At 49.7% G+C, this 60,948-nt stretch overlaps 1 protein-coding gene across 4 annotated transcripts; it reads left to right on the plus strand.

Annotated features, from left to right (window-relative positions):
• Positions 1–45,443: 45,443 nt before the first annotated feature.
• Positions 45,444–60,650, plus strand: XYLT2 (xylosyltransferase 2). Of its 4 annotated transcripts, none has more exons than XM_021666799.2 (11): positions 45,444–45,593; positions 53,443–53,935; positions 54,220–54,395; positions 54,665–54,867; positions 55,275–55,355; positions 55,558–55,774; positions 55,862–56,038; positions 56,295–56,557; positions 56,849–57,044; positions 57,714–58,047; positions 59,461–60,650. In XM_021666799.2, the coding sequence occupies exons 1-11, from the start codon at positions 45,459–45,461 to the stop codon at positions 59,781–59,783; spliced, it is 2,598 nt and encodes an 865-aa protein (XP_021522474.2). In that variant the 5' UTR covers positions 45,444–45,458; the 3' UTR covers positions 59,784–60,650. The 4 variants fall into 4 exon arrangements, 3 of the variants coding, with proteins under 3 accessions (XP_021522474.2, XP_021522475.2, XP_021522476.2); XR_010339119.1 differs by lacking the exon at positions 57,714–58,047 and adding an exon at positions 57,590–57,713 and having other exon boundaries at positions 45,459–45,593; positions 59,461–59,528; XM_021666800.2 differs by having other exon boundaries at positions 45,459–45,593; positions 57,714–57,987; positions 59,461–60,618.
• The last annotated feature ends 298 nt before the right edge of the window (positions 60,651–60,948 follow it).

Genomic DNA, 60,948 nt, shown 5'->3' on the forward strand with positions numbered 1-60,948 from the left:
TAGCTGGGACTACAGGTGCGTGCCACCATGCCTGGCTAATTTTTGTATTTTTAGTAGAGACGGTGTTTCACGATGTTGGCCACTGCACCCGGCCAATCCCAGCACTTTGAGAGGCGGAGGTCGGTGGATTGCTTAAGGCCAGGAGTTCAAGACCAACTTGGGCAACATGGTGAAACCTCAACTCTACAAAAAATAGAAAAATTAGCCAGTATGGTGGCATGCACCTGTAGTCCCAGCTACTCAGGTGGCTGAGGTGGGAGGATTGCTTGAACCTAGAAGGCAGAAGTTTCAGTGAGCCAAGATTACACTGCTGCATTCCAGCCTGGGCAACAGAGTGGGACCCTGTCCAAAAATAAGTAAATAAAGGAAGACAAACAGGACTTGAATTGGTTTATCTTGGCCTCAATGAATTTCATGTTTTCAGTTTTCCTCAACCTTTAATATGGTTTAGCATAAACCCATCTGTGGACAGCTGTCCTGGAAACCATTGGCCACTGTGGTCTCAGGCCATTTTCAAATACTCTGAGTTTAATCTCAAGAAAAACAGAAACAAACCCATCTCCATGTAAATAGGAGTAGGGCAGCTGGGTCAGAAAATGAAAACTGTGTCACCCAGGGGAGGGAGAGTGGTGGGGGAAAGAATTCAGGTTTTGAGTCCCAGCTCTGCTACTCAACAAGCTGAGTGACGGTGGTCACTGTACCAGCCTCGCTGAATCTGTTTCCACATATGGAAAATGGGGTGAGACCCCCACAGGGATGTGAGCGTAGAATGTGAAATAAACGTTCAGCCCCCAGCCCAAGCCTGATTCTCAAGCCAGCTCAGCCCACAGCCACTGCCTCCCTTCCTGGGCCTGAATGCTTAATGTGCTTCTCCTGTGAGCTTCATTGTCTTGAAGCTATAAATGCAGCACCTGAGAGTCAGCTCAGGTGGCAGGTAAAATCTTTGCATGGTTTCTGATGTACTTGCTCTGTGGCCCAGGCTGGAGTGCAGTGGCGTGATCTTGGCTTACTGCAACTTTCGCCTCCCAGATTCAAGTGATGCTCCTGCTTCAGCCTCAAAAGTAGCTGGGACTAAGGCACGTGTTGCCATGCCCAGCTAATTTTTATATTTTAGTAGAGATGGGGTTTCACTGTGTTGCCCAGGCTGGTCTCAAACTTCTGAGCTCAGCAATCCACTCGCCTAAGCCTCCCAAAGTGCAAGGATTACAGGTGTGAGCCACCGCGCCTGGCCTCTGATGTACTTTTTATCCTGAATTTTCCCTTATAGCATAGGGCTTAAATTCTTGGGGGAAAAATGCTGGAGTCTAGATTCTAAAGAAATAATAATGTGAATCTGAATTGTCATGGTTCATCTTGTAACTGATTAAATGGACACTGGTAGCGTTTACAAGTGCCCACCTGTCACCAGGAGTCGGTGGGTGGCCGCCCTCTCTGACTCCTTGTCTTCTGCTGCCATCGCCTGGAGGGAAGAGGGACTGCAGGGACATAGAGGGACAGAGACCCACAGAGGTGGGAGCAGCCTCCTGGGACAGCTAAGGCCACCCTGGGGAGGCCGGTGGCTCACCTCTCATGAAAAGGCAGGTGGAGTGACTTGAAAATCTGGTTTCTTGGCAGAGTGTGGTGCATCACGCCTGCATTTCCAGCACTTTGGGAGGCTGAGATGGGAGGATCACTTGAGCCCAGTGGTTAGAGACCAGCCTGGGCAACAAAGCAAGAGCCCCATCTCTACTAAAAATTAGCCAGGCCAGGCATAGTGTCGTGTGCCTGTGGTCCTAGCTACACGAGAGGCTGAGGCAGGAGGATTGCTTGTGTCCGGGAGGTTGAGGTTACAGTGAGCTGTGTTTGAGCAGGTGCACTCCAGTCTGGGTGACAGAGAGACCCTGCCTCAGAAAAAAAAAAAGAAAAAGGAAAAGCTTGTTTCCTGGCACATTAGCGGCCTAGAAGGCTCAGTGACAAAGGAGGGAGTTTTAACAACTACGGCTCTAGTCTCACCTCCTCCCACGAAAGAGGAAACAGAGTACTGCCCTGCGGTGGAGTGGTTTTCCCAAGGCAAAGCCACGCTGCTTCCTACGGCAGAACATGACTGAGAGACAAAGTCACATTCGAAGCTGGGAGCTTGTTAGAAATGCAGGATCACAGGCCCCACCAGCAACCTACTGAACCAGGTTCTGCCCTTCACCAGATCCCCCAGGAAATCCAGACGTGAATCAGAGCCAGCGTGAGGGACTGGTTTAGAACACACTGCCTCTCAACGTTTCTAGAAGGCAGGTGAAGATGGTCTTATTTCCCCAAATGGAAATCACAGCATTGTTTTTTTCCTTTTCTTTTTTGAGGTGGTGCTCTGTTGCCCAGGCTGGAGTGCAGTGGTGCGATCTCGGCTCACTGCAACCTCCTCCTCCCAGGTTCGAGCGATTCTCCTGCCTCAGCCTCCCAAGTAGCTGGGATTACAGGCGTGTGCCACAACGCCCCACTAAATTTTTGTGCGTGTGTATTTTTTAGTAGAGACTATAAATATAAAATTCCTGACCTCAAGTGATCCACCCACCTCAGCCTCCCAAAGTGCTGGGATTATAGGCATGAGCCACCATACCTGGCCACCTTAACTGTTTAGAACAACAAATACTTATTATCTCATGCAGTTTCTGAGGGTCGAGGTCTGGAGGCAGCTTGGCAGGACAAATTTGGTTTGGCGTGCCTCAGGACACAGCAGACGAGCTGTTGAGTGAGCTGTGGTCATCTGAAGCTGGGAGGGTTCATTGCTAAGTTCACTCACAGCTGCTGGTGGGAGGCTGCAGTTTCTCACCATATGAGCCTCTCCATGGGCTGCCAGAGTGTCCTCTGGACATGGCAGCAGGCTTCCCTCCCAAGTGAGTGATTCAAGACAGAGCTGAAGTCTTTGATAACATTTTATATGGTGATATATGATCATTATTGCCATACTCTACCCGTCTCACCCACCAACCGTACGCGGGAGGGAAGGAGGGGACATCACAAACGTGAGGATATCAGATGTGGGGATCGCTAGGCGCCATCTCAGTGGCTCCATCAGTGGGAGACTGCTCCAAAAGGAACGTGGGACTCAAAAGGAAGTTAATATCAAGGAATTGCTTGATTAACTCCTCCCAGGGACTTGCACAAACCACACAGTGGAACGAAGCCACCTCACAGTAATGGACAGGGCCCTCCCACCACACTCTCACTAACATACAAAAGCCTTAATACGGCCGACGAGGCCCTGCACAATCTGACCCCAACCACCAACCCTCCATGAGCCATCCAGTCTCAGCTTGCGACCTGTCCTTCTGACTCATGCAACTAACTCTCACTCAGGAGCCCTCGGGACCGTCACCCATCCCTTTTGCCTGCCTGGAATGCTCCTCTGCTCACTCACTCCACCCCTCCCTCCATCCTCACCCAGTCACTCCCATCCATGTTTAGGCTTGGCCTGAAATGCCAGCTCCTGGGGAGGCCTGGGGACATCGAGGTTAGATTCCCCTGGGGTTCACTCCTCTAGTGCCCTTTATTTTCTCCTTTGGAGACATTTATCACAAATTCATGACGTTTCCACTTGAATAAGCGTTTGTTGATGTCATTCTTGCGCACGGAAGCAGGACGTGTGTGTCTTGGGGCTTGGGGACTCCTCTGTGCCTAGCACTTCGTACAGAGCCCGGCACACAGCAGGTGCTCAGAACATGCTTCTGACAGGATGAAGTGAAGCGGGGGATGCTGCGGGTCCTCAGTGTGCCCTCGGCTAGGGTTTTTTTCTATTTTATCATGTCGATCAAGCTCTGTTTCAGAGCTGCTGGGGAATTGAAGGGCTCTTTGGGGCACTGTCTCTGCAGCACCATTGCACAGAGGGATTTTCTAATTAGAGCATCAGGAAGAGCTCACCACAGGATCTGGTACACAGAAAGCACTCTGCAGGCTGGGCACGGTGGCTTACGCTTGTAATCCCAGCACTTTGGGAGGTTGAGGCAGGCGGATCACCTGAGGACAGGAGTTTGAGACCAGCCTGGCCAACATGGCGAAACCTCCTCTGTACTAAAAATACAAAAAAATTAGCGAGGCGTGGTGGCAGGCCCCTGTAGTCCCAACTGCTCAGGAGGCTGAAGCTGGAGAATTGCTGGAACCCGGGAGGCAGAAGTTGCAGTGAACTGAGATCGTGCCACTGTACTCCAGCCTGGGCGACAGAGCAAAAAAGAAAAGAAAAAAGCAAGCCCTGTCTGCAGTGGCAGCTCCTTGGTGGCGGTGTGGAGGCTGGCGTGGGTGTGCTCCTGCTTGCTCCAGCTTGTAACACCCTCATGTTAAATTCCACGTGTCTTTACCTCTTTCCAGAGAAGCTGCACCGAACAGCACATACAGCACACACGCCTGACACCAGCAGGGAGATGGTGCTATGGGGTGACTTCATTGTTCACTAAACAGGGACTGAGAACTACTAATGCACCAGGTACTGTTCTGACCCTGGGCCCACAGAGGTGGTGAAGACAGAAACTCTGCAACAGTCGCTCACAGCCTAGAAGCAAGGAGACGAGACCAGTCAGTCCAATGCGGTGGAGTGCATGTCAGGGTAGAGGTGAGTTCAATACCAGCAGCGGGGAGACCACAGAGGCAGTAGTGAGCTGATGCCAGGCCCTTCCAATGATTTGTTTTGTTTTGTTTCGTTTTGTTGAGACAGAGTCTCACTGTTACCCAGGTTGCTGGAGTGCAGTGGTGAGATCTCCGCTCACCGCGACCTCCACCTACCAAGTTCAAGCGATTCTCCTGCCTCAGCTTCCCAATAGCTGGGATTACAGGCATGTGCCACCATGCTCAGCTAATTTTTATATTTTTAATAGAAATGGGGTTTCACCATGTTGGCCAGACTGGTCTTGAACTCCTGTCCTTGTGTGATCCACCTGCCTTGGCCTCCCAAAGTGTTAGAATTACAGGTGTGAATCACCACGCTCAGCCAGCCCTCCCTTAAAATCCATCCACAGATTCCCATATCTCTTAAAATAAAATAATAATTTTTAAAAAGGTATACAATGTCGGGAATGGCCTGGCCTCTGCTGACACCCACGCCGTCACCTCCCGGCCTTGTCTTCTCACTCTCTGTGTCCAGCCACATCATCATTCTCTTAGCCACGCCCACGTGCCAGGCTGTTCCACCTGGAGGTCCTCACAGGGACTGGTTCCTCTGGCTGGAACCCTTCCCATGAGCACACGTTCGTGACTGTGCATATGCACACACAAGGCTGCTGGGCGAACCGCTTTACTCCTCCAGACTTCCAGCCTTCAGTGCCCCGTGGAGCGTAGGCCCTCAATAAATATTTGCTGAGCAGACTATCTTTTATTGCTCATATTCATGGCAGTTTCCGTAGATTGTGGCTTGCCCTTAAATTTATTGTTTCTTTAACCTCAGAAGTTTTAACATTTTGTTGTCATCAAATCATCCAGTCTCTCTCGGGGGGTTTCTCTGCTGCTTTACACACGGAAAGTTTCAGAGGTTTCGTAAGAACTGGTGCCTGAGTAAGGGCCCACGTTTGAGGGATTCGAATCAGGAGGAACAGGAAGCTAATGACCTTGGTGGAAGCTGATGACCTTGGTGGAAGCTGGAGGGAGCTGTGTAGCAACACCAGGTGCAATGGCGCTATGGGCTTAGCCTGTCTTGGGTGTGGCGTTCTTGGTCTAGCATTTTCCTCATGGTGTTCACCACCTCCCTAATGGGCAGGAAAGTATTAACACCCTGGCACGTGTTAAGGAAAAGCAGGTCAGAGCCCACTGTTTTCTAAGGCACTGTGTTAAGCACTGTGGAACCGACTTTTTTTTTTTTTTTTTTGAGACAGAGTCTTGCTCTGTTGCCCAGGCTGGAGTGCAGTGGCTCAGTCATAGCTCACTGCAGCCTCCAACTCCTGGGCTCAAGCAACCCTCCTGCCTCAGCCTTCCAGGTAGCTGGGACTACAGGTGTGTGCCACTATACCTGGCTAATTTTTTTTTATTTTTTGCAGAGATGGAGTCTTGCTATGTGGCCCAGGCTGGGGAACTGACTTTAAAAGTTACAGTTAGGCTGGGCACGGAGGCTCACGCCTGTAATCCCTGCTATTTGGAAGGCTGAGGCGGGTGGATCACCTGAGGTCAGGAGTTCGAGACAAGTCTGGCCAACATGGTGAAACCCCATTTCTGATAAAAACACACACAAAAAATTTCAGCTGAGTATGGTGGTGCACGCCTATAATCCCAGCTACTCAGGAGGCTGAGGCAGGAGAATTGCTTGAACCTGGGAGGCAGAGGTTGCAGCAAGCTGAGATTGCGCCACTGCACTCTAGCCTAGGCAACAAGAACAAAACTCCATCTCTAAAACAAAAAGCAAGAATCAGAGAATAAAGTAGTAGTTTATTATATGCAAGCTGTACGTGTGTGTTTATTATATGCAAGCTGTGTGCACGCACATGTGCATGGTGTCTGGTAGGGATTCTAGATAGAGGAAAAAATATCTATGAGGAGTCCAAGGTGGATATAATCAGATGGTCCTCATTAAATCCCAGAGGAGGCTGCAATCGCCAGCTCTCTCATTCAAAACTCAAAGAGAGGTTTTGAGGCAAGGCAAGGAGAGGACATTATTGACCATGATGTATGGCCATGTGCCTGAGGGTCTCAGCCCAGTTGCCATAGAGGACAGGACCAGGCCCTTTAGGAATCCAGACGTTTAGGTGACTGTCCCCTGACATCGTAATGGGAGGTTGCTTCCCATAGTCCCAGCTCAGGAGTCCTGGGCGGTTTTCATTCAGCTCATCCACATACGGCTATCACTCTTGGTTTGAAGCCACAGAAACCGAACTCAAATTAACTTGGTCAGCAGGAGAAATTTAAATACCATGACAAAGACACTACTCAGAACTTGCCCTGCCCAAGGTAAGCTCTCCATGTGTCTAGTGGGGCTGGGTTAGCATCAATCTCAAAGGACCCCTTGACTTTTTTTTTTTTTTTTTTAATAGAGCCTGGGTCTTGCTTCATTGCCCAGGCTGTTCTTGAACTCCTGGGTTCCTGGACTCAAGCCATCATGCTGCTTCAGCTCCCCAAAGTGCTGGGATTGGGTCCTTTTATCTTGATAAGATGATAGAGATGACGATGCCTTTTATCTTGTTTGTTTGTTTGTTTGTTTTGAGACAGGTTCTTGCTCTGTCACCCAGGATGGAGTGCAGTGGTGGGATCACGGCTCACTGTAGCCTTGACTTCCTGGGCTCAGGCCATCCTCCCACCTGAGCCTCTGGAGTAGCTGGGACCACAGGCATGCACAACCACACCCAGCTAATTTTTGTATTTTTGGTAAAGATGGGGTCTAACAATGTTGCCCAGGCTGGTCTTGAACTCCTGAGCTCAAGCAATCCACCTGCCTCAGCCTCCCAGAGTGCTGGGATTACAGGCATGAGCCACTGCACCCTTTTATCTTTTCCATTGTTTGAGGAGTTGGGTCTTAATCTAGGAGGGCGGCATATCTCCCCAGGAACACAAGTTCAAAAGCAGTTTATTTCCTTCTCCTCCAGCCTGTCGTACCGTTCCTTGTTAAAGGTCCAGTTCCCTCGACTTATCTCTGTGAAGTTGCCAGACCCGACTCAGGCAGTTGAGTTGACTAGTAGGGAGGGTGAGTTTGACCCTCACACATGCCACAGGGAGACAGTGAACTGCCCCTTAGTCCTCCCGGGCTAGATCTTCCCCTCCATGGCTGGAAACCCACCCAGGCCTCCTGACAACCCTGGCCATCTTTTCTCCAGTCCCTTCAGCCACAGAACAGAGTCAAGTTAGTCATTAAAAGGTCTCCTTCTGCAAAAGAGTGAAAACATCCATTCCCTTTGCAGAGATATGTAGGAGACCAGAATATGCCACCCCAAAGTATGCCCCTTTGGCACAAGGATTATGTTGAGCTTAAGACAATTGAGATGAAGCAGATATAAGGAGCCCTCTGCTGTCCCACTATTTGCCTAAAAGTAGGACATAAACTTATAAAGGTGCCCTCCTCCCCTCTCCACCAGGAAGGACAAAGGTTGGTCACCAGAGACAGCTTTAGGCCCTTATCAGCAACAGAAGAATCTGCATAACAGACCTTATTAGTTAGCCTCTATATACCATTTATTTGCCTTCTCACAATCTGCCACCCTTAAGATTCCAAGTCCTTTACTCTGGTCTTGTTATTTGTCTAAAAATTTATTGTGGTCGGGTGTGGTAGCTCATGCCTGTAATCCCAGCACTTTGGGAGGCTGAGGTGGGTGGATCACTTGAGGTCAGGAGTTCGAGACCATCCTGGTCAACATGGGAAACCCTGTCTCTACTAAAAATACAAAAATTAGCCTGGCATGGTGGCGTGCCTGTAATCTCAGCTACTCTGGAGGCTGAGACACGAGAATCACTTGAACCTGGGAGGTGGAGGCTGCAGTCAGATGAGATCACAGCACAGCACTTCAGCCTGGGCAACAGAGCAAGACTCCGTCTCAAAATAACAATCATCATCACTGGTTTAGAATCGCTGGGTCAGGTGATTAGAAAGACAAGAATGGGCTCCTCTCCTAGATGCCGCAGCTGCAGGAGTTAGGGGAATGCACCCCACCTGGAAAGGAAAGGACCAGAGGTGAAAAGAAGAGTAAGGCTGTTTCTCCTGGAGATAGGTGTGGTGGCAGGGAGTTAGTGGCAACGCGGGAGTCTGCCACTGGGTGGGCAAAGAGGAACACATGTGGCAAATACATGCTGAATAAGTCTGACTCTGAAGGACGACTGAGAAGGGTTCCATGATGGAATAACGTACACCGTGTGGGTGGCATTTAGGGATACCAACAAGGGGCAGGGACGCACCCTCAGACCAGCATCCATGGGGGGTTCTTGCCTCCACCATGCCTGAGGGCAAGGGCAGGGGGCAGTCCCCAGGCTATAGGAGTCCCCAGGCCTCTGGGCAGGAGCTGTGGCCTCTGGGAAGAGAATGCACACACTGCTATGGCCAGCCTGTCTAGTCAAATCAATATCCCACCTTACTTCCGCCTACCCTCTGATCTCCTGATGGTGCCTTTCAAAGACCAAACCCAACTGAAAGGAGGGAAATGGGCCCTGGGGGCAGATGAAGATTACTTAGCACACACATCATGGAGTACTTTGCAAAGTTGGGAGCAATGGGTTAGATGTACCCAGGGCCACGTGGACAGACCTCAGAAATATAAGAATGGGTGAAACAAACAAGAAAGAGAATGAGATCTATAACCCAATAGCATTTGTGAACATTTAAAATATATGCATAGAAAAAAATACAAAACAGCAATACTCCCTTAACAAGAATACATGGAAGCAAAACACTCACAGAACATGAGCCTATGGCTCAGCACGGTGGCTCACAGCTGTACTCCCAGCACTTTAGGAGGCCAAGGCAGGTGGCTCACTTGGGCCCAGGAATTTGAGACCAGCCTTGCCAACACGGTGAAACCCTGTCTCTACAAAAAATACAAAAATTAGCTAGTCCCAGCTACTTGAGAGGCTGAGCCAGGATGATCACTCGAGCCTGGGAGGCAGAGATTGCAAGAGCCACGATCACGCCACTGAACTCCAGCCTGGGCAACAGAGCAAGACCTTGCCTCAAAAACAAAAAAAAGAACGTGTGTCTATGCTAGTGGGAAGGGGTGGAGACTGGGATAGGATATGTGGGTAAGAGAGAATAAATAATTACAAACAAGAGAGGGGACTTACATGGACTAGTGAGGAGAAAGCGTCATGAACTAAGGCATAGGATTAACTAACTCAAATGTCTGCACCGGAAGTTTAAAAACAGCAGGGAAAGAAAAGGAAGGGAGGAAGAAGAGGGAAGAGAGCCCATCAGCTCTGTCCAGCATGTCCGGGAAGGGAGGGGAGCAGGTTGCGGGGAGCCACTCAGGGGTGCTCAGTCTGGGGTCCAGAGGGGCACAATCCCAGATGGTGAAGGAGTTGCGTCAGGGGGCCTCTCAGAACCTCCTCATTTTTATAAAAATGGGAGACACATCAAGAGATTGTATAAGGGCAAATGCCGTCCTCATTTCCCAAAATGATTCTAGCATTTTAAACCACCAATCTTGACACCTTTGATTTTGGAATGAATTCAAGTCCAAAGACCCGAATGGAGCCCCAACTTTGTAGCCAGCCGGGTATGAATCATCCAACAGATGGTGGGTGCACATTTAGAAAGCAGCCCGGTGAGCCCTCAGAGACAGGCTCCTGAGACAGCCCTGCCAAGCTAAGCCGATGTTCTCTTCTGACACCAGAGAATTTGTAGGTTCTGCTCTTTCTGGCTTCAGGGATTAGCTGTGACACCACAAATTCAAGTCATAGGGAGTGGGGAGATGGCAACTGTCAGAACAGGAGAGCAGATGCTCGGAGCTAGCTCAGCCTGAGTCGCATGTCCACCCTGGAGCAGAAGCCGAGTGGGTACTGTGATGGACAGCACCCTCACCAGGACTGCAGGGAGGTGGGTGCACTCGCTAATAGCAGAAGACTGAAGAGCACACAAAACCAATCACGTGACAGCCCTCTAGGGTCCCCTTTGGAAGTGGGAATGAGATGTCAGGGAGGGGAGGAAGAATTTCATCTTTTCTTTCTTTTTTTTTTTTTTTTTGAGATAGAGTCTTGCTCTGTCACCCAGGCTAGAGTGCAGTGGTGCGACCTCCCAGGCTCAACTGATTCATCCACCTCAGCCTCTTAAGTCGCTGGGACTACAGGCACGCACCACCGCACCCAGCTAATTTTTTTAATTTTCGTAGAGATGGGGTCTCTTTATGTTGTCCAGGCTGACTTGAACTCCTGGACTCAAGTGATCTGCCCGCCTTGGCGTCCCAAAGTGTTAGGATTACAGGTGTGAGCCACAGCGCCCTGCCCCTATTCTTACTTTGTAACAAAACATGCATTTTTGGTTATTTTAATCCGCCATTGCCTTCTACCCTGGATTTCTGTCACTCACAATCAAAAGAATCCTGACTGTTGTAGAAGCAGTATGGGGGAAATCATTTTTGCATTTAATGTCAGTATCCATGTGCTTTGTCATAGATGTTTTTAAGAATTTTAAGCTATTTTAAGGTATGGTTTATTTTTTTCAAAATGTTGGTGGTTAATTCTTAATTATGACATGCATTTTAAAGATACACTTTCAGTGGTTTATCATACATTCTCTTTTCCACATAAAACTTTTGAATTATTTATTGGCAAATGTGACTTGTTTAAAGTGTTAATTTCATGCTTTTGCAGGTGCACATTTAGAAATGAGCACAGTGAGCCTGCAGAGACAGGCTCCTAAGACAGCCCTGTCAAGATAAGCTAATGTTCTCTTCTGAGACCAGGGAATTTGTGGGTTCCCCTCTTTCTGGCTTTGGGGGGACAGTCTGACTATAGACATATTGGCCACCTGAAGAATTTAGGTCCTTGCCACTCGGACTAGTGTGACCTGCCCCAACTCCCACAAAGAAACGTCCGTCTTGCTTCATGTCATGGACAAGCTTGTATAGTTTCATTTTACTTTCAAGTACTTGTCTGAGCAAGTCTGTGTTTTCATGGATGGCTGAAAATGCTTTATGAAGACGTACACTTCACAAGATTTAATAACAGAAAGCACTGTGTCAAAACCCAAGACATAAATACAATTAAAATCACATCGTATTTCCTGTTGGTTGTTGAAGCAGACATTAAGAGTCTTATCTTTAATAGTACATTTAGAATTCCCTGTCATAGAAAATTATCTTTAAATGATAACTCAGAAAAGAAATACAAAAAGGTCTCGTGCCATTTATTATTAATGTGATTTATGTTAAGTCTCTCAGTGGAATGCTGAAAATGTGCCAATAAATTAGTTCAAGAAATGATACAAAATTAAATATTAACGAAGCGCTCAAACAAGCACCAATTATACTGCAGTAAATATTTCCATAAGCAATTCCCACTCCGTATTCAGATAGTACTATGGAGCAAGAGAAGAACCATCATTAATTTATCCAGAAGTCTTTTTTACTAATAAATTTTCCAAATCACAAATTTAATCTTAGCTTCTGATTTTTATTACTTTATTTTATTTTATTTTGAGACAGATTCTCGCTCTGTCGCTAAGCTGGAGTTTGGCGCGATCTCGGCTCACTGCGACCTCCTCCTCCGGGGCTCAAGCGATTCTCTGCCTCAGCCTTTCAAGTAGCTGAGATTATAGGCTCGCGCCACCATGCCCGGCTAATTTTTGTATTTTTAGTAAAGACGGTGTTTCACCATGTTGGCCAGGATGGTCTCGAGCTCTTGACCTCGTGATTCTCCCATCTTGGCCTCCCAAAGTGCTGGGATTACAGGCGTGAGCCACGGTGCCTGGCAGCTTCTGATTTTTAAAAAGGCAATAAGCTGTTTAAGTTTGTACTTGGATTCATGGATACTTTTTTTAAAAAAAAAAAAAAGATGGGGTCTCACTATTTTGCCCAGGCTGGTCTCGAACTCCTAGGCTCAAGTAATCCTCCCACATTGGCCTCCCAAAGTGCTGAGATTACAAGCATGAGCCACTGTATCTGGCTTTTTTTTTCTTTTTCTCCTGAGACAGGGTCTCACTCTGTCACCCAGGCCGGAGGGCAGTAGTACAATCATGGCTCACTGAAGCTTTGATCTCCTGGGCTCAAGTGATACTTCCACCTCAGTCTCCCGAGTAGCTGGGACTACAGGCATGCATCATTATGTCCAGCTGATTTTTTTTTTAATTTATGGTAGAGATGAGGGCTATGTTGCCCAGGCTGGTCTTGAACTCCTGAGCTCAAGCAATCCTCCCTTGTCACCCTCCCAAAGCGTTGAGATAACAGGCCTGGGTCACCATGCCCAGCCCATGTACGGTCTTAATGTTCTAAGTGATAGAAAGTCCAATTCACATGGTTTAAACACGGAGAATTTTCCTGCATGCTTTAGAGAAAAGTGCAAATGAAATGCTGCTTCAGGCAAGGTTTTATACAGCAGCAGAAAGCCCAACTCACATGGCTTAAACAAAGAGAACTTGCCTACATGCTTACCTGAGAAGTCTATTTGAAACGTGGCTTCAGGCAAGGTTTCATCCTGCAGCTCAAAGGATGTCACCAAGAACCTGATATCTTTATGCCCTTCCTCTCTGCCTTCTGCTGGGTCAACCTCTTCCTCAGGGCAGTGGTTTCTAGAGTGCACTACCTCTCTCTCTCCACTTCAAAACCAGAGCACTCCTTCCCCAGCTGGAGGGAGGATTGCCTGCTGATGGCCCACCGCTCTGCAGCTGAGCCTCCAGGAATTGTTTCATGTTCATAAATGCCCAGGCTTTATTTATTCCCATCCAAAGACTATCCTCTGCCTATCCCAAGCTTTATGTGGCCTCCCAGTGATTGGTCAGTGCAGACGTACAAAAGTGTAGTCCTCCTGCCTAAATTTGAGACAATTCTGAAGGGTCACCTCGGGTCCAGAGCTCCCTGTAGCATCCGTTGAGGCTCTGCTTCAACTGCAACCTGGTTCCACTTCTCCCTCTGCTCAACCTGCTTCATTTATTCCCTTCCAAGTATTGTTTCTGAGACCATGTCCCAGTAAACTTCCAGCGTGTAAATATCCAACACAAATCCGTTGGCAGGGAGAGACCCAGACATGAGGCAGCTGAGGCCAGGAGTAATTTTTAGGAAGCAGATTCTAAAATAGGTGTTTGGAGCTGGAAGGTGGAGCACTAATAGCCACTGGCATTCTGGAGTGGTGCACTTGTTTGAACTTTCACTGGGGATGTACAGGGATGGGATACTGATGAAAGGGAGGCCCTGGTGGAAGCAAATTCTCAGGCATTTGAGAGGTTTGAGTGAACTAGTAATATAAGGACTGTGGAATCAGATGGCTCTGGGGCTAGCAATGCTTAAAGGAAGACAATGAAAGTTTGAGAACACTTAATCATCAGTTTGAGACAAAGTGTGAAAGTCTCTTGGCAGCATATAGAGACTCTGTAGCTGGAGGGCAGAAAAGGCTGAGGATCAGCCCGAGACTTCATTATAAGAGTGAAGCAGCTTCAGAGAGGTTAGATTCTCAGTCAGAGCCCATCTGTTCTGTCAGGTCATACCCCAGTAGAGAAAGATCAGAACTCAGAGACTTGGGATCGCACATCTGGGTCAATGCACTAAAAAAATCTTGAATCTCCAGATTCCATGGAACCCACTGGGCCTGCAGAAGTGGCCCCCTGCCTGCTGTTAAGGGCTAAAGTTCCCCTCATGCTTGAAGACGATGCAGGGCCTGTGCTTTGCAAGATGATGTGCACCTCCCTCCTGGCCACCAGAAAAACAGCTGTCAAGTCACAACAAAAACCGGGCAGGGTCTGCTGCTGAGGAAGGAATGAGACAGTTCCCTGGAGGAGCTGCAGGAACTTGCCAACATGTGCTGGCAGGATTCAGGAGAGTAGAGATGGAACTGGATTCTGAGGATGAGGATCAAGGGGGCAAAACATAAAGCCTGATAGGAAAGAATTTATTGACTAGGAGTGTGCTCCTGTGATGCAAGATTGTACCCCCTGGCAAGGACCCCAGGAGAAGGTGCTAGAATGGCTCTTGGAAGCCTGGAAACAGCACCGGCCCAAACTAAGTGAAGGAGCAAAGTTCAAACAGCATGGCAGATGGCAGAAGGGATCAAATGGATCAAAGGAGAGGCCTTGCTCGACCGGATCAGCCCGTGTCTGTGTCCGGGCCTGCAAATTCCTCAACTGACTACGTTCCCTGGGAGAGAGCTCATAAAATACTCTTTTACCAAAGCAATAAAGAAGGCTCTGGTGGGGGAGGAGCAGCAGCAGTATCGAGAAGTCTATCGCTGGCCATCCTGGGTGGGGGAGTCCATGAGGGTGGGAGATGCTGTTATAGAGCGGGGGATCCCTGATAGTAACGGGGATAAGAGGAGCCCAAAATAATCAAGGCCAAGTGGCAGGGTTACAGAAAGGGGTCCTGATCCAGACCCCACAAGAAGCTTCTTGGATCTCTCACAAGAAATGATTCAGGGCAAGTTAGTAGAGTGAAAGCAAGTTTATTAAGAAAGTAGAGAAATAGTCTGGGCATGGTGGCTCATGCCTGTAATCCCAGCACTTTGGGAGGCCGAGGTGGGCGGACCACCTGAGGTCAGGAGTTCGAGACCAGTCTCACCAACATGGAGAAACCCCATCTCTACCAAAAATACAAAATTAGCCAGTCATGGTGGTGCATGCCTGTAATCCCAGCTACTCAGGAGGCGGAGGCAGGAGAATCACTTGAACCCAGGAGGAGGAGGTTGCAGTGAGTCAAGATCACACCATTGCACTCCAACCTGGGCAACAAGAGTGAAACTCTGTCTCAAAACCAAAAAAAAGAAAGTAGAGGAATAAAAGAATGACTACTCCATAGACAGAGCAGCCCCGAGGGTGGCTGGTTGTCCATTTTTATGGTAATTTCTTGATGATATGCTAAACAAGGGGTGGATTATTCATGCCTCCCCTTTTTAGACCATACAGGGTAACTTCCTGACATTGCCCTGGCATTTGTAAACTGTCATGGCGCTGGTGGGAGTGCAGCAGTGAGGATGACCAGAGGTCACTCTCGTGGCCATCTTGGTTTTGGTGGGTTTTGGCTGGCTTCTTGACTGCAAGCTGTTTTATCAGCAAGGTCTTTGTGACCTGTATCTTGTGCTGACCTCCTATCTCATCCTGTGACTTAGAATTCCTAACTCTCTGGGAAAGCAACCCAGTGGGTCTCAGCCTCATTTTACTCACCCTCCCATTCAAGATGGAGTTGCTCTGGTTTAAAAGCCTCTGATGGTAACACTTATCTGTCAGAAGGTAGGCATGATTCTCATACTGAGCAGCAAGGTCAGGGAGGCAGCCAGAGGTTCTAACTGCAGAGAACTAAGGAAATTGTGTTTTTTTCTTTCATTTTTAAGATACAGTTTTAATAGCAAAGACAAGGTTTCACCATGTTGCCCAGGCTGGTCTTGAACTCCTGCACTCAAGTTATCTGCCCGCCTTGGCCTCCCAAAGTGCTAGGATTACAAGTGTGAGCTACTGTGTCAAGCCATAAATGGTTAAAAGAACATAGTATTCTTAGTGGTAAGATGGGCAGCCAAAGAGAGCTTATTTTAAAACATCAGCCACCCAATATGGCAGAGGTTGCAGTGAACCAAGATCTTGCCACTGCACTCCAGCCTGGGCAAAAGAGCAAGACTCCGTCTCCAACAACAACAAAAACATCAACCACTCAATAAAAAGTGATGATCCCTTGTCCAGTTCCCAGCCTAAGTTAAGATCTAGAACCTACTGAATGAAGAAGGACGCTGCATCAGCTGGCACATGGACAGGACAAGTTTCCACCAGCCCTTCCACAGGAAGAACTTGAGTAATTATACACTGGGGAAAGAATGCAGATATTTTGAGAACTGCTGAACATAGAGTCCAAACTGACATTGATACCAAGGAATCTGAAGCATCATCATGACGCCTTGTTATAGCCATGAACGGCTTTACAGTAGGTCCATTAGGTCCACAGACCCACCTGGTTGTCATTTTCTTGGTGTCTCTCTCTCTCTCTCTTTTTTTTTTTTTTAGACAGGGTTTTGCTCTATCACCCAGGCTGGAGTGCAGAGGTATGATCTTAGCTTACTGCAACTTCTGCCTTCTGTGTTCAAGTGATTCTCCTGCTTCAGCCACCAGAATAGCTGAGATTATAGGTGGGTGCCAGCATGCCTGGCTAATTTTTGTGTTTTTAGTAGAAACGGGGTTTCACCATGTTGCCCAGCCTGGTCTCAAACTCCTGGCCTCAGGTGATCCACCCACCTCAGTCTCCCAAACCGCTGGGAATACAAGTGTGAGCTGCCACATCCGGCCTTGGTCTCTTAATATATAACTAGAATCAACATAACCAGTAATGCCAGAACTCTTCCAGTGGTTCCTTGGCCTGTGGGGCAAGAGCCATCATAGTGAGGCAGGTGAAATGGAAGCCTTTCAAACAGCCTGCCACCCCAGCCAATCAAAAACCATATCACATCCTGGGGGATGGCAGAGATTAATGCCACCCTTACAGATGTAAAATGTGGTTCCCATAATTTCCTCCATTTAATTCCTCAGTCTGGCCCTTACAAAAACCAGAGAGATCGTACAGGACGACAGTAGACTGCCACAGGCTCAGTCAGGCGGTGGTCCCAGTGGCTGCCGCTGTGCTGGGTGTGATCTTGGCCAAAGCAGATTCACATTGACTCAGGTGCCTGGCATGCAGCTGCTGATCTGGCAAGCGCATTCTTTTCTGTCTCTATAAAGGAGGATCAGGAACTGTCTCATACTGCCTGGGATGGTCAATCGTACAGTTGTCCCTTGATATTCACAGGACCCCCACCCCTCCACATATCAAAATCTGAGGATGCTCAAGTCCCTTATATAAAATGGCATAGTATTTATATGTAACCTACATATATCTTCCCATATAACTTTAGATCATCTCTAGATTACTTATAATACCTAATACAATGTAAATTCTACTTAAGTAGTTTTTTTTTTCTGAGATGGAGTCTTACTCTGTTGCCCAAGCTGACTGCAACCTCTACCTCCCGAGTTCAAGCAATTCTCCTGCCCCAGCCTCCTGAGTAGTTGGGACTACAGGCATGCACCACCACGCCCAGCTAATTTTTGTAATTTTAGTAGAGTTACAGTTTCACCATGTTAGCCAGGCTGGTCTCAAACTGCTGACCTCAGGTGACCCACTTTCCTTGGCCTCCCAAAGTGCTGAGATTATAGGCGTGAGCCACTGCGCCTGGCCGTAAATAGTTTTTATACCGTCTTTTTATTTACATTATTTTTTATTGTTGCATTGTGTTTCTTTACTGTTTCTTTTTTCCCAAATATTTTTAATCCATGGCTGCAGAACCCATGGATACGGAGGCTGACTGTGTACACATTTACAGTCTTGACCTTAGGCATGCAGACTCTCCCACTGTCTGTTTTACTCCAAAGGGACCAGCATCTTTTGGGCTTTCTGCACAACATCACAAGTGCACAGCTGTATTGATTACATCATGTTAATCCAATCAAATGAGTGAAAAATGGCAAACACGTTAAAGCCCTGGTTAAAAAGTGCTCTGGAGGGTGGGAGATAAACCCGAGAAAGATTTGGGAAACCGTGACCTCAGTGAAGTGATCAGAGGTCCAGTGGAGATATTCCCTAGGAAGTAGAGGGGAAATTATTTCATCTGATAGCTCCCATTATTAAGAAGGATGCCCAGTGCCTGCTAGGGCTCTGCAGGTGTTGATGGCACTTGGAATCCTGCTTGATCTAATTACTGAGTGAAATGGAAGACTGCCATCTTTGAGCAGGGCTTGAGGAGGAAAACGGTTTACAGCAAGTCCAGTCTGCAATGTGAAGAACCACAGGGAACTTCACACTACACTCCTGCTATCATGAGTATTTTGCTTTGTTTCGTTTGAGATGGAGTCTCACTCTGTTACCCAGGCTGGAGTGCAATGGCACGATCTCAGCTCACTGAAACCTCTGCCTCCTGGGTTCAAGCAGTTATCCTGCCTCAGCCTCCTGAGAAGCTGGGATTACAGGTGCCCACCACCATGCCCAGCTAATTTTTTTGAATTTTTAGAGGAGACGGGGTTTCACCATCTTGGCCAGGCTGGTATTGAACTCCTGACCTCAGGATCCACCCGCCTCGGCCCCCTAAAGTGCTGGGATTACAGGCGTGAGCCCCCGCACCTGGCCGGTTTGATGAGTATTTTAAATTAAAGGCCATTAGAGATCAACAGATGTTAGAAGACACTTTTCCCTTGTCTACATAAAGACCAGACAGACTCACCTAGGAGAACAATTATTTTCCTCCCTGCTCTGCCCTATTTCTTAATCCTCTGATCACTTCACTGAGGTCACGGTTTCCCAAATCTTTCTCGGGTTTATCTCCCACCCTCCAGAGCACTTTTTAACCAGGGCTTTAACGTGTTTGCCATTTTCACTCATTTGATTGGATTAACATGATGTAATCAATATGGTAGTGAACTTGAAATGTTGTACAGAATGCCCAGAAAATGCTGGTCTCTCTTTTCCTTTCTTTTATGTGTGTGTGTGTGTGAGAGAGAGAGAGAGAGAGAGACAGAGGCTCGCTCTATCACCCAGGCTAGAGTGCAGTGGCCCGATCTTGGCTCACTGCAACCTCCGCCTCCCAGGTTCAAGCAATTCTCCTGACTCAGCCTCCCAAGTAGCTAGGATTACAGACATGAGCCACATGGCCAGCTTTTTTTTTTTTTTGTATTTTTAGTAGAGAGGGGGTTCCACCATATTGGCCAGGCTGGTCTCGAACTCCCGACCTTGTGATCTGCCCGCCTCAGCCTCCCAAAGTGCTGGGATTACAGGCGTGAGCCACTGCACCCAGCCCTTGGTCTCTTTTCTTAATCCGTTATTTCAAGCTTGTCCAACCCATGGCCTCTGAGGCAGCATCCAGCCTAGGACAGCTTTGAATGTGGCCCAGCACAAAGTCGTAAACTTTCTTAAAACATTATGAGATCTTGGCCAGGTGTGCTGGCTCACACCTGTAATCCCAGCACTTTTGGGAGGCCCAGGTGGGCAGATCACCTGAGGTCAGGAGTTCAAGACCAGCCTGGCCAACATGAGAAACCCCGTCTCTACTAAAAATACAAAAATTAGCCTATCATGGAGGCTCAAGCCTGTAATCCCAGCTACTTGGGAGGCTGAGTCAGGAGAATTGCTTGAACCTGGGAGGTGGAGGGTGCAGTGAGCTGAGATCATGCCGCAACCCTCCAGCCTGGGCGACAGAGCAAGATTCCTTCTCAAAGAAACCCAAAAAACATTATGAGATCTTTTTGAGATTTTTTTTTTTAGCTCATCAGCTATCGTTAGTGTTAGTGTATTGAATGTGTGACCCAAGACAATTCTTCCAACGGGACCCAGGGAAGCCAAAAGATTGGACAACCCTGCCCTATTTCTTTCAAAACACAAGCTGAAGTTCCCGTATCTGCCTGAAGTCTGGACCCACCAACGAAGAAAACAATGACCTCCAGTCCTTTCTGAGTTTTTATGAACTGAACCCACATCACAGGAAGTAAGACTAAAGTCTATCAACAAACGGGGACAGACTTTTGTCACAAACCATTGTCCCCTCTGCAGGCCCAATGGACTTTGCCCCAGACTATTATATATTCTTCAAGCCCATTGAATTCCCCTAGAAATCATTTACCATCCCTCTAAAATCACCCACACTTCCCCATCTCCCCTTCCCCTAAGAAGTAGAGTATACAAGCTTCCGTACCCCGTTAGGGTACGGGGCACAGTAGTAATGCATTTTTAAAGCCTTTTCCCTTACTCATCTGCCTTATTGTGAATGATTTTTCATTGAACCTTCCGAAGGCGAGGGGGAAATTTTCCCTTGGTCCCTACAAGTACAAGCAGCTCTGCCATTTGGACCCTATGACTCAAAGTAGCCTATGCGACTACAGATACCTGTGGGACGAAAAGATTCTGTGTGATGTTTACAGAAAGCACCAGTGGGAGAATCACAACTTAGATCCTTAGGGTTCTGAGCAAGGCTATACCATCCACAGTGGAGAACTACACGTCAGTTGAAAACCAGCTCCCAGGATGCTTCTGGGTCTTGGAAACAGAGCATCTGTATTAGTCAGGGTTCTCCAGAGAAACGGAACCGATAGGCTATACAGAGATATAGAAGAGGAGACCTCTATGGGCATTGGCTCATGCAGGGAGGCTGAGAAGTCTGCAATGCTGTCTGCAAACTGGAGAATTAGGAGAGCCAGTGGTATAACTGGCTTGAAAGTTACACCACTGGCAACCCTGCTTCCCAGGCTTTCAAACACAGTCAGTTACACTGGTGTAACTTCCAGTCCAAGACCAAAGGACTGAAAACCACAGAGGCTGCTGGTATCCGTCCTGGAATGCAAAGACTCAAGAGCCAGGATCTTCAATGTCCAAGGACAAAAGAAGATGGATGTTCTAGCCCAAGAAAAGGGAGTTTGGGTGCGGTGGCTTGTGTCTGTAATCCCAGCACTTTGGAGGGTCCAGGTGGGAGTATTGCTTAGGCCAGAAGCTGGAGATCAGTGTGGGCAACATAGTAAGACCTGTCCTAAAAAAACAAACAAACAGACAAACATGGCCAGGTGTGGTGGTGCAAACTTGCAATCCCAGCACTTTGGGAGGCTGAGGCCAGTGGATTGCCTGAGCTCAGGAGTTTGAGACCAGTCTGGGCAACATGGTGAAGCCCCTTCTCTACCAAAAACTACAAAAAATTAGCAGGGCATAGTGGTGCAAGCCTGTGGTCTCAGCTGCTTGGGAGGCTGAGGTGGGAGAATTGCTTGAGCCTGGGAGGTGAAGGTTGCAGTGAGCTGAGATCGCGCCACTGCACTTCAACACAGGTGACACAGTGAGACTCTGTCTCAAAATACACACACATATATATTATTATTATTTGTACTTGTATATATAACTGTGTAATATTTGTTATTACACAGTTTCAGTGCTACCTACAGGACTGGGCACAAGCAGGGCCAGCAGACACAAGTAAACTGCATGAGCAGATGTCCACACCCCTCTGTCATCCACCGCTGTTGAATCCTTGCCCCCTCCTTAGATCACATCTATAGCCACCTTGGGGTAGAGGGTCAGGGCCTAGAACCAGCTGATGGAGAACGAAAGCCAAGCAGATTTGCTTAGTGGATGAGTTGACTGGGAACAGGGTGGAAGCCACAGACGGACTTCTGCTGCTCTGTGGTTCTACTCAGGCCAGCCCTGGAAACACAGGGGCAGAGCTTCAAGTGGGACATGTGGTTGTCCACTGTGTGTGCAGAGAGAATGACTGGCGGTGAGAATGGCCGTGGACTCAGGGGTGGTGGCAAGTGGCTTGGCTGGATGCTCAGGGACCTAGAAGGAGACACATCAGATTAGGGAGCAGGAAGTCTGGGGAAAGCCACGTGGATGGGCCCACGGGGGAGGGCACAGAGTGTGAAGATTTGTATCGCATGTTAATGCGATCAGTGAAGCCCACCCAGGGGCTGGAGTGAAGCCAGTCCCACCCAGGCCAGAGAGAAATAAAGAAACAGTTTTGACAGAAGGGATAAAGTGTTCTCGGAGGCAGAAACAGCAGATGTCCATTACAGTGATGAATTCTTTTTTGGAACAAGTAGCCAAGAAAAATTTCCCTAGATCCTTCTAGATAGAGTTGATTGGTCCAGTCTCTCACCAAAAAGATAATTAACCTGCCTCCGTGTGAACACTTTCAAAACAGGATGCTTATTACCTGTAGAGGCAACGTGGGTCCCTCGAGGATATTTGCCATCAAGGCAGGCTAGGGTTTTCTCTCCTACTCTCCAGGGAGGTGCTCTTACCCTCCCATCTTAGGCTCACACCAAGCAAGGATATGGAAGAAGGGTTTTTTTGTTTGTTTATTTATTTTTGTTTTGAGACAGAGTCTCCCTCTGTCACCAGGCTGAAGTACAGTGGTGCAATCTGGGCTCACTGCAACCTCTGCATCCTGGGCTCAAGCCATTCTCCTGCCTCAGCTTTCAGAGTAGCTGGAACTACCGGTGCCCACCACCACACCCAGCCAACTTTTGTATTTTTAGTAGAGACGGGGTTTCACCATGTTGATCAGGCTGGTCTCAAACTCCTGGGCTCAAGTGCTGGGATCACGGGCGTGAGCCACCGCGTCTGGCTGGAAGAAGGCATTCTGATAAGATGAAGAAAAGTGACAGATGCTTTGCTAGCAGAATAATCTAGTGAAGTTACACAGCAGGAAACGATCCATTTTAGTAAGAGGATGAATGGTTTAGTAAATGTTTCACTCATGAGTGGAGGGTGGGGACTAAAACCCTCTCCATAACCCAAAACCACCTCCACTTCCACTGAGAGAAAAACCGAAAAAATCATTTGGTGAGAGCCTGTGACAGGGATGCAAATGGATAAAATGACCCGGGGACTGGGGTGGGAGTTGGGGCGGGGTATATGGGGGAGGGGGAGGAACAAGGAGAAAGCAGAGAGGGGAATTTGCTGAGCTGGTCTCTATACCATGCTTGAGGCTCTGGCTGCAGTAGCACAGCGGAGCGATCTCGGCTCGCTGCAACCTCTGCCTCCTGGATTCAAGCGATTCCCCTGCCTCAGCCTTTGGAGTAGCTGAGACTCCAGGCACTTGCCACCATACCTGGGTAATTTTTGTACTTTTAGTAGAAACAGCGTTTCACCATGTTGTCCAGGCTGGTCTGGAACTCCTGACCTCAAGTGATTCACCCACCTCAGCTTCCCAAAGTGCTGGGATTACAGGTATGAGCCACAGCACCCAGCCTGCCCTTTTAAATAGTAAGGGTTATACTCACTTGTAGCTGAAACCAGTACTAATTACTTCTGAGATGATCCAGATGTCTCCTGGTGGAGCCACATTAAGAGGCAGGCCACGGACATTGGAGTGAGCCGAGTCTCCCAGCTTGGGCTATAGAGCAAAACTCCGTCTCTAAAAAATAGAAAGGCAGGCCAGTGTGGCAGCCGCCTGGGGCAAGCCATTGGGATTAATCAGAAAGGTTTCTCCCTGGGCTTCCTCACACAAGGGGCGAGATGTTAACTATCCCTATCCCACCAGAGTGGACAATGCCCTGGAGTGGAAATTTTAAAATACTCCTCACCAGCCCCAAAGGTTCCTTTGGAGTGTTTTCACAGAAAACGTACATCACAAAGTGCGGCATGGGCCAGGCACCAACTTCAACGCAGCCGGCGACGCCGACAGGCCTCCTGAAGTCGGCAGCTGCCGTCAGCTGAAATGCCAAAACCAAATCACACGGGGGAATGCTGCTCACGCCAGAAGGAGAGATTTATTGTGTTGTCTAATATTTAAACAGTTTAAAATCCTCGCAATAAACGGTCTCGTTCAGACAAGAGGATGTAACAAATGCCTGCAGTAAATCCCTCATTTTTAACGGAAGGGAATATTTAGTTTTTATTAGCAGAACATCTGTTTCTCTCCATCTCCACTTAATAGGTGTTTAAGAATGTTGGTTTGAAGGGGCTCCCGCGTCTCTCAGTCCTGAGCCCTGGCCTTAATAGCCTGTAAGTGCAAATGAGGCCACGTTGTCATTGATGCCCAGCCACAAAGTGCTTTGCAGCACCCCTCTCCCCAGCATCTCTGCACCGGCCTCCCTATCCCCAACAAGTCTCCCTGTCCAAGCCTCCTCCCCAGCCAGTCACTACCCCTGTGCTCCCTCATAAGGGGCCCAGCACTGCCATGGATTCTGAAACCATGCAGCTCCCAAGGCCTCTGCTGATGCCACGGGCCAGCTGCTCCATGCTGGGGGCACCCAGGGCCCCTGGGCCATGAAATGGCTTTCTGTAGCGATCTGGAGGTGGAGGAGCAGAGGGAGAAGGGCTCCAGGCAGCTCCATACCACCCACTGTCACTTGGACTTTGAGGGGCAGAGGTGTCTAGAATGTCCCCACATCCTTCAGCTTCTGGCCTGACCCTTGTCTTCATGAGGATCCTCAACCCGTTCCCTAGGTGGGTCCAGGAGACAGCTCCTCCATTCCCTACCTTCTCCTCTCCCACTTCCTCTCTCTCCCTCCTGGATTTTCCAATTTGCTGGGTGTGTGTGTGTGTGTGTGTGTGTGCATGCACACTTATGCATGCACATGCACTAGTGTAAGTTCCATAAGGTCAGAAGTTTTTTCCCAGCCGGGTGCGGTGGCTCACGCCTATAATCCCAGCAGTTTGGGAGGCCGAGGAGGGTGGATCATGAGGTCAAGAGATCAAGACCATCCTGGTCAGCAAGGTGAAACCCCGTCTCTACTAAAAAATACAAAAATTAGCTGGGCATGGTGCTGCACGCCTGTAGTCCCAGCTACTCGGGAGGCTGAGGCAGGAGAATTGCTTGAACCAAGGAGGCGGAGGTTGCGGTGAGCCGAGATCGCACCATTGCACTCCAGCCTGGGTAACAAGAGCAAAACTCCGTCTCAAAAAAGAAAAAAAAAAGAAGAAGTTTTTTCCCATTTAATTCACCATTATATCCTTAGTGCCCACAACAGTGCCAGTGCCTAGCACATAATAGATGCCCCGTAAGTTTTATACACCAATTGAACAAAAAGTGAATAAAAGAAATGTTCGTGCCTCCTCCTTCCACGTAAGAGCCCAAGCCCCTCTATGTATCATTTCAGATAAGCAGAACCCATGGGGTCCCCAGTCCATCAGCTCTACAGGTTGGGCTCAGCTAGGAAACCTCCTCTATGGGATGCTGCTGTTACCAGCTCGCCCTGGCCTCACCAGCTGGGCTCTACCCAATGGTCACAAGTCCTGAGGGCTCCGATTCGCATTCCACTCAACTCTAGGAAGCCCAGCCTTCCCCAGTACTCCTGGGGCCCACTGGGCGCTACTGACCTGTTCCCTGCGCTATCCTTGTGCCCTGTGCTACCTCACCCAGGCCTCTGCCCCTACTGCCCCCTCGGCTCTCTCCTCCTCCTGCCCCCTCTGTCACAATCTATCCCCGCCTCCTCCCTGGCACTGGCTCAGACCCTTCCACCATAGGAGGAGATGAGGTTCTAACCACTAAGGACTACTGTAAGTTTGAGGTTAGAGGAAGAAAACAGAAGATAGAGGAACACGCGTGACAGCCTCTCAGCGAACCTGGGCTCATCCTCCAGGCTGCTGACATCACCTTGACCACCCAGACAGCTGTTGTGCGCAGGGTGGTGGCCCTCAAGTAGGATTTCTCCTTTGTTATCACTCTTCCTTCAGGTCCGACTGCTCCGCTCAGCCCTTCCGTCTTCAGCCCCTCGAGTCTTCCTTCTCTTCCAAGAGTGCACCAGACTCACTCCCGCTGCAGGACTGTGCTCGTCCTAGGGTGCACACCCCCAGGGCCTCGGCCTGGCTGGCTCCTGGCTGTGGCTTTCTCTCCTCCTGTTGCTGCAGGGGTGCTTCTCTGAGCACACCGTCTACACTAGCCACCGAGACCTTCTCCATCACTTCAGCCTCTTTATTATCCTCACTGCGCCTGCGACAATCTGCATCACTCCGACTCATTCATTTCTGCTTATCTCCATCTCTCTTTGGTAGACTGTTCTGTCCTGTATCCCAATGCTTAGAATAGTGCCTGGCCCAGTCGTAGTGGCTCACACCTATAATCCCAGCACTTTCGGAGACTGAGGTGGGAGGATTTCTTAAGGCCAGGAGTTTAAGACCAGCCTAGTCAAAATAATGAAACCCTGTCTCTACAGAAAAAAGTTTTAATTAGCTGGGCCAGTGGCGTGTACCCATAGTCCTAGCTATACAGGAGCTGAGGTAGGATCGCTTGAGCCCCAGGGTTCGAGACTGCAGTGAGCTATAATTGTTGCACTGCATTCCAGCCTAGGTGACAGAGAGAAACCTTGTCTCAAAAAATTAATTCATTTTTTTAAAAGAATAGTCACTGGCACATGGTGGATGCTCAGTTCAAACCCACTGGGTGACGAAAGTGGAATATCCTCTCTACTCAGAGTCCTGGGCCAACAACAACCTGGCTCAGAGAGAGGAGAGGCTTTCCCTCCTCCCAGCTTTCAGCTCGCCTCCCAGGTTCTGATACTTTGTGATGGGACCTAGCTCTGCCCAGCATGCCTGGTGGTGGCACTGCTGACCCTCCTCAAGGGTCACCAGGGATGTGGCCCTGAGCCCCAGTCAACCCAGACAGAACTCCCCAGCATCAGGACTTTTCCTGGTGATGGTCATTCAGGGTTGAAGACCACTCTGTGGAGGGCAGCAGCTGTGCCATCAAAGTTAATCCCTGGCCAATCCAGGCCAGTTTCTTTTCAGTGAGTCAAAGCGAAAATGGAGTCAGGCCTATGTGGGCTTCCTCAGAGCCTCGGCGACTCTGAAAGGTGAATAATTAGTGTCGAGGTCCAGTTCTGCAGAGCATGATCCCATTACCATGGGGGAACAGGCCACTTTCTTCATCACAGGATGAGACTCAAGGGTACTCTCCAGGAAGGACGTCGGGGCGGGGAGTTGCTTGTCATCCACGTAACTCGACCCCTCCTGGTGCTTTGCCTGGAATATGAATCAGCCTTGGCACAAAGGTGAATTCAAGAGTCCACTGCAATTTCTTACACTTGACCGTTTTTTTTTTTTTTTTCTTGGAGACAGGCTGTTGCTCTGTTGCCCAGGCTGGAGTGCAGTGGCGTGGTCATAGCTCACTACAGCCTCAAACTCCTGGGTTGAAGCAATCCTCCTGCCCCAGCCTCCTGAGTAGTTGGAACTATAGGTACGCATCACAGCCAGCTAATTTTTTTTCTTTTTTGGTAGAGACAAGGTCTTGCTATGTTGCCCAGACTGGTCTTGAACTCTTGGCTTCAAACAATCTTCCCACCTTTGCCTTCCAAAGTGTCGGGATTATTGGCATAAGCAACTGTGCCGGGCCTGCTTCCATTTTTCAAAAGGCCATGCTTCCAGATCTAGCCTCAAGGTTTCCAAAGCCCCTCTCCCCCGCCCAGGCCCTCGTGACACCCCATCCCAGCACTTCCCTGGGCTTTCTGTTCTTAGAGTGCTTTCTCCTGCATTATCTCCTCTAATGCACAAACACCAGGGAGGCTTGATTAACGGGGAATGGCTTTAGTTGTTTTAGTCTCTCTACGATAATTTAAAATATGTTAAAAGCACAGAAGATGACTCTTGAAGTGTTTCACAATCAGAAATCAAAGTAGGGGGGAACCTTTTAAAATCAGAACAGACCAAGAATGGAATACGTGCCTCACGTATGGGTAAGCGCGATGATGGGGAAGTGGGGGCACACGCACCGGGAATGGGGCACGTGTGGTCAGCCTGGCCTGGAGGAGCAAAGGGATCTTGAGCTGCACTCAAATGAGATTGTGTGTGCCGGGTAACAGCTGGTGAGTGGTTCAGAGGGTGTCCAGGCCTGTGCTCTGCCACCTGATACTGTTTTCATGCAGAAGCTTCTGTCTTCAGAGCCTTTGACCTCAGAATATTGTATCACAGTAACCAGGAAAAAAGGAACCAAAAAGCTTGGAAGGTAGAACGTAGAACGTTAAGAATAGGAAACTCCAACGTGGGCAATGTGGCACAACCCCGTCTCCACAAAAAATACAAAAATTAGCCAGGTGTGGTGGTATATGCCTGTAACCCCAGCTACTCGAGAGACTGAGGTGCACACCACTGCACTCCAGCCTGGGCAATGGAAGGAGACCTTGTCTCAAAAAAAAAAGGTGTAGTAGCTCACACCTGTAATCCAAGAACTTTGGGAGGCCAAGGCAGGTGAATCACAAGGTCAAGAGATGGAGACCATCCTGGCCAACATGGTGAAACCCTGTCTCTACTAAAAATACAAAAATTAGCCGGGTGTGCTGATGAGCACCTAGAGTCCCAGCTACTTGGGAGGCAGAGGCAGAAGAATCGTTTGAATCCAGGAGGCAGAGGTTGCAGTGAGCCGAGATTGCACCACTGCACTCCAAGCTGACGACAGAGCAAGACTCTGTCTAAAAAAAAAAAAAGTGTTAGAAGTAAAATTTCGATGCCACAAAAGAAACAACACTCGAAGATAAATCCTCTTAGCAAGGCAATTTATGTCTATAAAAGGGTGCGGCCCAGGGATAGAGCAATAGTGACCACAGCTTGGACAAGGCGGGTAGGGGTACTTATGCCTGACGGGGTCGTCCCTACTGCTGTGTCGTTCCCCTATTGGCTAAGGTTAGACTGCACAAGCTAGGCTAATCCTGATTGGCTATTTTAAAGAGAGCAGGGGTCTGAGCTGGAGTGGCAGGGTGGGTGTTTTGGCGGGAAGAATGGTTATGGGCAGGTCAGAGCAGGTAGCCAGGGGTGACCTAGGTCAAAGAAGGTGACTGGAGCAGGTGACTGAAGCAGGTGACCAGGATGAGTCAGGACAGAGCCAGGGGCTGGGGGAACAGATGTGACTACTGATTAGAACCAGTGGAGAAGGTTGTTTCCAAAGAAGTTAAACTTTAAAATAAAGAATTAAAGAATAAGAGAGCTGAACATACATACTGATTCTTTGAAGAGAAACTTGGGGTTCACTACAACAGAAGTAATTACGTTTTCTCCTTTTCAAAGTTTCAAGTAGACATGATAACTGTGAATACGTAACGCTTGACTGGAAGCACCTGACAGACAGGTGGCACAGACACAGCCCTCTGGGTATTGTTCTTGGTCTCCCCTGATTCCTATCCCAACAAAACACCCCTGAAATGGCCATCTGAAAATGGGAAAAACCTTGCAACAGAATTGAAAACTAGCCATCCACACCAAGGAAACTGGAGAATTTGGATGGCACTGCGCTTATGGGGCCAAATAAAAGGCATCATTGAGAGAAAACAAGCTGCCACCTGTGTGCTCTGGTCAAAGCAGGAAGGCCGGGTGCAGTGGCTCACACCTGTAATCCCAGCACTTTGGGAGGCCAAGCCAGGCGGATCACCTGAGTCAGGAGTTCAATACCAGCCTGGCCAACATGGTGAAACTCCGTCTCTACAAAAATTAGCCGGGCATGATGGCAGTTGCCTGTAATCCCAGCTCTTCGGGAGGCTGAGGCAGGAGAATCGCTTGAACCCAGGATGCGGAGGTTGCAGTGAGCCAAGATAGTGCCATTGTATTCCAGCCTGGGCGACAGAGCGAGACTCCATCTCAACAAACAAACAAAACAGGAGATGCCAGCTACCCCAGGGAGTCCCCTACACTCAAGGGCAAGGACTAGTGGCCAGGGCAGCTGGAGGGATGGTGAGGCAAGGGTGCACCCCAAGCTTCCTTCCACTCTGTATCCCCGCAGTTTTCAGACCACCCCAGGTGCACCGTGGGTGCACTTTTCTCTTTGAGAACGAGGCAAAGCAAAGCTCACAGGATCTGGAGAAAGATTCTGTAGCTTGAAAGATAAACATCCCTGAAGGATCGGAGGAAGCTGCCTCTCTGTGGGGGAGTGGATTTACTACAGCACAAGTTCAAATTCTCAATAAGATTCCATGGGGTGCTGGAAAAGATCTAGAAACTAGAAAAGATCCTAATAAAGAGGGAGACATCTGAGAGCAGGAAGTGTAGCAAGGAGACAGAAACCACAATAGCCTGGTCGGAAACCATGATGGAGGCTGTAAATAGCCGACAAGACACGGAGAAAATAAATTTAACATGGTCAAGGGTGAAATGATAAAAAGACGAAAAGAAAGAGGCAGGCGGTCAGACATGGGGGATATAACCTGGGAATAAGCGGAATTCTGGAGACAGCAAAACAGACGTAGGGAAAGCAGTGTTCAAAGAATGGGAGGAGAAAAACTTCCTGCTAGAAAGAAAGAACTCAGTTGGAAACAGAGCACGTTCCGACTTCCCAGCAAAGTCAATGAAAAGAAGGCCCGACTTAGACACACTATGATGGAATTTTCAAAGTTAAAAAAGTTAAGAAAATTGCCGGAATGTACACACAGACACACAGACACACCCTTGAAATAGGAAACTGAAAGGGAAGAGAGATTTCAGTTTACTTTTTTATTTTTATTTTTTGTGACAGAGTCTCGCTCTGTTGCCCAGGCTGGAGTAAAAAGTTGCAATCTCCACTCACTGCAACCTCTGCCTCCCAGGTTCAAGTGATTCTTGTGCCTCCCCAGTAGCTGGGATTACAGTCCTGTGCCACAACATGTAGTTTATTTTCGCATTTTTTTGTAGAGATAGGATTTTGCCATGTTGCCCAGGCTGGCCTCAGACTCCCGGCCTCAAGTGATCTGCTCGTAAAGTGCTGGGATTACAGGCGTAAACCACCATGCCTGACCTGCCCATAAAGTGCCGGGATTACAGGCTTAAGCCACCATGCCTGGCCTGCCCGTAAAGTGCCGGGATTACAGGCTTAAGCCACCATGCCTGGCCTGCCCATAATGTGCCGGGATTACAGGTTTAAGCCACCATGCCTGGCCAGGGATTCTACTTTTCCATCTTTTGTTCTGCTGGTAGTTGTTGTTTTAATACCATGTGCATACATTTTTTAAATGATTTTTAAAACAAGTTTAAATGCGGGAAGGGGCAGTGGTAAATAAGGATCTTACAAACAAATGGGAAAAAATAACAAAGAGCTTAAATTAAAATGATCTCAGACTTCTCCTGAGCCCGTGTTCGAGGCTGCTGTGAGCTCTCCCTCTTGAATACTCTTCTTGAATGAATCACTTGTCATCTCAAGACTACAACATCCAAAAGAAGAAAAAGTCAATTTCTTTTTATCTCACGTCATCATTAGAAATACATTTTACTTTGGGCCAGGTGCGGTGGCTCACGTCTGTAATCCCAGCACTTTGGGAGGCCAAGGTGGGTGGATCACGAGGTGAGGAGTTTCAGACCAGCCTGACCAACATGGTGAAACCCAACTCTACTAAAAATACAAAAATTAGCCAATCAGGGTGGTGCGCACCTATAATCCTGGATACTCAGGAGGCTGAGGCAGGAGAATCACTTGAACCCCGTAGAGGTGGCAGTGAGCCGAGATGGTGCCACTACATATCAGCCTGGGCGACAGAGTGAGACTTCGTCTCAAAATAAGAAGAAATACATTTTACTTTTAGGTCAGGCGTGCTGGGATTACAGGCGTGCTGGGATTACAGGTGTGCTGGGATTATAGGCGTGCTGGGATTACAGGCGTGCTGGGATTACAGGCGTGCTGGGATTACAGGCGTGAGCCACTGTGCGGAGCCTTGTTTTTCATGTTTTTCTGAGACAACGTCTCACTCTGTCACCCAGGCTAGAGTGCCATGGCATGATCATAGCTCACAGCAGCCTCAAACTCTTGGGCTCAAGTAATTCTCCCACCTTAGCCTCCCAAGTAGCTGGGACTACAGGTGTACCTCACCATGCTCGACTAATTTATTTTTATTTCATTGAGACAGGGTCTCACTCTGTCGCTCAGGCTGGAATGCAGTGACATAATCACCGCTCACTGCAGCCTCCACATCCCAGACCCAAGCAATCCTCCCCTTCAGCCTCCTTTTACAGGCATGTACCACCACATCTGGCTAATTTTTATTTTTTTTTTAAGTAGAGATGTCCAGGCTGGTCTCAAAACCATGAGCTCAAGCTAGGCCACCTTGGCCTCCCAAAGTGCTGGGATTATGGATGTAAGTCACCATGTCCCACCCCCATTCTATGTTTTTAAAAACATAGCCACAATCCATTAAATTGAGTGGGTTGTGACCTGTAGTTTGAACTGCACTGATCTAGAAAAACCTAAAGGAAAGGCCGTGTTGTCATTCCTGTATGAAGGCAACAAAAAGACCTCAGGTGTGGAAGTTACTTTAAAAAGAATCCCTTCTGAATACTCTTCTTGAATAAATCACTTAAAGATGTATGCTACTATGCTAGGACGGTAGGGAAAAAATCAGATGTAAATACTCAAGAATGAGAAAAAAATCTAGCTTGAATCACCCGCTTAGAGGTTTAGGGGAAGGAGAGTTTTCATGTCTTCTCAAGACTATAAATGCTAGCGCCTTTTTGCAATGTTCTGGCAATATCTTTTTTTTTTTTTTTTTTTTTTTTTTTTTTATTGAGATGGAGTCTCTCTGTTGCCCAGGCTGGAGTGCAGTGGCACGATCTTGGCTCACTGCAACCTCTGCCTCCCGGGTTCAAGAGATTTTCCTGCCTCAGCCTCCTGAGTAGCTGGGATTACAGGCTTGCACCACCACGCCTGGCTAATTTTTGTATTTTTAGTAGAGATGGGGTTTCGCCAGTGTTGCTTAGGCTGGTCTCGAACTCCTAATCTCCTGATCCACCCACTTTGGCCTCCCAGAGTGCTGGGATTACAGGTGTGAGTTACCACACCCGGCCTCTGGCAATATCTTTTAAAATGGAAATGTACATACCCATCTCGCTCTTGGAAATCTATCATACAAAAATAAAGACACCTATCAGGTGATATGAACTAAGATGCTTCTTGAAGCCATATGTGTAGGGGCAAAATAACTAGCAATGACCTCAGTGTCCAGTAACAGGTGAATGGCTTAATAAATTATGGTGCATCTATACTAAAGTATTACGTATTAACCTGGAGGGGTGTCCATGATAAAATGATGATTTATTTAAAACACAGTGTTGGATAATTTCTATATGATCTTACTTCTGTAAATCACGGAGTGGAAACCTGCCAAAGGGTTGACATCTGCATATATTTACATGAGCAGAGAGAAGACTGTGGAAGCAAGAAAGCAAATGGGCCTAGCTGGTTAATTCTAAGTAAGGAGCAGAGGGGAAAGAAAGAGAGACCAAGGGCTGTTCTGAAACACCTTTGAATTAACTTGTTGCCTTATTTTTGAAATTTTTGAACTATTTCTTTTGAGACAGGGTCTTGCTCTGTCACCCAGGCTGGAGTGCAGTGGCGGGATCATGGCTCATTGTAGCCTCACTCTCTTAAGCTCAAGCAATCCTCCCACCTCAGCCTCCTGAGTAGCTGGGACTACTGACGGTAGTCCCACGTCTAGCTAATTTTATTTTATTTTATTTTATTTTTTGAGACAGAGTCTCGCTCTGTCGCCAGGTGCCAGGCTGGAGTGCAGTGGCAAGATCTCGACTCACTGCAACCTCTGACTCCTGGGTTCAAGCAATTCTCCTGCCTCAGCCTCTCGAGTAGCTGGGACTACAGGGGCGCGCCACCACGCCCAGCTAATTTTTGTATTTTTAGTAGAGACGGAGTTTCACTATGTTGGCCAGGATGGTCTTGATCTCCTGACCTCATGATCAGCCTGCCTCGGCCTCCCAAAGTGCTGGGATTACAGGTGTGAGCCACCATGCCCGGCCCTTAATTTTTGTGCTTTTAATAGAGATGGGGTTTTGCCATGTTGCCCAGGCTGGTCTTGAACCACAGGCTCAAGCTATCTGCCTGCCTCAGGAACTAATGTTTAAAATCATCTACTTGGTAAAGGGCATTGAACAAGTTAATATATATGCATTACTCTAAATATTTTAAAATAATCTCAAAACCGAAGATTCAAAAAAAAAAAGAGATTATTCCCTTAAAAGAAATTAGCTACATTATAAACCAAAATGATAAAGTTCATAATCCCAGATGAACTTTTAACAAGTGAGAATGATCTTGTTTGCATAGCAGAGAGAGAAAAAAAGTAGGGATGAATAGGGAGAAACTAATTTTCTACAACGGGAAATAAAAGTTATAGTTCTTTGGGGATTGTGATCATTGAATATCTGTGAAGGCCAAAGCAACCCTACACTGGATGCTGAGCAGCCGTGATGACTTCTGATTAGCCCCAGTTTTGGGAATGCCTCTAAGATTTCCAGTCTCTCTATTGTTACCTGTGTAAGAACAGGTACTTACCTCCCATAGGTCAAAACAACCTTGAAGCTATCATACTTCAATTGTCCTTCACATGCCTTCTGGATCACATATACCCCTTCCCTGTGGTAGATAAGCCCCGGGTCTTGGGGGGGTAACATCTTGTCTCCCTGCCAGCCTCTGCACAAGACACAGATCTGGCTTCTGTTTCTAATTCCCTGTTGTTTCTTCTAAGAAACTGAATTTGTCAGCCTTTTTCTTCAGCCTCTCAGTTTCCTTGGACTTTGGGGACAGGTTTGCCCAGGCCTACCCACTGAGGAACAATGTCACATTCAAATTATCTGAAAAGCTGCAAGTAAACACAAGTAGAATTTTAAAAAGAATTCTAGAGCTAGGCACATTGGGCACCTGTGGTCCCAGATACTTGGCTGAAGAGGGAGGATTGCTTGAGCCCAGGAGTTCAAGGCCAACCCGAGCAATATAGTAAGATGCCCCTTGTCTAAAAAAGAAAAAAAAAGAAAAAACTTTTTTTTAAAAAACAGAATTCTTGCCTTCTAAATTATTGAGGAAGATTATAGCAGATAAACAGTCTATATAGCCCTAAAAGGAAAATTAACAGCAAAATGAGTTTAAGGCCTAAAACTCAGGCCCAATATTAATGCTGACTTTATATGTGATGAAATTGGGAGGCTTTGACTGGCCTAACTACAGGTTCACCTCCTCACTCTGCTCCCCTGGATAAGGTCCCCCAGTCAAACAACCTCCCTTATCAAGGGGACCAGGAGTACTTCCTGCTTATTCCTGAGTAGTGGGTTTCGGTTTCCTGCCATCCTGCAGCCTGCATAATTATGCTCATAAGTCAGTCACATCCTCCTGCAGAAACTAGGGGACATCTCATCCTCTTGATACTACAAAGCCTGCCCCCCACAGCCCTTAGGTGCTCACTGTCTCTGACTGCAACCCCTTTGTGGCCCTGCCTGGTGTGGATGTGTGGTGTCCTCCCCTGTGCTCTGAGAATATGTGACGGATACACTGCTGTCAATCTCATCTGCCCAGAATCAAATATTGTGTGTTTGGCTATCTCTGTAAACCTAGGACGGGAATCTTTCCCTCTTCAATGGATTGAATAGCACAGAAAATATTAATCAAAGCAATCAAATAAGTTGATAAAAGCAGTACCAACCCTGATGCTGCTGGAAGAGAAAAAGGAAAATAGAAGATTTTATCAATTCAACAGAATATAGTAAATGGAAAAAAAGTGGAGAAAGAAGGCAGTGAGCAGAAAATATGGAATAATCATAATCAAAGAAAATCCAAATAATCCATTAATGGCACTAAATGTAAAGTGATTAAAGAAACAGTAAAAAATAACATATCAGATTGAGTTAAAAAAAATCCTCTTGTACATTACTAATATTTTCCTCAAATTCTGAAATAATCTCAGCTATCATATCTTCAATATTATTTCCTTGCCATTTTTCTACTCTTCAAATCCTGTTATATATAGTTTTAAGTCTCTCAATCAATTCTCCTACTTTTCAAACTGTTATTTTTGCATTCTGTGTCAATTCTTTAGAGCTATCTTCCAATTCACTAATTTTGTCTTCAACCATATCCAGTCTAAAGTTTGCTCCATCTTTTGAAATATTTTTATTGCTTTACTACATTTTTATTTCTGAGATATATATTTATGTTTCATGTGTATATGTTCATTTCATCTTCATCTAAATTTGTTTCATAATTTCTTGTTTGTCAGATGGTTTCTTCATTTATTTCTTTAAGCATCCTTATTTTCAAGTCTTTGTCATATGGGTCCAAGAGATGAATTTCCTGTAGAGAAAGTTCATATTCCAGTTGTTGAATTTCTTGGCTATCTTTTTTGGCATTCCATTTCTTCACATCCTTTGGAATTTGGGTTTACGGGCTCATTATAGTTGAGAAGTTTTGTTTTTGCTTTGTGCTTTTTATTCTCTCCTTTTTTGACTGGTGGGTTTCGTTTCGTCGTGCCATCCACTGTGCCCTAGTTCAGAAATAGTTTTGTGATGGCAGTTGGGAACTCACGCTCTTCACTGATATTGGGAGGCGTGCAGATCCAGTGTTAGAGGATAGCTTGACCTGAGTCTTGGTTGTGAGGCTGTTTTTGTTCTGCAGCCTTCCTAGGTCCGCCGTTTGGGCCATAGCTCCTGAGATCTGGTCATCTGCACTTTTTTTTTCAGTCTCCTTTGACAGGCAAGGTGGCCTCACTTCGGTCCGTGGCTGCTGCAACAGTCTGGTTCTATCCTCCATTCCCCGTGCAACATTTTAGCTCCCATTACCCCATAGGCCCTTGGCTTTGGTCCTACTCACCACCTTCCAGTTTGTTCTCTTTCTTATCCACTTAGATGTTTATCCTGTTTTTAAGCCTGTGTATATCTTATCAATACCTTGAAAAACTTTGTCTCTCATTGCTGTGTTTGGAGAATAGAGAGTGGGTCAAAGCATGAACTTTCCAACCTTCCTTTCATTATTTTATTTATTAATTTTTTTTTTTTTTTGAGACAGGGTTTCGCTCTGTTGCCCAGGCTGGAGTGCAGTGCCATGATCTTGGCTCACGGTAACCTCCACCTCCAGGGTTCAAGTGATTCTCCGGCCTCAGCCTCCTGAGTAGCTGGGATTAGAGGCATGTGACACCATGCCCAGCTAATTTTGAATGTTTAGTAGAGACAGGGTTTCACCATGTTGGCCAGGTTGGTCTCGAACTCCTGATCTCAAATGATCCACCCGCCTTGGCCTCCCAAAGTGCTGGGATTACAGGCGTGAGCCACCGTGCCTGGCCTCATTAATGTTTAAGTCACTTGGAACGGAGTGGAGACAGAGTTTCTACTTCTCACAGTGGAAACATACTAGCCGATAGAATCTGGGGGCGAAAGAGCTGAGCACTGAGACTGCAACCCTGGGAGTCCAAGTAATGGGCATTTTGTCTAGGCTTAGCAAGCAGGTCAAGGATGTGTATCAGAGCAGTTGAAAGCCCATATAGGCAACTTCAAATTATGGCCCAGCTTCCTAGAGCGACCCCATGTGGCAGTAAGATGATTTGCAGGAGCAGAATGCTCCATCACTACTGCTCTTCTGCTTGGGTGTGGAAACCTAGGTCATATCCCCGTGTGAATTGCCCGCGCCCACCACAGGCTTTTTAGACAACCAGAGGACCAAAGAGGAAGTAAATATTGCATATGGGCTCTCACCTGGCTAAACAGAAAAGTGAAAGAGATGTGGACCTTTCATTTTTGGAATGCTTCATACTGTTGACATACAATATAAACAAAATAACTGCAAAAGAAAAAGAAGAGAGACGAAGTGGAGTGTTTATATTTTTCTCTAGAAAACCATTCATAATGACAATGTTAATTCTGTTAAATAAGAATTATAGAGGCCATTGTTTTCAACTGAGTTCCTGCACTAGGCTACAACAGACCAGACTCAAAATCAAAATGGATTCACTCATGCTGGGCTTTCAAAATTGATGTTTTGTCCTTTAACACTTCTAATTTTTTTCCCTATTGGTTATTCGTCCATTCAGAATTGTGCTTTTTTTTTTTTTTTTTTTTTTGGCAGGGGATTGAGGGGATGGTCAAAGGTCAAAATTACAACAAACATAGTTTAAAGAACTTAATTGGCTTTATTTGGGATTCTAGAATCAAGCAACACTTCATCCATAAAATAGAAAAGTGTTCCAGCGAGCCCAGCAGAGGAGGTTGAGCTTACAGACAGAGAAGGGCTGAAAAAAGCGGATGCAATGAGCAAAGAGCATCTTCATTAATTTTCAAAGTTACTTTTTTGTTGTAAGGCAGGAACACAGAGACAGAGCAATAGAAAAATAGCTGATTTGTGAACATCAGGTTACTTCAGGCTACCTTTGTAATGTAAGGATTAAAGCAGAGGGAACTTTATTATGCCAATTAAAATTTTAAACTGGCCTGCTTGGCTGTTATTTCTCTCTCTTGATTTCTCAGAAGGTCAGATAGTGACTCCATTTTGATTTTTAGTCTGGTCTGTTGAGGTCTAGGCCATATATATATGGTGGGGTTTCTTCGTGTTTTTTTTTTTTTTTTTTAGACAGGATCTTGTTCTGTTGCCCAGGCTGGAGTGCAGTGGCACAATCATAGCTCACTACAGCCTCAACCTTCTGGGCTCAAGTAATCCTTCTGTCTCAGCCTCCCTAATAGCTAGGACTATAGGCGTGCACCACCATGCCCACCTAATTTTTTTTTTTTTTTAATAGAGACAGGGTCTCACTATGTTGCCCAGGCTAGTCTTAAACTCCTAGGCTCAAGCGATGCTCCTGTCTCAGTTTCCCAAAGTGCTGGGATTGCAGGTGAGAGCCACACAGGCTATGCCTGGCCTTCGTATAATTTTTATTTAACAGAAGTTACCAAAGAATTAGCTTTCTAAAGGGCTCCTGTTAGATGCTTTTGCTAGCAAGACTTTTCAAATGCTTAAGGAATAGCAGTGTCTATTGTTATATAAATTATTTCAAAAACAGAATAAAAAAAGAATGCTCCTCAACTTAGGTTATAGACTGTAATAACTGATTCCCAAATCTACCAAAGCTTTAATAATGAGAAAACCATAAACTAGGAGTGTCTACAAGAGCCAGAAAATAACATAGATGGGTGCAGCTGACAGGGTATGAAATGAAAGGGAAAGGTGGGAGCTGCAGGCACTGATCAGTGTGCACCCCTTCTTCAGGAATTCAAACTCAAATGCTTCAAAACCCTGTGCTGGTCAAATAAGTCCTGCAAGTCACCTCTGTGATTTTGCAGCCTCTGGTATATCTCCATTACAAACATAGATGTAAACATTCTTAGGCCGGGCATGGTGGCTCATGCCTGTAATCCCAGCACTTTGGGAGGTCAAGGTGGATCCCTTGAGCCCAGGAGTTCAAGACCAGACTGTGCAATATAGTGAGACCCTGTCTCTACTAAAGAATTTTAAAAATCAGCTAGGTATGGTAGTGCACTTGTGGTCTCAGCTTCTTAGGAAGCTGAGGCGGGAGGACCACTTGAGCCCAGGAATTCAAGGTTATAGCGAACTATAATCATGCCACTGTACTCCAGCCCAAGTGAGAGAGTGAGACCCTGTCTCAAAATAAATAAATAAGGCTGGGTGCAGTGGTACACGCCTGTAATCCCAGCACTTTGGGAAGCCGAGGCAGGTGGATCACAAGGTCGGGAGATCGAGACCACCCTGGCCAACATGGTGAAACCCTGTCTCTACTAAAAATACAAAAAAAAGCTGGGCATGGTGGCAGGCGCCTGTAGTCCCAGCTACTCGGGAGGCTGAGGCTAAAAATACAAAAAAAAGCTGGGCATGGTGGCAGGCGCTTGTAGTCCCAGCTACTCGGGAGGCTGAGGCAGGAGAATTGCTTGAACCTGGGAGGCAGAGGTTGCAGTGGGCCAAGATCATGCCACTGCCACTCCAGCCTGGTGACAGAGCAAGACTCCATCTAAATAAATAAATAAATAAAATATTAATAAATCCAACTGAGCTTATATTGCAACGGCCGGGCATGGTGACTAACACCTGTAATCTCAACACTTTGGGAGACTGAGACAGGCAGATCACAAGGTCAGGAGTCCAAGACCAGCCTGACCAACATGATGAAACCCTGTCTCTATTAAAAAATACAAAAATTAGCCGAGTATGGTGGTGCGCACCTGTAATCCCAGCTACTCAGGAGGCTGAGGCAGAAGAATCACTTGAATCCCGGAGGCAGAGGTTGCAATGAGCCAAGATCGCGGGACTGCACTCCAGCCCGGGTGACAGAGCAAGATTCCATCTCAAAAAAAAAGAAATAAAGAAAGAAAAAGAAACAGCTACTAAGACCAAGTAACATTTACTCTAGGGATGCAAAAATGTTTAAATATGTGGAAATTATTTTTTAAATAATTCATAATCTCAATAGGTCATGCTAGAAAAACCCATATGATCCAGGTGTTAGAACTTCCTGACAAGCAGGAACCCATGGATCCAGAGCTGGTGTGGGTGTGGGCTGGCAGAGGGTACCCGCAAATATAGCATCCAGAGGGAAAGCCAGGATCAGGGCCACAGCAGACAGCCTAGTAAAGTGTCAATCGGAAGGAACTGGACAGATAAGCAGAAAGCAGATAAAGGCCACAGGACAGAGCCCGGGGAGATGCTTGTAGGCACAGCCTGGAAGTTTTCCTGCAGGGATCTTCATGCCCGCTGGTGTTGGGCCAAATTCAGACTCTAGCTGCTGCAAATGCATTTGGAAACATAAAATAGCTCTAAAAACGAAGACTATAAGGATCATTCCTTCACATGAGAAAGAATATATCATCCAGGCAACCCAATTATAACTAAAGAATGCTTTCCTAGTCTGCTTTTCTGAAGAACCATTTTGTATTTTCAAAACTTTTTACAGTAAAAGAAAAAAGCATAGTGGAATTTATCAGAGAACCTAAAGAGGAGACAGAGGGGAACAGTGATTCTTGCTTGCATTTTATACAGTCAAATCTAAACCATTCTATGCATGCTATACCTCAGTAACAAATTTGGGGTTTTATTTTCATTTATTTTTTAGTGACATCTTGCCATGTTGCCCAGGCTGGTCTCAAATTCCTGGGGCTCAAGCGATCCTCCTATCTCAGCCTCCTGAGTAGCTGAGAATTACAGGTACCACCATAACCAGATAACAAATTTGTTTAAAAAAAAACAGCGAAGGTGGGCCAGGCCCAGTAGCTCATGCCTGTAATCTCAGCACTTTGGGAGGCCAGGAGTTCAAGACCAGACTGGGCAACACAGGAAAACCCCATCTCTACAAAAAATAAATGAAAAAAATTTAGCCAGGTGGTCCCAGCTACTCGGGAGGCTAAGGTGGGCAGATCGCTGGAGCCCAGGAGGTCAAGGCTGCAGTGAGCTGTAATTGTGTCACTGCACTCCAGCCTGGGCAACAGAGTGAGACCCACACAAAACAAAACAAAAAAAACGATAAAGGCCAGGTGCAGTGGCTCACACTTGTAAACGCAGCACTTTGGGAGGCCAAGGTGGGAAGACTGCTTGAGGCAAGGAGTTTGAGACCAGCCTAGAAAACACAGTGAGACAGTCCCTACAAAAATAACAAAATTGGTGTGGTGGCATATGCTTGTAGTACCAGCTACTCAGGAGGCTGAGGCAGGAGGAGCACCTGAGCCCTGAGGCTACAGTAAGCCCCCTTGTGCCACTGTACTCCAGCCTTGGTGACAGAGAAGCCTGTCTTAAAAATAATAATAATAAATTGAAAGTCTAAGTAGGTACTGATAGAATGACTGAGAATAAATGCTAAATAAAGACTCCCCACCCGCTATTTCATATCATTTAGAAAAGCAAATTACAGCTAGATTAAAAACTTAAATGTGGACCAAGCACGGTGGCTCATGCCTGTAACCCCAGCACTTGGTGAGGCCGAGGCAGGTGGATCATGAGGTCAAGAGATCGAGACCATCCTGGCCAACATTTAGTAGAAACCCCGTCTCTACTAAAATACAAAAATTAGCTGGGCTTTGTGGTGCACACCTGTAATCACAGCTACTAGGAAGGCTGAGGCAGGAGAATCGCTTGAACTCGGGAGGCAGAGGTTGCAGTGAGCCGAGATTGTGCCACTGTACTCCAGCCTGAGTGACAGGGTGAGACTGTCCCAAAAAAAAAAAAACAAAAAAAAACTTAAATGTGAAAAATGGAAAACAAAATTCGTAGGAGAGAATACATCAGACTATATACATCATGGAGAACTGAAGACATCTACCAAACCCAAGTGAGAAGCCATAAAAGAGAAGAGGAACATATGTGATTACAAAAAAGTTCAAAATTTTAGAATGGTCTTAAAAAGTCAAAGTGCAGTAAGTTGAGGGAAATTTTGAATAGATAAAAACTCTAAAAATTGGTAAGACAAATAATACAACAGCAATAGATTAATTTGTGGAGAATGTGTAGAGGCATTTCCAGGAGAGCAAATCCAGTCAATAAACCAATTAACAGACACTGACCAGTAGAGAACTGCAAATTAAAAAAGAAGAAGGCTTCTTTTTTAATCCTCACCTATGAGATTACCAAAAATCAAAAATGGAATAACATCTGCTGCTGGAAGAGATGCAGGAAAACAAAACCCTCAAATACTTTTGTTGGAAACTTGAATTGTCTTTGGGAAGCAATCTGACAATATCAAAATTAAAGAGTCCCTTTTCCTTATTCCTGCGAAACTCTGCCATAGAAATGAAAGTATCAGTGCATAGGAATAAGCATGGAAGCATGTTTATTACAGCTGTGAGGCAGGGGCAAAACCCCAGAAACCAAGCGAATGTCCATTCAAGAAAGGAATGGAATGTTATGCAGCAATTAAAAAGGATGAGTGAGACCTGTCCCATCCAACTTAGAGGAATTTCTATTATGTATTTACAGTTAAGGGAGAAAAGCAAGCAGCAGAGAAATGTGTGAAATATGATTCAGCTTTTTAAATATCACACCCCCAAAATTTAAATAAAACGACTCCCTCCAAAAATTTAGAAAGAAAACCTATGTGTGTGAATTCTTATGGAGAAAGGTGGAAGGAAGTTAGGAAGAAACCAAGTGAGCCATGCCAGGCTGTTAACATCGAGGAGGAGAGAGAAATTCTTTAAAAAGTTTATATATTTAAAAACCATGTGTGTGACATGACCTCATCCATGCAAAATTATGTACACATAAAGAAATGGGGGAAAGGGCCAGGTTCGGTGGTTCACACCTGTAACCCCAGCACTTTGGGAAGCTGAGGCAGGCAAATCATGAGGTCAGGAGTTTGAGACCAGCTTGGCCAATATGGTGAACCCGCATCTCTACCAAAAATACAAAAATTAGCCGGTTGTGGTGGTCGGTGCCTGTAGTCCCAGCTACTCAGGAGGCTGAGGCAGGAGAATCACTTGAACCGGGGAGGTGGAGGTTGCAGTGAGCTGAGATGGCGCTACTGCATTCCGGACAGAGCAACAGATTGAGACTCTATCTAAAAAAAAAAAAAAAAAAAAAAAAAAAAAAAAAAATAGAGAGAGGGAGAAATGGGGAAAAGGATAGCCACCAAAATGTTAATGATAATTATCTTAAGCAGTGAGATTGTAGGTAACTTTTACTTTTTTCTTATTTGTTTATTGTTTAAATATTATATAATCAATATTTATTACTTATATAATCAGTGAAAAATAAAGCTATTTTCATTGTTGTGGGGGCAATTATTGGCAGGTAGAAGTCCCTAGAGGACCTGATTTAATGAGCTCGAAAGATCAATATTTAATTAACATATCAATTGCTGGCATGTCAACTGATGTTTTCCAAAATCATTGAAGTTTGGTTCTCTTACGTAGCCAAGCTGTCCTCAGAAACATTGTTTACGATTCTCCGATTTAACAAAGCGGCGGAACAGAATGATCACAAATGCTAAAGCGCAGGAGACGATTAAAGGAGGTTTATTTATGTGCCATCAAATGCCTGCGCGTATCCTGTAGACATCAGTTTAGAACTCTCTCACCAACCCAACCTTCTGGCAGCTTCCAAAACCCCAAACCCCTCCATCATGTCCTTCTAGCTTTTCAAACTTTTTTTTTTCTGAGACGGAGTTTCGCTCTTGTTGCCCAGGCTGGAGTGCAATGGCGCGATCTCGGATTCACTGCAACCTCCGCCTCCCGGGTTCAAGTAATTCTCCTGCCTCAGCCTTCCGAGTAGCTGGGATTACAGGCGTACGCCACCACGCCTGGTTAATTTTTGTATTTTTAATAGAGACAGGGTTTCTCCATGTTGATCAGGCTGGTCTCAAACTCCCAATCTCAGGTGATCCGCCCACTTCCGCCTCCCAAAGTGCTGGGATTACAGGCGTAACCCACAGCGCCCCGCCTCAAACTTTTTTTTTTTTTTGTAAGCCACTTCTCTTTCCAGACCTCCGTGTAATGGTTCCTAAAGTCTTCTCTTTAAACCTTCTAACTTGTATTTGCTATTTTTATGACATCCTCCTTCCAGTGTCTGGCTTCTCCAGCTGGGGATTCACCTAGCTTTGATGGGCACTGTTTTGCTCTTCTCGCCTCCCCTGTCTCCATGGGCCTTCCAGGCTCAGGGGAGGCCGCAGGTGCTTAGACCTTGTCCAATGCGGTGCTTGCACCCGCCAGGCTCTCAAAAAAATGTTAGGGACAGCCAATTAGACAGGAAGCTGGGCCTCGCCTGCTTGCTTTCCGAAACATTTCTTGAGCATTGCTGGGTGTCCAAGGCAGGGCGTGATCCCAGTGCAGTCACGACCGGACGTGTGATTGGTGCTCACTGCACAGTGCTGGGGACGCAAGCGAGGATGTCACCGATGGCGTATGGGGTGGGGGTGGGAGTGGGGGACAGTTGCTAGGACTTGGCAGAGGGACCAGCACGTGTCGAGGTCTACTGGTTCTCCAAGTTTGGTCCCAGAGCAACGGCATCGGCATCACCTGGGAACTTGCTGAAAATACTAATGCTCAGGCCCCACTCCGGACCTACCAAGGAAGACACTCTGTGGGAGGGAGGAGAGGCCCTAAAATCTGTTTTATCAAGACCTCCAAGAGACTCCGACGCACGCTAGAGTAGTTTGAGAACCACGACTCTGGGAGCGGCCTGAGGATGCTTAGGATGAGCGCCGAGCGGAAAGGAAGATTCTTGAAAGCTCTCTGATGCCTATCAAGGGGTAAGACTTTGCCCCGCAGGTGCGGCCTCCAGGTTTTTAAGCAGAGGCCTGTGGCTCTCACATGCGCTCTCCCAAGGCGGCGTCTCTGGGAGCCCTGGCGTTCCCGGGGCCCCCGGGCCGAGAGCTTACCCGCGTGGGACTGAACTCGCTCACGACCCCCGACACCGGGAAAGAGAGGTTGTGCCGCAGACCTTCCACTCCCCAGCACCAGGCGCTCGCCGTCCAGGTGGAGGGGAGCACACGTGGGAACCATGGGCACCGGCGGAGACGCGAGCGCGGAAGGCAGGTGCTCAGGCCCACGCCCGCGGCTGCCCCGGCGGGAGGCCCTGAGAGTCGGGCTCCACCCCTAGTCTGAGGGGCGCGGCGCTTTGGGCTCGCGGGCCCCGCCCCCGGCCCCGCCCCGGCGCGCGCCCGACCCGCCTTCCCGGGCGTCTGAGGGGGGGGCGCCTCAGCCCCGCGCCCGTGCGCGCGCTCGCGGCCGGGTTGCAGGGCTGGGCGCGCGCCCCGCGTCCCGGGCAGGAAGATGGTGGCGAGCGCGCGAGTGCAGAAGCTGGTGCGGCGCTACAAGCTGGCGATTGCCACGGCGCTGGCCATCCTGCTGCTTCAGGGCCTGGTGGTGTGGAGCTTCAGCGGCCTGGAGGAGGACGAGGCGGGCGAGGTGCTCCAACGGCCGGGCGGGCGGGCAGGCCGGGCACGGGGGCGCGCGGGGTCCTGGCGGGGCTGCGGGCGGCCCCAGCCGGGGAAGTGGGGCACGGGCCGCGTGTGTGCGTGCGGGGCGCCGGCGGTCGCCTGGAGCGGAGCATCCAGCCCCCGGTACTCCCTTCCCCCGCGGGCTTAGGGAGCTGCGCGCGGGGACAGTGCATGGCCTGGCGACCCGGGCCCTGGTGGACTAGGGGCCGGGGCGGGAGGAGCAGGTCATGCTGGGGTGGTCTCTGGCCCGGAGAGTGATGAAGGTCAGGCGCGGCGAGCGGGGCTGGGAGACGGGGCTGGGCCTGAATCTGCTCTGCTCGGAGGTGGGGAGCCCCAGGCCAAACTTTCCGAAGTTGGGAGGGGGCGGGGATGTGCGCGCCGTGGGCGGAGGAGTGGGGCCAAGGGACCTGGGGCGTCCTTGCCCAGCTGAGCCTGAGGGGCAGCGGCCGCTGCGGAAGTGGAGCTCAGAGGTGGAATTCGGGCCTGGGACAAAGTGTGTATCCGGGAACTGAAGGAACAGGAGTGACCCCGACGGAGAGAACTGGAGTGTTCATGAGGTGTGGCTTCTTCAGCCGGGGGTTTGAAGAACCTGGATGGGTCTCTGGAGGGCAGGGGGAGGAGGAAGTGAACTGGTGAGTTGGCCTCAGGACCTTAGGGAATTAGGGAGGGGCCCTCTGGCTCTAAGGGAATGGGACAGCAGCAGAGTCCCAGGCCCTAGAGTAGGGGCAACAGCCCCAGGTCCCTGCCTCGGGGGTCTTTCTCCCTCTTGGCTGATGTGGTTACAGCTGGAGGCTCAGACACCCCAGCGGTGTGGTGGGGAAGGGCCCCGTGGGTCTGGGTTCACGCCGCAGAGGTGGAGAGGACAGCCCTAAGCTGTGGCCCACAGTCAGGGCCTCCCTACCCCCAGTTCCCTGTTCTGCTGCCTCCAGGGCTCCAGGTCAGAGGCTCTGCCTGCTGCTGTCCTTGGGGACAGGGTGAAGGCCAAGAAAGTCCTGATACCCACGACCCCTTACCACATCTCGCCAGTCTGGAAGGCCTGGTGTGGAGACAGAAGAACTGCCCTTGCCCTTTTTTTTGGAGAACCCAGAGGGTGGGATGGTGAGGGGGACTGGAACAGAGTCACATGAGACCATAACTCCAAAAGGAGGTGGAGGCAGGGGGCGGCTGGCTCTGTGACATCCTCTGGGATTTAGCTCCTGTGTGGACCTACACGTAGGGTGAAGAGGAGAGTATTCCAGGCCCAGTGTAGGAAGACTCTGGGCAGATGGGACATTCCAAGGTGGAATGGGCTGCGAAGGCAGTTAGGGAGCCCTCTGACCCTGGAATATGTGACCACTCTGGGATACTGCCCCCATCCCTCCCACCTCCTCCTCCAGCTTCCTGGCTGAATGAATAGGGGAAACCTGGACCAGAATGTTTGAAAAAGCTTGTGTGGTCCAGGTACCCATTGCTGCTTGGACCCCTCAGCAGCTCCCTCACCTGACTCTGGGGTTGCCAGGCAGCATAACGGGGTGCTTGGGACATTGAGTGCTGCAGCTGGACCACCCACTTCACCACTCTCTTCCAGCTCTGCCCCTGAGGAACCCACCAGCAAATCACTTCACCTCCTCCCTTAGTATCCCTCCCCAAGATGGGGATATTAATGGCACCTCTCGTGTTGGGTGATTATAAAGATTAAGTGAAAATGATGCCTGTGAAGTACTTGCAGGAGTTCCTGGCACATACTAAGCTGTCGGTAAATAACTCTTACTATCTCAGCACTGTGCGTTGGGAATACAGTTCATTCATTCAATCATTCATTCAACAAATAGGTATAAAGTCATACTTAGTACTAGACAGTGTGCTAATACTGGGGATAAAAAAATAAAATAAATGAGGTCTCTGCCCTCATGGGTAGGTAATCTACAGGGAGAGACAGATAGTGAAAAGGAACTCAATGGAATGACAAAGGGGTTGGGTTAGATCAGGGGGTCAGGAAAGTCTTCTCACAGGAAGAGGTAGGTGAGAGTTTGGGCAGAAGGCCCTGAGGAGGATGGGCTTAGCTGGGCACCCTTGAGGAATGGACAGGAGGGTGTGGTGCTTTCCCTGGAAGAAGGTTCCATCCTGCATGGCTGAAAGGACCACAGCAAGGGGCAAGGGTTTTATTCTAAGTGCAGCGGGAGAGCACTGAAGGAGTCTAAGCAGCACAGGATTCAGTGTGCATTTAAGATGTGCGCTCTGCTCATCTATGGAGAGGCTGAGAGTGGATACCAGGGATGGTCGCTAACCTCCAAGGAGCCGCTCAGTAGTTTCCAAAGCTTTCACAAACACCATCTCACCACTTGTTTTAAATGCAGCCTGAGAAGTCAAAGGAGGTGGGGAATAGGGGGAGCATTTCAAAGAAGGATTCCAAGGTGGAGCTACAGAGCCAGGAAGTGGCAGAGGATTTTAATTGCTTCCTTGGAGGACAGGAAGGAGTCTCTGAGGCTAGAATGTATCTAGGCGGGAGGTCAGAGGACCATTCCCCACCCTTAGTCATCAGAAGGGCTACCGACCTCAGGGGCTGCTGGGGGCGGCCTGTGAGGGGCTCAAGGCTGGGGCTGTGATAATACTCCTTGGACATGCCTGGAACGGACAGAGGTGGGGGCTGGCTGCCCACCAGGGCCTCTCTGGTTCCTCACTGCTGCCTCCTCATCCCCCAGCCTCCTCTAGGATTGTCCTTCTGAGGGTGAGCCAGCTCCCACTGCAGTGCAGGGACCAACATGCTCGTCTCCTCCCACATCCTGGCCCCCACCACAACCAACCTGACCCTGTGCCTCATGCCCTACCCTCCTGACCAGCTTCCTGACTCACTGATACTGGCTTCCACCCGGAGAGCCCACAGCTCTCTGCCATCTCTACCCACCTAAGCTTGGGAATGTCTTTGTCTGCTTGCTGTGTGGCCAGGTCAGATGTTACCAGGCTGATGCACACAGTTCAATCGGGCTGCATTCACTTTTCTTAGGGGTTCCCCAACCTGGGGTGACCTCCCCAGTGTGGGTACAGAATAGGGTCTGCTGCCTCCTCTTGCAGGTATCTCTTCTCAGATGGGGATGGCTGCCCCCAGCTCCCACTGGCCACCTTTAAGAGATCAGAGGGCAACCGGGAGCTGTGGCTCACATCTGTAATCCCAGCGCTTTGGGAGGCCAAGGTGGGAGAAGCACTTGAGCCCAGGAGTTCGAGACCAGCTTGGACAACATAGCGAGACCACATCTTTATTAAAATAAATAAAATAGCTGGGCGCGGTGGCTCATGCCTGTAATCCCAGCACTTTGGGAGGCTGAGGTGGGCGGATCACCTGAGGTCAGGAGTTCGAGACCAGCCTGACCAATATGGTGAAACCCCATCTTTAAAAAAATAAAAATAAAATATCAGAAGGCTGGCTGGGTGCTGGGCACAGAGGGCATGGGTATAGGGATGGGGCTCTGGCCTGAAGGTGGCTGTCAGCCTGACAGCATGAGGTTCCTGATATGCTCAAACAGCGTGTGCAGGAATCAGGGGAAGTCCTGGGTAGGTGAGGAGCACAGAGAACCCAACCTAGCCAAGTACAAGATGTCGAGGATCTTGGGCCTCTCTTGACTTCATGTTTGCCTATTTCCTTCTCTCATCTGAGTAAACATAATAATAAAGATGGCAGCATTGGGCCAGGTGTGGTGGCTCACGCCTATAATCCCAGCACTTTGGGAGGCCAAGGTGGGTAGATCACTTGAGGTCAGGAGTTCAAGACCAGCCTACCCAACATGGTGAAACCTGGTCTTTAATAAAAATATAAAAAGTAGCCAGGCATGGTGGCACATGCCTGTAATCCCAGCTACTTGGGAGGCTGAGGCACAAGAATCACTTAAACCTAGGAGGCGAATGTTGCAGTGAGCTGAGATCATGCCACTGCACTCCAGCCTGGGCGACAGCGAGACTCCATCTCAAAAAAAAAAAAAAAAAAAAGATGGCAGCATTTATTGAATGCTGTGCCTATGGCAAAAGCTTTGCATTCATTCATTCATTCCACAAATACTAAGGCTGGGCACAGTGGCTTAGGCCTGTAATCCCAGCACTTTGGGAAGCCAAGTTTGGTGAATCACTTGAGGTCAGGAGTTTAAGACCAGCATGGCCAACATGCTGAAATGCTGTCTAGTAAAAATACAAAAAATTAGCTGGGCATGATGGTACGCGCCTGTAATTCCAGCTCCTGGGAGGCTGAGGCACGAAAATTGCTTGAACCCAGGAGACAGAGGCTGCAGTGAGCTGAGATCACACCACTGCACTCCAGCCTGGGCAACAGAACCAGGCTCTCAAAAAACATTTACTGAGTGTGTACCATAGCCAGACAGTCTCCTAGGTGCTAGGACTATGTCAGTGAACAAAACAGCGAAAAGCCCTGCCCTTGGGGAACTTACAATCTTCTGAGGAGAAAGACACATAAAAACACAATGTAAATAAATGGTAGGATGAGAGGAAATATTGTGCTGTGGGAAAAAGACAGCAGAGGAGGAGGGTGGGCTGGCTTTGTAAATCCAGTGGTCGGGTTGGCCCTGCTGAGAAGATACCACCTGAACAAAGAATTGAGGAGGCAGGGAATGAGCTGTGGGGCCATCTGGGGGAGGGTATGCCAGGCACAGGGGATAGTGGATGCAAGGGCTGGAGCCAGGAGTGCCAGGGGGATGAGGGGGCGCGGAGAAGGCCACTGTGGCTGCAGGAGAATGAGCATGACAAATTCCCAGATGAGGTCAGAGAGGCCTGGGTGGAGAAGGGGCAGCTAGACAGCTCAGGAGCCTCTGTAGACTCCTGTAAGGGCTTTGGTTTTTGTCCTAAGCGAGGAAGCCACTGGAGGTTTGGAGCAGGGGAGTGGTGAAATGGGGCTTTAAGAGTTGTAACAGAAACACCAGCTGCTGTGATGAGAAAAGAATCTAGGGGAACAAGAGTAGGAGCTGGAAGACCAGGGAATCTAGGCGGGGATGGTGAGGGAGGTGTTGAGAAGGGATCGGATTCCAGATGTATTCTGAAGGTGGCCTCGATGGGATTTACTGATGGAGTGGATGTGGGGTGTGAGGGAAAGAGTCAGAGATGACTCCTGGCCGGCGCGGTGGCTCACACCTGTAATCCCAGCACTTTGGGAGGCTGAGGCAGGTGGATCACGAGGTCAGGAGTTTGAGACCAATCTGGCCAACATGGTGAAACTCTGTCTGTACTAAAAATACAAAAAAAAAAAAAAAAAAACTTCCAAAAGTTTTTGGCCTGAGCATCTTGAAGGATAAAGTTGTCATTAACTGAGATGGGGAAGGTGAAGTAGGAGCAGGTTGGGGATGAAGAGCAGAAGGTAACTTTTGGGCTTGTGGCTTTGAGAGGTCGATCGGGCTCCCACGTGAGATGTCAAGGAGGCTGATAGTTAAATGCCTAAAGGTTCAAAGGAGCTATCCAGTCCAGAGAGGTCAATCTGTGGGAGGGGATGGAGTTTAGAAACCCAAGCACTAAAGATCACTTAGGAAGCGAAGGTGCTAGGACAGGAAGGGCCCCCGGGTGTGCCCTGGGAAACAAGGAAGCACCAAGAAGACCATAAGGAGTGGCAGTGAGAGAGAAGAAAAACCAGGTGGGTATCCTGGAAACCAGATGCACAGGGCACTTCAAGCAAGACAGAGTGATCCATTAACTCAACCACTGAAAGGTGAAGAAAGAGGAGGACCTGGCCGGGCATGGTGGCTCACGCCTGTAATCCCAGCACTTTGGAAGGCCAAGGCGGGCAGATCTCTTGAGGTCAGGAGTTCAAGACCAGCATGGACTACATGGTGAAATCCCATCTCTACTAAAAATACAAAAACTAGCTGGGCGTGGTGGTGGGAGCCTGTAATCCCTGCTACTCAGGAGGCTGAGGCAGGAGAATCGCTTGAACCTGGGAGGCAGAGGTTGCAGTGAGCCGAGATGGTGCCATTGCACTCCAGCCTGGGCAACAGGAGTGAAACTCCATCTCAAAAAATAAAAAAGAAAGAAAGAAAAGGACAGTCCTGGAGAGCTTGTGAGCATGGAGGGGAAGGCCCGTGGGAGAGGGTTTATGAGACTGGTGGAGACGGCTCTCCCTAGCTGCAGTGTCTCATGCTTGATCTCATTTGTTACTCCTCCTTACAGCTGAGGGAACACGCTCAGAGAAGTTAGGCAATTGCTGGTGAGTTGGCAGAGCTGGGCCCAGAGCCCTGGAGACTCCAGAGCATTCACATGGTGGCCCCTATTCCTCTGTCCTTTCTACATCTCATCCGCCAGACACCAGCTAGGTGTCCCCTGTGTGCCAGCTGCTCTGCTGGGCCCTGGGGAGATGGAGCTGACATGGAGCTCCTCATTAAGGAGTTTACTGCTAGAGGGACATCCAGGGCCTCGGAGCTCAGCCCATCCCACTGCAGGGCCAGTGGACTGGGTGCACGCCAGGGGCCTTGGAGCTGGATCTGAAAAGATGGATGGGATTTGGTCAGGAGGGTAGGTAGCATGGGGGAACAGGGGAGGAGGAGAGTAGACATGCTGTTCCATCACCACCACGCCATCTAGGGAAGGGCCTGGATTTGAGGAGAAGCAGCAGGTGCCAGAGCACTTAGAGCCAGGAAGCAGGGCTGCAGCAGTGGTAGAGGTGCCCCGGTGCAGGGATCCCTTCAAGGAAGAACCTACTGCATGTGCGGTGAGGTGACAGCCTCCAGCCGCAGGTGCCTCCAGGCCCTGCCCCAGCTTTCCAGCCAGGGACTGAGTGTGGAGGTGGCTCAGGGCTCACCAGCCCCAGGCGGTACGTGTGCAGGAGTGTTCCCAGGAGCCAGCCAGGACTTCCTCAAGGCTGTGCTGGAGGCAGAAGCATGGCCGTCTCCTTTGTGGTCCAAAGGCTTTCCCTGCCGGCTCCTGCCCCATCGCTCACGGGGTACCTGCAGTGACCCTCCTGTACTCTCACTTTGTCTCGATCTGCTTCCTAGAGGACCCAGGCAGTACTGGGGTCTCAGGCTTCACCTCCATTCATCCCCACGGGCACTCCTGCTTCACTGTGTGGTGGGCTCAGTCTTCCCACATGGAAATGCTTTGGATTCATCTGGAAGTCAGAGTCTTCTGAAGACCACTGTCTCCTCCCAGCCCTCGGTGGGAGTGCTGGGTCTTAGATGGACACTTGTGCCTTCGGTGGGGTCTTTGTACCCTTTCCTTGGGACAAGTGGATATTTATTTTAACATCTGCTGAAAAAGAAAGTGGTATCTGAGTCCAGAGCAGAAAATCAAGCATAGCGCCATGTGATCTGAGAACCAGTGGGGACAGGGGTGTTGATTTGATGGCGGGAGGACCAGTGATCCCTCGGCGGCTGGCCAGGGAGGCGCCCCCGTGGTGGTGCTGATTGAGTCCTTAGGTGAAAAACGCTTCTCTGGGTAAAAGGTGGGCAGGAGGGCCAGGCGCGGTGGCTCAAGCCTGTAATCCCAGCACTTTGGGAGGCCGAGGCGGGTGGATCACGAGGTCAAGAGATCGAGACCATCCTGGTCAACATGGTGAAACCCCGTCTCTACCAATACAAAAAAATTAGCTGGGCATGGTGGCGCATGCCTGTAATCCCAGCTACTCAGGAGGCTGAGGCAGGAGAATTGCCTGAACCCAGGAGGTGGAGGTTGCGGTGAGCCGAGATCGCGCCATTGCACTCCAGCCTGGGTATCAAGAGCAAAACTCCGTCTCAAAAAAAAAAAAAAAAGGTGGGCAGGAGCATCTAAGTCTGAGGTTGCCCCCAGCCAAGATGGAGGTCAAGGAACAGGAGGCATTGAGGGGCTGCCCCAGTGACGTGTCTGCATATCTCTTACAGAAAGGAAGGCAGAGGAAGCCACGGCCACTGGACCCTGGTGAGGGTTCCAAGGACACAGACAGTTCAGCAGGGCGACGGGGCAGCGCAGGCAGAAGGCATGGGCGCTGGCGGGGCCGTGCTGAGAGCCCAGGAGTGCCTGTGGCCAAGGTGGTACGGGCAGTAACCAGCCGGCAGAGAGCCAGCCGCCGGGTCCCACCTGCCCCACCCCCGGAGGCCCCAGGCCGCCAGAACCTGAGTGGGGCAGCAGCTGGGGAGGCGCTGGTAGGGGCAGCCGGCTTCCCACCGCATGGAGATACAGGGAGCGTGGAGGGTGCTCCCCAGCCCACGGACAACGGCTTCACCCCAAAGTGCGAGATCGTGGGCAAGGATGCACTGTCTGCACTGGCCCGGGCCAGCACCAAGCAGTGCCAGCAGGAGATCGCCAATGTGGTGTGCCTGCACCAGGCTGGGAGCCTCATGCCCAAGGCTGTGCCCCGGCACTGTCAGCTGACTGGTGAGGGACAGGGGTGCTCCAGCCCTTCCCAGGCCGGGGCAGGGAGGTGGCGTGGCCCAGATCCTCACCCCCATCTCTCAGAGGAAGAAAGAGCCGAGGGGGGCCTCCCTCCAGGCCTAAGTCTTTGCCCGGTGTATTTACTAAGTGGCAGAGGCAGAGTGGGGACCCAGGAGCATGGGGCTCCAAGTCTAGGCTTCGTTGGAAGACAGGCAGCCCCTCTTCCCATCTCACCCCTGCCCTGTGACCTAGGGTGGGCCTCGCCAATGCCTGTTCTCTGCTCTCAGGGAAGATGAGCCCCGGCATCCAGTGGGATGAGAGCCGGGCCCAGCAGCCCGTGGCTGGCCCCCCGGTGCGAATCGCCTACATGCTGGTGGTTCATGGCCGTGCCATCCGCCAGCTGAAGCGTCTCCTTAAGGCCGTCTATCACGAGCAGCACTTCTTTTACATCCATGTGGACAAGGTACTGTGGTGGGGAGAGGCCAAGGGGGTCTGAGGTGAGCAGAGCAGAGACAGAAGGTTGCAGGCAGATAAGGTCTCTGACCTGGCACAGGTATCCTAGAGCGGGAAACAGGCCTGGAACGGGGACAGCCACACGAGCCGGCTCAGCCGCTTAGGGGCTGGAGCCCTGCCCTGTGCTTTCCCCATCTTGTGTCCTTTGCACTCTGTCCTGGGGTGGTATTGGGGATGGCGATAACACTGGGGGCCGGCTGAGTGTCTCCTCCCCACCAGCGTTCCAACTACCTGCACCGGGAGGTGGCGGAGCTGGCCCAGCGCTATGATAATGTGCGGGTGACGCCCTGGCGCATGGTCACCATCTGGGGCGGGGCCAGCCTCCTGAGGATGTATCTGCGGAGCATGCGGGACCTGCTAGAGGTGCCTGGCTGGGCTTGGGACTTCTTCATCAACCTCAGTGCCACCGACTACCCAACCAGGTGTGGGGATTGGGCTCAGAGTCCTCTGGATGGGAGGGGACCCCTGTCTGGGTACTGGGGTTGGAGGGCTCTGGTGGACCTTCGCCCCCAAGCCTCACTCTGTCATCTGCCCTACTCAGAGGTGGGCCCCAGGGCCCCAGCCATGTTTTAGGGGAGGAGTTGGTGTAAGATGATCTGAGAATTGAGCATGATAGGCAACGGAGGGGAGGAGAAGGCAGAGGTCTGTACCTGGTGTGCTGGGGCAGAGGAAGGATGGGGTCATCTTCCTCAGGGGCCTGTGGTACTCACCACCCCAGAGTGTCGGCCAGGGGTAGGGCACATGGCCAGACAGCTCTCAGGGTGAGAAGAAAAGCCAGGGTACTGAGCAACTATCTCACATGGCTGGCTGCCACCCATTCCTTCACCAGGACCAATGAGGAGCTGGTGGCATTCCTCTCCAAGAACCGGGACAAGAATTTCCTCAAGTCACATGGCCGGGACAACTCCAGGTGAGAGGGTGGAGAAGGAGGCCCTGGCCCCAGTGTCTTGTCCCAACCCCTCCCACACAGTGGGGCTCGGTGGCCCCAGCCCTGGGTTTCAAAGCCTCCACACCAATCACAAGTTGAGGAGTATTGGCTGCTGGGCAGTGAAAGAGCTTGGACCCCACCCTGTGCAGAGCATCCCCAGCCGTGGCCTCTCTGACCCCCGCAGGTTCATCAAGAAACAGGGCCTGGACCGGCTTTTCCATGAGTGCGACTCGCACATGTGGCGCCTGGGCGAGCGGCAGATCCCGGCGGGCATCGTGGTAGACGGCGGTTCTGACTGGTTCGTGCTGACGCGCAGCTTTGTGGAGTATGTGGTGTACACAGATGACCCGCTTGTGGCCCAGCTACGCCAGTTCTACACATACACACTGCTCCCAGCTGAGGTGGGTGGCCTGGCAGGTGTGGAGGCCGGGGAGGGCGTGGGCTGGGCTGCCTGCAGCTCACCTTGCACCCTCCCTTGCTGCCTGCAGTCCTTCTTCCACACGGTGCTGGAGAACAGCCTGGCCTGTGAGACCCTCGTGGACAACAACCTGCGAGTCACCAACTGGAACCGCAAGCTGGGCTGCAAGTGCCAGTACAAGCACATCGTGGATTGGTGCGGCTGCTCCCCCAACGACTTCAAGCCGCAGGACTTCCTCCGGCTGCAGGTGCTTGCCCGTGGCCCCAAGGCTGCCCTTTGCTAGGTCTTCCCCCATCCCCCGGCTTTTCACAGGAGATCAGCAGTGGGGGCCAGTCAGAGAATCTGGGGGGCCTTGGCCTGGAACAGCCCTCAGAGGTCTGGGGCTGTAACAGAAGCAGGAAAAGCTGCAGGAGGCCGAGCCCTAAGCAGTGCTGAGGGGCCAGCCCCGCCATGCCCTCTGGGGCCCCCAGAGCCCTTCACCCACCTTGCCTCTCCCGCTCCAGCAAGTCTCCAGACCCACCTTCTTCGCCCGGAAGTTCGAGTCGACTGTGAACCAGGAGGTACTGGAAATCCTGGACTTCCACCTGTACGGCAGCTACCCCCCAGGCACACCGGCCCTCAAGGCCTACTGGGAGAATACCTACGACGCGGCCGACGGCCCCAGCGGGCTCAGTGATGTCATGCTCACCGCTTACACAGCTTTTGCCCGCCTCAGCCTGCGCCATGCCGCCACCGCTGCGCCCCCACTGGCCACCCCACTCTGCAGGTGAGTCCCCCTTCTGACATACAGCAGGCCCTCGGGGTGCGGTGCCCTAGGGGGAGGCCAACCAGCGAGTGACGTCCCCTGCCCACAACAAGGCCCCAGCCTGAGGCAGGAAAAAATGCAAATGGCAAAAAGAAGGCAAGAGCCAGGCATGTAGGTGCCACAGCACCCACGTGTGAGATCTGGGAAAGGAAGTGCCTGGGGATGGGACTCCCCAGAACCCCCTCTCCCTGGGACTCCAGGCCAAGTCAGGTATGCTGATGGCATCTCCCTTTCTCCCTGCTGGCACCTTAGGTTTGAGCCCCGGGGCTTGCCGTCCAGCGTGCACCTGTATTTCTATGACGACCATTTCCAGGGCTACCTGGTGACGCAGGTGGTGCAGCCCTCAGCCCAGGGGCCGGCAGAGACGCTTGAGATGTGGCTGATGCCCCAGGGGTCGCTGAAGCTGTTGGGGCGCAGTGACCAGGCCAGCCGGCTCCAGAGTCTGGAGGTGGGACAGGTCCCCCGCCTTGCTTTCTCCCAACCCCCAGCAAGACTCGGGGTAGTGGGAAGAGAGGGACAGACACCAAGGGAGGGGTAAGGTTCTTTTCCCAGTAGGCAGCCATGGTGGTGCCCCCATATAGATATCCTGTGTCACTCCCCCACCTGTGCACACTGAGGAGCACCTCCTGGTTGGGGCATGCAGAGGACACGAAGGGAGCAGGGAAGAAATTTTCAGTTCTACTACGACACAAGCCCAGTCTTCCAGACTACAGGGATTTCTCCTACAGGGACGTGGACATTCGAATTAGGCTATGAAACTAAGCTTCTGAGTGGCTCCTTACGGTCTCTTAGAGGCTTTGGCTTCATGTGGAAGTGGCCTCTGGGCAGGGCTTTGAACCTCATCCCTGCCATATTGTCACCAATAAGGAGGACATATTGTCCCCAATAAGGAAGACTGACCTCCACTGCCTAGCAGTCAGAATGGAAGATTAGAATGAATCTCAGAGCTGGGAGAGATATAAGATCTCCTAGTCTGACCCCTTCATTTTGCAGATGGGGAAACTGAGGCCCAGAAAGAGACAGTGACTGGCCTGAGATTACACAGTGAGAAGCAGCCTCAGAGGAGAGAGAAGGACCTTTCTCCCACACTCCTGCCCAGCTGCCTCTCTCTCTACAGGTTGGCACTGACTGGGACCCCAAAGAGCGTCTTTTCCGGAACTTTGGGGGGTTATTGGGGCCACTGGACGAGCCTGTGGCCATGCAGCGCTGGGCCCGGGGCCCCAACCTCACAGCCACAGTGGTCTGGATCGACCCAACCTATGTGGTGGCCACATCTTACGACATCACAGTAGATACGGAGACCGAGGTCACACAGTACAAACCCCCACTGAGCCGGCCCCTGCGGCCAGGGCCCTGGACTGTTCGACTCCTTCAGTTCTGGGAACCGCTGGGTGAGACCCGCTTCCTTGTGCTGCCCTTGACCTTCAACCGCAAACTACCTCTCAGGAAAGGTAAGGGGTGCAGTTCTCAAATAAGGCCCAGAAGCCAGACAGAATAGGACTTGCCAGAGAGGTGACCCTGAGAAGCCAGCTATCGGAGCTGACTCCCATCCCTGGAGTACGGGAAGCATGGAAGGGCTGGGGCCTTGGTCTTCTTTCCTGTAGTATGCAGGGTCCTGCACTGCAGTGTGGTGGAAAGGGGAGCTTGCTAGTCAGGCAGACTTGGTGTGGAACATAACTCTGATGGTTTCATTGGCCTTTTGTCCTTGGAAGTTATCTGGCCTTCCTGGACCTCAGTCTTAGCACGTGAACCAGGAACAGTATACCTATCAGGGACTTCCTGGTGCATGTGACACAAATCCACTCAACCTAGCTTGAGTTAAAAAGGGAAGAAGACTGGAAGAATGCAGCCCTCTCCTTCACAGAGCTAGGAAGTGTCTCAGGCCTCACTGTGAACCAGAGGCGCTTTCTCCATCTCTCTGGGGCCGTCTTGTTCCTCATCCTGTCCTGTCTCTATGCATTTTCTCAGGTTCTGGCTCCTCATCCATGGCCTCTCAGTGCAACAGACACTGACCAGGGACTTTTAGTCCCCAGGTTCTACATTCTTGGGACAGCAAATCTGATTGGCCATCCCAGTCCACTGTCAGGGTCATATGGCTCTCTGCCCACTTGGCTGAGGCTAAGGGAGCAGGCTCTGAACAGAGACACAGGCTGGGCAAATTTCCTGCAAGGGAGGGCCTGGTATAAGCAACTTCCCCTAGGGGGTGAGAGGGATGAGCCTCTGGAGGGAAAGTGGCCGGTAGGCAGGAGGTGATAATTGGTAGGTGTCTCCTTCCCCCACCACATCCTATCACAAGAAGTGGGTAAGAGGAGGGGTGCCCTAGAGGAGGAGGGGTGCTGATGGGGCTGCAGCAAATCCAGGGCAGGCAGGCTGTGTCCCCCGCACACCTGGACCTCCCAGTCAAGAGAAGAACGGTGACAATGCACAGCAGGTGGGGACGGGGCTGCGCCTCAAGGACAAAGTCAGAGAAGGTGCTCTAAGCCGAGGGGATGAAGCTGGCCAGTGTCTGTGCATGAAGGGCTGAAGGGCCTGAGTACAGGCTTCTGAGGGCTCCAGGAGCCACCGATGATGGTCAAGAAAGGGTGTGGGACACAAACCAGACTGTTCCCTTCTTTTCTAAAGTGCCTTGAACCCACTGCTTTACTGTATCCTACAGTTGGGAATCTAGGGCTTACTGCCTTGATTTTATAAAACTCAGTTTTACAGCACAGAAAGTCCCTTGGATTAGCCCAAGGTCACTCAGCAAGCTGTGACTCAGCAGTAAGGCTGTGACAGGAACTGGGGTACCCAGACCCAACTCCCAGGTCTGGCCTCCACAGAGTCTGTCGGGTGGGATATACTTACTGCCTACTTTGCACCCCCAGATGATGCCAGCTGGCTGCACGCGGGGCCACCCCACAACGAGTACATGGAGCAGAGTTTCCAGGGCCTGAATAGCATCCTGAACCTGCCACCACCAGAGTTTGCGGAGGAGGCCGCCCGGCAGCACACACAGCTCACAGGCCCTGCACTTGAGGCCTGGACAGATGGGGAACTGAGCAGCTTCTGGTCCGTGGCCGGACTGTGTGCCATAGGCCCCTCTGCCTGCCCCTCCCTGGAGCCCTGCAGACTGACCAGCTGGAGCTCTCTGTCCCCCGACCCCAAATCAGAGCTGGGGCCTGTCAAAGCTGACGGGCGACTCAGGTAGCAGGGCCCCAGCCAGCACCTGTGGAGGACCCCAGGAGTTGCACCTTACAGACAATGGAGGGCTGTCCCCTCCAACAGGCAAGAACCAGAGGCCCAGGCCACACACCCATTTCAGCCATGGAGAACCCACACAGACGGCAGGGAAGGTGGACACAGTATGAACTACTGCTGATGTCTTTGCTGGGGATCAGAGGGCTGGCGGGAACGTGAGAAGGGCGCCTGCAGCATTCCACACCCAACTCTTCCTTGCCTTCCTCTCTAGTTTGTATTTTTTTTAATTTAAAAAGGAACATGGGTGGTGGGGGGAGAAACTGGAACAGAAGATGTGCAATAGGGCTCGGAGCAGCCCCAGGAAGAGGGCTGGGTCTGTGGGGACCAGGGGCCTGCTGAGCCCACCTCCTGTTCTGGATGAGGCTGGGCCTCCCTCTCTCTCCAGGGCCTCGTCCCCCAGCCTGGGCCTGTGGTGCTGGTGGCTGAGTCTCCGCAGGGGTGCAGGTGCCCTGCCAGGCTCTGAGCCCGAAGAACAGGTGATTTGGGGGGCACTGCAGAGCTGGCTGTAGCAGGACAGTCCTCTTGTAGCCAGGGCACCCTGGAGGGGGTGGGGCTGGCTCCAGGGCTTTCCAGCATACCCTGCCCCTGGATGGGAAAGGCAGGGGCATCAGGGCCCACTGAGACCAATGCAGAATTTCCCAGGCGCACGCTGGAAGGGTGAGGTTGCACAAGCAGCGTGGAAGAAGACTGTTGAGGCTCTCAGAAGAACCTGGAGTAGCATTGTGCCTGAAGCTCAGCGTGAATTCTGAAATATGCAACAGAAGAAATATATCTCTATCTCTCTACTCTGGGCTCTGTGTTTTTCCTCCTGGGTGTCGGGAAGCTATCACTATTCATTGGGCCTTCTCTAGAAGTCTTAGCTGGTACTTTGGTAGCCTTGAGAAGGTGAAGATCTCATTCCCCCAGATTGGGAAGAATTAGAATCCTCTACCCAAAAGGGACTCAAGAACCCATCTAGCCTGGATGCAGGGTCTCACGCCTGTAATCCCAAACTGGGAGGCTAAGGCAGGAAGATTGCTTCAGGCCAGGAGTTTGGGACCAGCCTGGGCAACATGGTGAGACCTCATCTCTACATCTCTACAAAAAAAAATGTTTTTTAATTAGCCAGGTGTGGT

Source organism: Aotus nancymaae, unplaced genomic scaffold (assembly GCF_030222135.1).
Source record: "Aotus nancymaae isolate 86718 unplaced genomic scaffold, 86718_ANA_hifiasm-v0.15.2.pri h1tg000072l, whole genome shotgun sequence".
In the NCBI taxonomy this organism is placed as follows: domain Eukaryota; kingdom Metazoa; phylum Chordata; class Mammalia; order Primates; family Aotidae; genus Aotus; species Aotus nancymaae.

Bases quoted from the DNA above. Each gene is read 5' to 3' on its own strand.
- XYLT2 (XM_021666799.2), top strand. From the start codon at position 45,459: ATGGTGGCGAGCGCGCGAGTGCAGAAGCTGGTGCGGCGCTACAAGCTG. The intron at 53,936-54,219 runs GTGAGGGACAGG...CTCTGCTCTCAG, and splicing joins CCGGCACTGTCAGCTGACTG to GGAAGATGAGCCCCGGCATC. The intron at 55,775-55,861 runs GTGGGTGGCCTG...TGCTGCCTGCAG, and splicing joins ACACACTGCTCCCAGCTGAG to TCCTTCTTCCACACGGTGCT.